The sequence below is a fragment of the Somniosus microcephalus genome, chromosome 10, assembly GCF_052327205.1.
Source record: "Somniosus microcephalus isolate GS21.2 chromosome 10, FLI_Smic_1.0, whole genome shotgun sequence".
In the NCBI taxonomy this organism is placed as follows: domain Eukaryota; kingdom Metazoa; phylum Chordata; class Chondrichthyes; order Squaliformes; family Somniosidae; genus Somniosus; species Somniosus microcephalus.
Genome location: NC_140996.1, coordinates 203,235,776 through 203,307,864, shown reverse-complemented (window position 1 = coordinate 203,307,864; position 72,089 = coordinate 203,235,776). Strand labels below are relative to the sequence as shown.

Here is a 72,089-nt window from a genome sequence, read left to right as displayed (position 1 = left end):
TCAAACTACACAGAAAGTCAGTGTCTGACAGCTTCACAGAGCCGTCAAACGCTGACATTTCTTCTTTCAAGAAATCTTGACAGATGGCACATCAGACGTTGACGTGCTCTGTCAGTGACTTCCCCCTAATTGGCCTGCTGAGCCCACAGGGGAAGATCCCGCTGGTTGGCCAGAGGCTGATGGAGGCGGGACTGAGACCAGACAAGCAGCAGTCCCGCCTCCAGCACACCTCCATTCACAAGATCCAGCCCTTTGTATCTGTCTTCACAGTAGAAGACATTAAAAACATTCTGGAAACAATAGGGAACTAAGGGTCTAGAGAGAATGAGGAACTTAAAGAAATCAGTATAAGTAAAGACATAGTACTGGAGAAATTCATGGGACTAAGTGGCGACAAATCCCCGGACCTGACGACCTGCATCCTAGGGTTTTAAAAGAAGTAGATAGAGGATGCACTGGTATTAATCTTCCAGAATTCCCTAGATTCTAGAATGGTCCCCAAGGATTGAAAGGTAGCAAACCCCGCTAGTTAAGAAAGGAGGACGTGAAAAAACGGGGAACTATAGGCCAGTTAGCCTGACATCTTTAGTAGGCAAAATACTAGAATCTATTGTCAGGGACGTGGTAACAGGGCACTTAGAAAATCATAATATGATTAGGCAGAGTCAACATGGTTTTATGAAAGGGAAATTGTGTTTGACAAATCTGTTAGAGTTTTTTTGAAGATGTAACTAGTAGGATGGATAAGGGGGAACCGGTGGATGTAGTGTATTTGGATTTTCAAAAAGCATTCGATAAGGTGCCACACAAGAGGTTATTACACAAAATTAGAACTCATGGTATTGGGGGTAATATATTAGCATGGACTGAGGACTGGTTAATGGACAGAAAACAGAGTAGGAATAAACGGGACTTTTTCAGGTTGGCAGGCTGTAACTAGTGGGGTACCGCAAGGATCAGTGCTTGGGCCTCAGCTATTTACAATCTATATTAATGACTTAGCTGAAGGGACTGAGTGTAATGTATCCAAGTTTGCTGATGATACAAAGTTAGGTGGGAAAGTAATCTGTGAGGAGGACGCAAAGAGGCTGCAGAGAGATATAGACAGGTTGACTGAGTGGGCAAGAACATGGCAAATGGAATACAATGTGGGGAAGTGTGAAGTTATCCACTTCGTTATAAAAACAAAAAAAGAATATTTTTTGAATGGTGAGAGACTGGGAAATGTTTGCACTCAGAGGGACTTGGGTGTCCTTGTACATGAATCACAGAAAGTTAACATGCAGGTACAGCAAGCAATTAGGAAAGCAAATGGTATGTTAGCTTTTGTTACAAAGGGATTAGAGTATATGAGTAAAGAAGTCTTACTACAATTATACAGGGCATTGATGAGGCTACACCTGGAGTACTGTGTACAGTTCTGGTCTCCTTACCTAAGGAAAGACATACTTGCCTTAGAGGGAGTGCAGCGAAGGTTCATTAGACTGGTTCCTGGGATGAGGGGATTGCCCTATGAGGAGAGATTGAGTAGACTAGGCCTATATTCCTTAGAGTTTAGAAGAATGAGAGGTGATCTAATTGAAACCTAGAAAATTCTTAAGGGGCTTGACAGGATTAATGTTGGGAAAATGTTTCCCCTGACTGGGGAACACAAGGCCACAGTCACAGAATAAGGGGTCGGCCATTTAGGACTGAGATGAAGAGAAATTTCTTCACTTAAAGGGTTGTGAATCTTTGGAATTCTCTACCCCAGAGAGCTGTAGATGGTCAGTCGTTGAGTATATTCAAGACAAAGGTCAATAAATTTTTGGGAACAAAGGGAATTGAGGGATATGGGGATAGTGCGGGAAGGTGGAGTTGAGGTCAAAGATCAGCCATGATCTTGTTGAATGGTGGAGCAGGTTTGAAGGGCCAAATGGAGGTGGTGCTCGGTAAGATAATGAGACTAAAGGCGGATAAATCCCCTGGACCTGATGGCTTACATCCTAGGGTCTTGAGAGAAGTAGCGGTAGGGATTGCGGATGCATTGGTGATAATTTTCCAAAACTCCCTGGATTCAGGAAAGGTCCCAGCAGATTGGAAAACTGCTAATGTAACGCCCTTATTTAAAAAGTGAGGTAGACAAAAGGCTGGAAACTATAGACCAGTTAGCCTAACATCTGTGGTTGGTAAAATGTTGGAGTCCATTATTAAGGAAGCAGTAACAGGACATTTGGATAAGCATAATTTAATTGGACAGAGTCAGCATGATTTTATGATGGGGAAGTCATGTTTGACAAATTTGCTCGAATTCTTTGAGGACGTAACAAACAGGGTGGATAAAGGGGAACCAGTGGATGTGGTGTATTTGGACTTCCAAAAGGCATTTGACAAGGTGCCACACAAAAGATTATTGCACAAGATAACAAATCACAGGATTGGGGGTAATATACTGGCATGGGTTGAAAATTGGCTATCTAACAGAAAACAGAGAGTTGGGATAAATGGTTCATTCTCGGGTTGGCAATCAGCAACTAGTGGTGTTCCGCAGGGGTCAGTGCTGGGACCCCAACTCTTTACGATCTATATTAACGATTTGGAGGAAGGGACCAAGTGCAACATATCCAAGTTTGCCGACGATACAAAGATGGGAGGGAAAGCAGTGAGTGAGGAGGACATAAAAAACCTGCAAAAGGACATAGACAGGCTAAGTGAGTGGGCAGAAATTTGGCAGATGGAATATAATGTTGGAAAGTGTGAGGTTATGCACTTTGACAGAAAAAATCAAAGAGCAAGTTATTATCTAAATGGAGAGAAACCGCAAAGTGCTACAGTACAAAGGGATCTGGGGGTCCTGGTGCATGAAACACAGAAGGTTAGTATGCAGGTACAGCAGGTGATCAGGAAGGCCAATGGAATCTTGGCTTTTATTGCAAGAGGGATGGAGTATAAAATCAGGGAAGTCTTGCTTCAGCTATACAGGGTACTGGTGAGGCCACACCTGGAATACTGCGTACAGGTTTGGTTTCCATATTTAAAAAAAGATATACTTGCTCTCGAGGCAGTTCAGAGAAAGTTCACTCGGTTGATTCCAGAGATGAGGGGGTTGACGTATGAGGAAAGGTTGAGTAGGTTGGGACTCTACTCATTGGAATTCAGAAGAATGAGAGGCGATCTTATCGAAACATATAAGATTGTGAGGGGGCTTGATCGGGTGGATGCGGGGAGGATGTTTCCACTGATGGGTGAGACTAGAACTAGGGGACATAATCTTAGAATAAGGGGCTGCCCTTTCAAAACTGAGATAAGGAGAAACTTCTTCACTCAGAGGGTGGTAAACCTATGGAATTTGCTACCTCAGAGAGCTATGGAAGCTGCGACATTAAATAAATTTAAAACGGAGATAGACAGTTTCCTAGCTGATAAGGGAATTAGGGGTTACGGGGAGCGGGCAGGGAAGTGGACGTGAGTCTAGGTTCGGATCAGCCATGATCCTATTGAATGGCGGAGCAGGCCAGAGGGGCCGTATGGCCTACTCCTGCTCCTATTTCTTATGTTCTTATGTAAACTTGTGCATGCAAGAGACATAGTGGTAAATTCAGCAAAGTTACACTCCTGGCATGAAGCCCCACTTGACTGGAGTTTGGATTGGAGATTTGAAAGAAAGTTTGAAAGACTTGTATTTATATATAGCCTTTCACAACCTCAGGACGTCCCAAAGCGCTTTATAGTCAATTAAGTAAAAACAGAAAATGCTGGAAATACTCAGCAGATCAGATAGCATCTGAACTGATGGAAGGTCATCGACCTGAAACGTTAACTCTGTTTCTATCTCCATAGATGCTGCCTGACCTGCTGAGTATTTCCAGCATATTTTGTTTTTATTTCAGACTTCCAGTGTCCGCAAAATTTTGCTTAAGTACTTTTGAAGTGTGGTCACTGTTGTAATGTCGGAAACTCGGTAGGGATTCTGCACACAGCAAGGTCCTACAAATAGCAGTGAGGCAATGACCAGATAATCTGTTTTAGTAATGTTAGTTGAAGGATAAATATTAGCCAGGACACTGGGAAGAACTCCCCAGCTCTTCTTTGAAATCGTGCCATGGGATTTTCTACATCTATCTGAGAGGATAGACGGGGCCTCGATTTAACGTCTCATCTGAAAGACGGCACCTCTGACACTGCAGCACTCCCTCAGTACTGCGCTAGAGTGTCAGCCTAGGTTTTGGGCGCTGAGGTCAAAGTGTCCAATTCACTTGATTTTCCAAGTGATAGATTTTAACAAGCACATTGACGTCCACACCCATTTTCTCTGATCCATGCTCCTATTGAGGAAGCTTCTGTGCCAGGCATGTAGCCTCATAAAATTTGTTCTTTAGTTCGAAACAATAAAGGTTCTGTGAGAGCGTTTTACTGGAAGGAAAAGCGATGCGTGAGGCATTGCTACTGACATGCTGTGCAGACATTTTGGACTAATACAAATGTGCCTTACTGAGACGTGCTTTTCAGTTTTTACATCTGCATAGTGGCTGCCAGATGGTCAGATCATTTTAGCTGTGCTGCTGTTTCTGAGGAAATTTAGGAATTCATGACTGCAATCAATATTAGTCAACCTAAATAAATCAATATATTCTGTGCTGAAATGCATCACTGCTTTTTGCATTGCATGATGGAGAATTGTTGTCTTGTCATTCCTACACCTTCATTGTATCTCTCTCTACACATGACGGCATTGTATAGTCCGTCACTGCAATTTGTAAGTATATCAGTGAAGCATTATGTTTACAAATGGTGGGGTTTAACAGCTCGTTTTTCTGTATCCTTGTTTATTCTCAATGAATCCTCTGTTTGCTGAGTAGCTTTGAAAATTCTGATGCTGAAATTCCACAGGAGTTCTACAGGCTCCTGCTGCTACCTCAGTGGGACACCCAGAGAAACAGTGTAAATGGCCATTTTCAGACACCTACACCGTTTCTCTGGGAATTCCGCCGATCTCTTGCCGAAGTTACGTGAGAACTCCCGTGGAGTTGCAGGGTCATGTTCTCTCTCTCCATCCCTCTCGCACTCTCCTTTGTTTGTCATGCTTTCTTGTGCTGTCATAGCTTTTGTTTTTAAGTTTGGTTGAAAACCTATTCAAATTCATAGGAACAGGAGTAGGCCAATCAGCCCCTCGAGCCTGCTCCGCCATTCAATGAGATGCTTGGTCACTCGGCCAGGAAACACCAAGACTGGTTCGACGAGAACGGCCAGGAAATCCAGGAGCTAATAAGCTGCAAGCGCAAGGCATTCCTGATCTGGAAACAGCAACACAACACGAGAGCAAGAAAGCAGCTCCACAGACGCTTGAAGGCCGAGGTCCAACAAAAAACTCGCAACCTAAAGAACAGATGGTGGGTGGAGAAAGCGCAGGAGATCCAGCAGCTAGCCGACAACCATGACATGCGTGGATTCTTTAGCGCAGTCAAGACCGACTATGGCCCAAGCACCCAAGGTCCTACCCCACAGAATGGAGAGGTACTCATCAAGGACAGGGAGGCAGTCAGTGCCCATTGGAAGGAGCACTTCGAAAATCTCCTTAACCGAGACTCAGCCTTCGACGGGAGTATCCTCAACTCCATCCCGCAGCATACTACCCGCCACCACCTCAGCAAAACCCCAGCCCGGCATGAGGTTGAAAAGGCCATAAGAACATAAGAAATAGAAGCAGGAGTAGGCCATACGGCCCCTCGGGCCTGCTCCGCCATTCAATAGGATCATGGCTGATCTGAATCTAGACTCATGTCCACTTCCCTGCCCTCTCCCCGTAACCCCTAATTCCCTTATCTGCTAGGACAATGTCTATCTCCATTTTAAATTTATTTAATGTTGCAGCTTCCACAGCTCTCTGGGGTAGCAAATTCCATAGATTTACTACCCTCTGAGTGAAGAAGTTTCTCCTCATCTCAGTTTTGAAAGGGCAGCCCCTTATTCTAAGATTATGCCCCCTAGTTTTAGTCTCACCCATCAGTGGAAACATCCTCACCGCATCCACCCGATCAAGCCCCCTCACAATCTTATATGTTTCGATAAGATCGCCTCTCATTCTTCTGAACTCCAATGAGTAGAGTCCCAACCTATTCAACCTTTCCTCATACGTCAACACCCTCATCTCTGGAATCAACCGAGTGAACCTTCTCTGAACTGCCTCGAGAGCAAGTATATCTTTTCTTAAATATGGAAACCAAAACTGCACACAGTATTCCAGGTGTGGCCTCACCAATACCCTGTATAACTGCAGCAAGACTTCCCTGTTTTTATACGCCAACAACTGAAGAACAACAAGGCTTCAGGAGCAGATGGAATCCCCGCCGAGGCACTAAAGCATGGCAGAAAAGCACTACTGGTGCGAATTCATGAACTCAGTTCTCTTATCTGGAAGGAGGAGAGCAAGCCAGGGGATCTCAGAGATGCCGTAATTGTGGCCATCTTCAAGAAAGGTGACAAGTCCGATTGTGGTAATTACGGAGGAGTTTCCCTGCTATCTGCCACAGGGAAAGTCATCGCAAGAATCCTCCTCAATCGCCTTCTCCCAGTGGCTGAAGAGCTCCACCCAGAGTTGCAATGCGGATTCCACCCACTAAGGGGCACAATAGACATGATCTTCACCGCACGTCAATTACAAGAGAAATGCAGGGAACAGCACCAACTGTTGTACATGGCCTTCTTTGACCGCACAAAGGCCTTCGACACTGTCAACTGTGAGGGATTATGGAGTGTCCTCCTCAAATTCGGCTGCCCTCAAAAGTTTGTCACCGTTCTCCGCCTGCTTCACGACAACATGCAAGCTGTAGTCCTGGCCAATGGTTCCACCACAGACCCAGGGTCAAGCAAGGCTGTGTCATCGCAACAACGCTCTTCTCGATCTTCCTTGCTGCAATGCTCCATCTCACCCTCAGTAAGCTCCCCGCTGGAGTGGAGCTAATTTACAGAACAAACGGGAAACTGTTCAACCTCCGTCACCTCCAGTCCAGATCCAAGGTCATCCCATCCTCTGTCGTTGAATTACAGTATGCAGACGACGCTTGCGTCTGCGCACACTCAGAAGTCGAACTCCAAACCATCGTCAACACCTTCACCGAAGTGTACGAGAGTATGGGCCTTACACTAAACATCCGTAAGACAAAGGTCCTCTACCAATCTGCCCCCGCCACACAGTACTGCCCCCCGATTATCAAAATCCACAATGAGGCCTTGGACAACGTGGACCACTTTCCATACCTCGGGAGTCTACTGTCAACAAGGGCAGATATCGATGACGAAGTCCAACACCGCCTTCAGTGTGCCAGTCCAGCCTTCGGTCGCCTGAGGAAAAGAGTGTTTGAAGACCAGGACCTCAAACCCGGCACCAAGCTCATGGTCTACAGAGCAGTAGTGATACCCGCCCTCCTGTATGCCTCAGAGACATGGACACCTCAAAGCACTGGAGAGGTACCACCAACACTGCCTCTGCAAGATCCTGCAAATCCATTGGCAGGATAGGCGCACCAACGTCAGTGTTCTCACTCAAGCCAACATCCCCAGCATCGAAGCTTTTACCACGCTCGATCAGCTCCGATGGATGGGTCACATCGTCCGCATGCCCGATACGAGACTCCCAAAACAAGCGCTCTGCTCGGAGCTCCGACACGGCAAGAGAGCCCCAGGTTGGCAGAGGAAACGCTTCAAGGACACCCTCAAAGCCTCCTTGAAAAAGTATAACATCCCCACCGACACCTGGGAATCTCTGGACCAAGACCGCACAAAGTGGAGGAGAAGCATCCAGGAAGGTGCTGAACACCTCGAGTCTCTTCGCCGGGAGCAAGCGGAAGCCAAGCGCAAGGAGCGCACGTCAACACATGCACCCCACCCACCCGCCCCTTCAACCACCGTTTGCCCCACCTGTGACAGAGACTGTAGGTCCCGCATTGGACTCATCAGTCACCTGAGAACTCATTTTTAACGTGGAAGCAAGTCATCCTCGGTTCCGAGGGACTGCCTAAGAAAGAGAGACACCTTCATTGTATCTCTCTACACATGACGGCATTGTTTAGTCTGTCACTGCAATTTGTAAGTATATCAGTGAAGCATTATGTTTACAAATGGTGGGGTTTAACAGCTCGTTTTTCTGTATCCTTGTTTATTCTCAATGATTACTCTGTTTGCTGAGTAGCTTTGAAAATTCTGATACTGAAATTCCACAGGAGTTCTACAGGCTCCTGCTGCTACCTCAGTGGGACACCCAGAGAAACAGTGTAAATGGCCATTTTCAGACATCTACACCGTTTCTCTGGGAATTCCGCCGATCTCTTGCCGAAGTTACGTGAGAACTCCCGCGGAATTTCAGGGTCATGTTCTCTCTCTCCATCCCTCTCGCACTCTCCTTTGTTTGTCATGCTTTCTTGTGCTGTCTTTTTGTTTTTAAGTTTGGTTGAAAACCTATTCAAATTCATAGGAAAATAAAGAACAGGAGTAAGCCAATCAGCCCCTCGAGCCTGCTCCGCCATTCAATGAGACCATGGCTGATCTATGACCTAATTCCATATACCCGCCTTTGGCCCATATCCCTTAATAGCTTTGGTAAACAGAAAGCTATCAATCTCCGACTTAAAATTAACAATTGATCTAGCATCATTTGCCATTTGTAGAAGAGAGTTACAAACTTCTACCACCCTTTGCGTGTAGAAGTGTTTCCTAATTGCACTCCTGAAAGGTCTGTCTCTAATTTTTAGACTCTGCCCCCTAGTCCTAGAATTCCCAACCAGCAGAAATAGTTTCTCTCTATCCACCCTATCTGTTCCCCTTAATATCTTGAAAACTTTGATCAGATCACCCCTTAATTTTCTAAATTCTAGGAAATACAACCCTAATTTGTGTAATCTCTCCTCGTAACTTAACCCTTGAAGTGCTCACAGTACTCCAGGTGTGGTCTAACCAGGGCTTTATACTGCTGCAGCATAATCCAATTCAAATCATTTTCAATCATTCTCAGAATGTAATATTATCATACATAGAGAACATGAAATAATAGAACTTGTATGATTTAAATTCAAACAAAATGTACAACAGGATTGTAAATCAACTATGAAACCATGGAGAGAGAAAATAAAAAGACTTGAATCGTAGTTAAGAGAAAATGCAGGATGTGCTGTGTGAGGTGTTAAAACTAGATATTGATGGTCAAAACCACAGTAATCATGTCCTTGGGCCAATGTGCGACCACAGTGTTTACTTTCTATTGAACCAGCTCTTTTCAGACTCTCTACTGAGAAACCCTGGGTGCCAAGCAGTTGACCAAAGTCATTTCTAAGGTCACGATTTTTATTTAAGAGGACACTTCACTATAACTGCTTCTCAGAGCTACAACCCAAGAGCCATTCTTTAACATCGCTGACTTTCTTAATGTTTTGAGTTCCACCATCTGCAACCACTTATCCATTCATGCTCCGATGGCTTCAACTGTTCTATGCTGTAAAATATTACACTTTTGGGAGCGCTGTTATGTCAGTATCTTTAAAAATACGCTTCTAAAAGTATCGTAGAGTCCCTAATGCCATCCCAAAGTTGCAAGAGAGAATGTGAATGAGGCCACTTTGCAGCGATTTTACATTATACTGGCTGCAACATTTTGAGCCGGATAATCCGTCATGTGTTATTAGTTTCAGACAGAAAAATCTATTTTAATAATGAGTTTGTTGGACATCATTACATAAACACTAGTTTAAAGAAAACAGTGGTGAGTAGGGTTGACATTACACCAGAATCAGGCCGTTCTCACTTTAGGCAGGAAGTTATGACTAATGAATTTTAGCTTTTCCTGTCAGGCATGGGTGGAAGTTAGATGGTGCAAGAAGATCATCGCCTTGGCCTTTAGTGCATTAATTTCCACGCTTATTTCAGGGGTTATTTTTCAATACCATAATGTGGGCAAAATCCCAATGTGGATAATGCCTGTGATTTGAGAGCTTGTTCGATGGTAAGGAAGAGATCAGGTGCAGGATTTAAATGCTTGCTGCGCTGAGAAAGGCGGGCATGGTGATTTGCAAATTTGGAAGTCAGCAGGCTTCTTTAGTAAAGAAATAACTGTACGAAATGCAGGAGAGCAGAGGTCCCTTCTGTTTCTAAGATGGGGGCATTGAAACACTCTTGTAGGAAGTGAGTCAGAAAAGTCGGGGGGAGGGGTGGGGGGGTGCCCTCTTTGACTGCGATCCCTGCAGGACCCCAAGATCTTGCTGGTGACATTAGGTCCTCCCTAATGCTGATCAGTGGCCGTGGTAAAAAGGAACAACAGAGGCATGGCTGGTATAGGCATGGTTGATCTGTGTCTCATGAAGGCAACACACCTGGCCCCTCCCCACCAAAACATCTGTACACGTGGTCAAAAGCATGCAAGGCCAGGTTGTCCATGCAGTTGTGAAGGTGTCAGTGACTGCAGCTGGTCCACTGCAGGACGTAGCTGCCAAGAGTGTTTTGGGCATTAACTGGATGTTGGGGGACTAGTATCTGGTCCCAATCTCCCATGCCCGATTCCACCCCCAATTTGGCAGCTGGTGACTTCTGAGTGCCCGGGGCGCCTGCCTAAAACAGAGGTTAGGCCCCGTGAAAATGCTAATCAGGGGCCTAATGCCTGTTTTTGTCCCCGATGCTAAATTGGTCTTTGTTAAGATTGTGTTTTTAAATTCTGTGAGGAGCGGCGGCGGTGATAAAAGACGAGGTGGCGGCGCAGGTAGGTTTACCAATCTCAGAGCTCTGAGAGCGGGAGAGAGAAGTAAAAAGTAATCGGTGTGACGTCACCGGAAAGCAGGTAAGTGATTGGTTGGTGAGTATTTCTTTCTCCTTTTTTCCAAACTTAAATTTTGTGGTTTATAGTTTATAGGGTGTCTGTGGTGTAGCGGGGACTGCTGTTAAACAAGGGCCCTTCAGTATATCATTTAATTGTGTAATTGGTGGGATTGATTTGATTTAATTTAATTTGAATTAATTAAAGGGTAAGTCACGGCAGGAGAGCTCAGCCTTGTGGCATGCTCCTCCTGCACTATGTGGGAAATCAGGGACACTTCCTGTGTCCCTGACGACCATGTGTGCGGGAAGTGTATCCAGCTGCAGCAACTGACAGACCGCATTGTGGCGCTGGAGCTGCGAGTGGATACATACTGGAGCATTCGCGATGCTGAGGACGTCGTGGATAGCACGTTTAGGGAGTTGGTCACACCGCAGGTTAAGGCTGCACAGGCAGGAAGAGAATGGGTGACCACCAGGCAGAGTAGTAGGTGCAGGCAGGTAGTGCAGGGGTCCCCTGTGGCCATCCCCCTCTCAAACAGATATATCAATTTGGATATTGGTGAGGGAGATGGCTTATCAGGGGAAGGCAGCAGCAGCCAACTTCCTGGCACCGTGAGTGGTTCTGCTGCACAGGACGGGAGGAAAAAGAATGGGAGAGCTATAGTGATAGGGGATTCTATTGTAAGGGGAATAGGCATTTCTGCGGCCGCAAACAAGACTCCAGGATGGTATGTTGCCTCCCTGGTGCAAGGGTCAAGGATGTCTCGGAGCGGCTACAGAGCATTTTGGAAGGGGAGGGTGAACAGCCAGTTGTCGTGGTGCATATAGGTACCAACGATATAGGTAAAAACCGGGATGAGGTCCTAAAAGCTGAATATAGGGAGTTAGGAGGTAAATTAAAAAATAGGACCTCAAAGGTAGTAATCTCAGGATTGCTACCAGTGCCACGTGCTAGTCAGTAGAAATAGAAGGATATTTCAGATGAATACGTGGCTAGAGGAATGGTGCAAGGGGGAGGGATTCAAATTCCTGGGACATTGGAACCGGTTCTGGGGGAGGTGGGACCAGTACAAAAAGGACGGTTTGCACCTGGGCAGGACTGGGACCGATGTCCTAGGAGGAGTGTTTGCTAGTGCTGTTGGGGAGGGTTTAAACTAAAATGGCAGGGGGTTGGGAACCTATGCAGGGAGACAGAGGAAAGGGAAACAAGGATAGAAGTAAAAGACAGTAAGGAGAAAAGCAAAAGTGGCAGTCAGAGTAATCAAGGGTTTAAATCAAACATGGCCACAGTAAATAATAATTCTAAAAGGTCTAAGAGTGTTAAAAAAAACAAGCCTGAAGGCTTTGTGTCTTAATGCAAGGAGCATTCGTAATAAGGTGGATGAATTAGCTGCGCAAATAGATGTAAACGGATATGATATGATTGGGATTACGGAAACATGGCTCCAGGGTGACCAGGGCTGGGAACTCAACATCCAGGGGTATTCAATATTCAGGAAAGACAGGCAAAAAGGAAAAGGAGGTGGGGTAGCATTGCTGGTTAAAGAGGAGATTAACACAATTGTAAGGAAGGATATTAGCTCTGATGATGTGGAATCTGTATGGGTAGAGCTGAGTAATACCAAGGGACAGAAAACGCTAGTGGGAGTTGTATACAGACCCCCAAACACTAATGCGGAGGTTGGGAATGGCATTAACCGGGAAATTAGAGATGCGTGCAATAAGGCACAGCAGTTATCATGAGTGACTTTAATATACATATAGATTGGGCTAACTAAATTAGTAACAATACTGTGGAGGAGGAATTCCTGGAGTGTATACGGGATGGTTTCCTGGACCAATATGTCGAGGAACCAACTAGAGATCAGGCCATCTTAGACTGGGTATTATGTAATGAGAAAGGAATAATTAGCAATCTTGTTGTGCGAGGCCCCTTGGGGTGGAGCGATCATAATATGATAGAATTCTTCATTAAGATGGAGAGTGAAGTATTTGACTCAGAGACTAGGGTCCTGAATTTAAATAAAAGGAATCTGCGATGGTATGAGGCGCGAGTTGGGTAGGATTGATTGAGGAATGTTTCTCAAAGGGTTGACGGTGGATAGGCAATGGCAAACATTTAAAGATCGCATGGATGAACTACAGAATTTGTTCATCCCTGTTTGGCATAAAAATAAAACAAAAAAGTTGAATCAACCGTGGCTAACAAGGGAAATTAGGGATAGCATAAGATCCAAGGAGAGGACATATAAATTGACCAGAAAAAGCAGTAAACCTGAGGATTGGGAGCAGTTTAGGATTCAACAAAGGAGGACAAAGGGATTAATTAAGAGGGGGAAAATAGAGTATGAGAGTAAGCTTTCAAGGAACATAAAAACTGACTGTAAAAGCTTCTATTGATATGTGAAGAGAAAATGATTGGTGAAGTCAAGCATAGGTCCCTTGCAGTCAGAATCAGGGGAATTTATAATGGGGAACAAAGAAATGGCTGACCAATTAAATACATACTTTGGTTCTGTCTTCACAATGGAGGACACAAATAACCTCCCAGAGATGTCGGGGAACATAGGGTCTAATGAGAGGGAGGAACTGAAAGAAATCAGTATTTGTAGGGAAATGGTGTTAGGGAAATTGACGGGATTGAAGGCCGATAAATCCCCAGGGCCTGATAATCTACACCGTACAGTACTTAAGGAAGTGGCCCTAGAAATAGTAGATGCATTGCTGGTCATCTTCCAAAATTCTATAGACTCTGGAACAGTACCCATGGATTGGAGGGTAGCTAATGTTACCCCACTATTCAAAAAAGGCGGTAGAGAGAAAACGGGGAATTATAGACCGGTAAGCCTGACATCGGTAGTGGGGAAAATGCTAGAGTCCATTATAAAAGATGTAATAGCAGAGCACTTGGAAAACAGCGACAGGATCGGACAAAGTCAACATGGATTTACAAAAGGTAAATCATGCTTGACTAATCTACTGGAATTTTTTGAGGATGTAACTGGTAAAATAGATAAGGGAGAACCAGTGGAAGTGGTGTATTTGGACTTTCAGAAGGCCTTCGATAAAGTCCCGCATAAGAGATTAGCGTGTAAAGCACATGGGATTGGGGGCAAGGTACTGACTTAGATAGAGAACTGGTTGGCAGACAGGAAGCAAAGAGTTGGAATAAACGGCTCTTTTTCCGAGTGGCAGGCAGTGACTAGTGGGGTACCGCAGGGATCGGTCCTAGGACCCCAGTTATTCACAATATATATTAATGATCTAGACGAGGAAACTAGATGTAATATCTCCAAGTTTGCAGATGACACAAAGCTGGGTGGGCGTGTGTGCTGTGAGGAGGATGCCGAGAAACTCCAGTATGATTTGGACAGGTTGGGTGATTGGACAGATGCATGGCAGATGCAGTATAATGTGGACAAATGCAAGGTTATCCACTTTGGTGGCAAAAACAGGAAGTCAGATTATTATCTGAACGGCAATAGATTGGGAGAAGGGGAAGTGCAACGAGACCTGGGTGTCCTTGTGCACCAGTCGCTGAAGGTAAGCATGCAGGTGCAGCAGGCGGTTAAGAAGGCAAATGGTATGTTGGCCTTCGTAGCGAGAGGGTTCGAGTACAGGAACAAGGATGTCTTGCTGCAGTTGTACAAGGCCTTGGTGAGACCACATCTTGGGTATTGTGTGCAGTTTTGGTCGCCGTATCTAAGGAAGGATGTTCTTGCCATGGAGGGAGTGCAGTGAAGATTCACCAGACTGATACCTGGGATGGCAGGAATGACGTATGAGGAGAGATTGGGTCGATTGGGCTTATATTCGCTGGAGCTTAGAAGAATGAGAGGGGATCTCATTGAAACTTATAACATTCTAACAGGACTAGACAGACTAGATGCAGGAAGGATGTTCCCAATGGCCGAGGAGTCCAGAAGCAGGGGTCACAGTCTAAGGATAAGGGGTAAGCCATTGTGGAAATATGATTTTGCCCTTACTAGTGCATGATGGGATACTTGACATCTAATGTATTTTTGTAGCATTGCCTGTGGACTAAAACCAAGTCAGCAGCAACTAACGTAATCTTCTGACCTATTGCAATTAAGTTAATCACAACCTGCCAGAACAATACATTGCAGAACTATTGGGTAACCGCACTGCTAATGACATCTGGCCAAAGAATGAAAACAATTCTGTTAAAGGTCAATCTCGCTTCTCTTTATACATGATCATATTGAACTTGTGTTCTTCACTGTATAAATATGATAATCAGACATGAGTGAGCAAATCATTTTTTGGTAACAAGATTCAAACAAAACCTCCTGACAGAATATAATTAACTAACTTTGTCTGAAGACATTTCTGTCCTGCTGACCTTTTGATTGTCCTTGTTTAAACTCTTAATGTGTTTAAGATGATACAATACCATTACACGTGATCTATGGAACGCTTGCTTGTTTGAGTGTATAAATATGTTGCATTTGCTGATGTCCTTTAGAGATGTTGGCCTAGCCTTTGTCCAGGCAGCTCTCTCCTTGTATACACTTGTATGCAAGTAAAATAAAGCTTTGCTTATCTGACGGTACAGTTTGTTTCAGAGTCTTACTCGGAGTCGAGACTTCGACAGTATTTCTTGGAGGTTCCACCGAGATCGCTTGCTGTACCGGTGAGTAAACGGACGAAGACACGGTATCTTTCTGGGAACGAATCCTAACTGGCCAGTTATAAATGGCATTAGCCACCAAAGGGATTCCCTCTCAGTCTGAAAACTAGTGTCTTCTGTTTGCTATTGGCTACAGTACTGCGATCAGTTGAGACTCATTTTTCCAGGGTTGAGTTGTCATTTTTGTAATTATTTCCTCTTTCAGTCTATCAGAAAAGGAGACGATTTCGGAAACCTGAGCCCTGAAGTAGACCGACCAGATAAGACACGGTAAAGTCGGGTGATCCCGGACTAAGAAAGGTACCAAGGGTAAAAGGAAAAGCGCTAGAAGTTTGATACTGCAGTGGGGGTGGGTCCCCCGGAGATTAAGTTGAGACTATAGTAGGGGGTGGGTCCCCCGGAGATTAAGAAGCCGGAGAGAGAGTCTTGCGGCAGAAGGCAGGAGACCTTCAGAGATAGTAGGGGGTGGGTCCCCCGGAGATTAAGAAGCCGAAGAGAGAGTCTTGCGGCAGAAGGCAGGAGACCTTCAGAGATTTCATTAAAGTATAAGGACTCAGTTCTGCAGTGGCGAATAACACAGACTGAGAATTGTCTATTGTTCAGTATATAGTATAAGATTTTAATGAGTTACCTAATTTGTTTACCTGTGTGGTCTGTCGCGTTAGTTATTATTAGTCTTGTTATTGTTAGTACGTGTTTCTTTTCATCTCTTACAGCAACTTGGTTGCAAAATCGCAAAAACTTGGTTGCAAAATCGCAAAGGGGAAACGGGTTATTGCGATCCAGAGAAATTACACCTAGTTGAGACTAACCAACAGGAAAGTCCCAATTAAGTAAAAAAAAGGGTGCCAAATCTAGTAAAATCCCAGAGAAAGGCACCCCTGCTTGTTATATTTTTCAAAACTGCGGTCAAGTTTCAATCAATGACCTGCCAAGGTGGTCCAGATGGACCCGAAATGGGAAATACCCATTTCCACCAGATGGCACCTTTAACATAGACAGAATTACCTGTCTCGAGGAATGCCTCATAAAAACAAAGGGACCCAACTAGAAAAGGAAAAAAAGAAGTAAATTGGTCAGCCTTCTCAGATTGGAAAAAGGAAGCAGAGAGGCGACGCGAACGAAGTATAGAAGTTAGTAAACATAATAAAAAGAGGGATGAGATTAATCAGGAACAGAATAAACAACAAAAAGTTAAACAAATCAGGGTTGGCAGGGTCCACAAAATTTATCCGGAAACAGAAATACCCAAGCCCAGGTTCACACTCGTCCACAGACTAATTGGACAACTAGCAATCCCTGGGGAAATCAAAGTGGCCCAAACGAACAGTTTGGACAAAATCCAAATTGTTCAGCATGACGTTACTTAGAGCCCACCCCAGACATTGCCCAGGAACAACAAGCTGTGGTACAATTGCCTGCAGTATCATTAAATTCTAAAGAGCCATTTATAAATTTAAATATGAATGGAACACAAGTTCCATTTTTTGGTAGACACTGGAGCAACTAATTCGGTCTTGACTAAACAATATGCAGTAGGAACACCTTGTACCAATCAATGTCAAGTGTGTAGGACTTTCAGGAACAACCCAGACTATGGTATGGCCCACTCCATTGGATGTACAGATAAAAGACTTTCATGAACAGCATGCATTCTTATTATCTGAAGACGTTCCCATCAACTTATTAGGAAGAGATTTGTTGTGTAAAATGAAAGCAGTGATATCATGTACGGAAAAAGGACTGAAGGTACATGTTCCAACTGACAGATGCGGGATGTACCCATTGCAGGTCCACAATTCTCCTATTTTGTATTGTTGGACTAATCATGATGACAACCTCAGTAAACAATTACTGATGGCTGTGGGAGCATTGCAGTATGTTACAAGATCAGTATCAGAATACCAGAAGCAGTTTAATTTGGGACATTGGCATGATAAATTGCACTGTATAGCCTATTATGACAAAACGGGAGAAGACCTAGAAGTGGCAATTAATTACAAGCCCTTTTCTGCATCAGAAATATTCACTTAAAATCCGAAGAATTTTAATTGGGCAAGAAGGAATAGCGTCACCAATCTTGTTGACCCAAACAGCATGGGAATTATTCAGGGTAAAAGACTCTAAGCCACACTGTACACTAGCAGTGGCGCATGAATTCAAATCTTCTGATCTAGGACAGATGGTCCTACGCCTATCAAAAGCTGCAGTTCAACAGGAGTGGAGAATAAGCCAGGGTTGGTTCAAGACCTAAGAGCAGTTAACAAGTCTGTTCTCCCTGCCTACCCGGTGGTCCCAAACCCAGCCACTATCCTGACCAGTATACCTCCTAATTCAAGGTATTATACGGTCATTGATCTCTGCTCAGCCTTCTTCAGCATTCCTATTCACCAAGATTCCCAGTTCCTGTTTGCCTTCACGTTCAAAGGAACCCAATACACATGGACCAGGCTGCCACAAGGCTATACAGAAAGCTCAACTATCTTTTCGCAGTGCCTCAAACATGATTTACAGGACATTGTCTTAACCAATGGGTCAACCCTCATACAGTACGTAGACGACCTGCTAATTGCATCACCTACCCAAGAGGCATTGTGAATCAGTGACTCAGCTTATCACTAAGCCTCGTATAGACATTGTAGAAACTCCTCTGGACAATAGCGATTTTATATTTTATGTGGATGGATCAGCCCTCAGAGACGAAAAGGGCTCGCCAAAAAGTGCATATGCCATTTCCGATGATCATTCAATTATCGAAGTATGCTCACTACCATCTTTCTTTTCAGCACGACAAGCAGAACTGTTTGCCGTTACAAGAGCATGTATTTTAGCTACAGGAAAATCAGTGAATATTTATATTGACTCTCGGTATGCATTTGGAGTCACTCATAATTATGGTCAAATTTGGAAACTTAGAGGATTCCTGACTTCATCAGGATCTACAGTTAAAAATGCTGAACAAATTGATAACCTTTTAAAGGCTCTCCAGTGTCCTACAAAAATTGCTGTTATTAAATGCAAAGCACATACAGGCAATCAAGACCAGGCTTCTTTGGGCAATGATAGGGCGGATCGAGCAGCTAAGGCTGCTGCTCTATCTGATACAGGGTCACAAGTGTCTGCATATGTTCTTAGAAATCAAGATCCAGACAATCCCCCACCCACAATTGATGACGTTTTGGCCTATCAATTACAGGCCAGTCCGGACGAAGTGTTAGCTTGGGTGAATGATTCTTGTTTTAAAACACCTGAAGGAGTATGGGTCTACCATGACGGCCGCATGGTGGCTCCCAAGTCAATACTCCCATGGATTGCCTGATGTGTTCACATGCAGGCAAAGGGGGGATGGCAGACTATATCACACAAACTTGGTATTCACCAGGCATTGACAATTACAAAACAAATTAGTGAACAATGCATTACCTGCCAAACAATGAACCCAGGTAAAATGGAAAAGGTACAGGCTGCCTCCCACCCAAATCCAACAGGACCCTTTGTACATTTACAGATGGATTTTATTGAATTACCGGTATGTTTAGGATTTAAGTATGTATTAGTTATTGTAGATGTGTTTTCACGATGGATTGAAGCCTTTCCATGTAAAAAAAAAATGATGCAGTTACTGTTGCAAAATGTTTGTTAAAAGAAATTGTACCACGATTTGGTATACCTGTGTGGTAAACCACTGTTATTGTTGCTCACCGTTGTTGTTGCTGTTGCACACTGTTGTATCTATGCATGCCTCAGCTGGCTCCGCCCCTGGCTCCACCCACACGCCCAGGTATAAAGCTGACTGCTCTGCAGCCCCCTGCCTTCTTGGAAACCAGTCAACCACGAGAGGCATGCTCTGTTCTTTGTTAATAAAAGCCTTTTAGTTACTCTCCTAACTCTCCGTCTTTTATGAGTAATTGATAGCGCATCAATTTTATTAACAAAAACAAAATGTCGGCACCAAACGCTGAGCAGCAGGCGCTGCAGCAAATGACGGCACCAAACGCTGAGCAGCAGGCGCTGCTGCATGCCCTCAGACCAACATGCCTGGACCTAGACCCTCAAGGGGCGGGTTCGTCTACCAAGTTCGCACAATGGCTGCGTTGCTTCGAAGCTTACCTGGAAGCCTCAGCCGTGACACTAGATGGAAACAAACTAAAAATCCTGGCCTCCAAGGTGGGCCACCAAGTCTACACGCTCATCCAGGACGCGACTACCTACGCGGCGGCTATCGATCTGCTAAAAGGACAATACACACGCCCGGTAAATACGGTTTATGCCAGACACCTCCTGAGATCCCGCAAACAGCAGTCCGGGGAATCAGTGGAGGCATTCCTACGGGCACTACAGATACTCGGCTGAGCCTGCGATTGTAAAAAGGTATCGGCCGCGACACACACGGAGGGACTTATCCGAGATGCTTTCGTTGCGGGCCTCAAGTCCGACTACTCCCGGCAGAGACTGTTGGAGAAGGGCGAAATCGACCTGAAGAAGGCAGTGTCCCTCGCGCTCTCGCTAGACGCGGCCCACCGGAATATGGACGCATTCTCCCCTAACCGCTCCGCACCGTGGACGCCGCAACCTTGGGTCATGGGACCGCCACCCCCGGCACCAACTGCTGCAGCGATGTCCAAGGGCCCGAAATGTTACTTTTGTGGCCAGGCAAAACACCACAGAGCACGCTGCCCGGCGAAAAACGCTACCTGCTCTGGCTGTGGGAAGAAAGGACACTACGTCAGCGCCTGCAAAGGTAAAACCACTAACACCAGCAGCGCCGCGTGTGAACCGTGGGGGTAGCCATCTTGTCCGCCATCTTGGACACCTCCAGCCGCGTGGGGATCGGGATCATGGGCGCAGCCATTTTGTCCGCCATCTTGGACGCCTCCAACTCCAATCGCGGGTGACCCGGACTCAACCACCGCCTCGTCTGACGACCACAGCGACTCGCTCGACCATACGCTGGCCTCCGTGACGCTGGACCAATCTCTCCCTCACCAACTGTCCAAGTCCACGATGGACATTACGGTAAACGGCCGCGCCACTACCTGCCTTTTCGACAGCGGGAGCACGGAGAGCTTTATCCACCCCGACACGGTGCGCAGTTACTCTCTCCCGGTCCTGCCAACGCGCCATCGGATCTCTATGGCTTCCAAATCCCATTTAGCAGACGTCGGTGGCTACTGTGTAGTGACCCTTTCAGTAAGGGGCACAGAATACAAAAATTTTAAACTTCTTGTCCTGCCCCATCTCTGCGCTGCCGTTCTACTGGGGTTGGATTTTCAGTGCCACCTTAAAAGTGTCACATTAGCGTACGGCGGACCCCTCCCCCCACTTACAGTCTGCAGCCAGCAGCTTTTAAATCGCCCGCCGCGCACCATTTGCAGCCTCTCCACGCTTAAAGTCTCCCCCCTTGTTCGCTAACCTCACCCGCGACTGTAAGCCCATCGCTACCAAAAGCAGGCGGTACAGTGCCGGGGATAGGAGCTTCATTAAATCCGAAGTAGCAAGACTCCTGAAGGAAGGGATTATTGAGGGTAGCACTAGCCCATGGCGAGCACAAGTGGTGGTAGTGAAGACTGGCAAAAAACAGCACCTAGTTATTGACTACAGCCAGACGATCAATCGTTACACCCAGTTAGATGCATACCCACTCCCCCGCATATCTGACATGGTCAATCAGATAGCACAATACCGGGTGTTCTCGACGATTGATCTGAAGTCGGCATACCACCAGCTCCCCATCAGGGCTGAGGACTGCCAGTACACAGCTTTTGAAGCTGACGGTCGTCTCTACCACTTCCTCCGAGTCCCCTTCGGCGTCACCAACGGGGTTTCGCTCTTCCAAAGGGAGATGGACCGAATGGTTGACCAGAACGCGCTGCAGGCCACCTTCCCCTATCTAGACAACGTCACCATCTGCGGCCACGACCAGCAGGACCATGACGTTAACCTAGAGAAATTCCTCCGTACGGCCCAGCGGCTGAATCTAACATACAACAAGGACAAATGTATGTTTCGCACCACGCGCCTCGCCATTCTTGGCTGCGTAGTGGAGAACGGAGTCATCGGCCCCGACCCCGACAGAATGCGCCCCCTTATGGAGCTCCCCCTCCCCCACTGCCAAAAAGCACTGAAGAGATGCCTAGGGTTTTTCTCTTACTATGCTCAGTGGGTGCCCAACTATGCGGACAAAGCCAGACCCCTCATCAAGTCCGCCTCCTTCCCCCTGACAGCAGAGGCAGGTGCAGCCTTCACTCTCATAAAAAGAGATATTGCGAAGGCCACAATGCACGCAGTGGATGAGTCCATCCCATTCCAAGTGGAGAGCGACGCATCCGACTTCGCCCAGCTGCAACCCTTAACCAGGCGGGGAGACCCGTGGCCTTTTTCTCAAGGACCCTCCAGGGCCCCGAGATTTGACACTCCTCTGTCGAAAAGGAGGCCCAGGCCATTGTGGAAGCGGTGCGACATTGGAGGCATTACCTGGCCGGAAAACGATTTACCCTGCTCACTGACCAGCGTTCAGTGGCTTTTATGTTTAATAATAAGCAGAGGGGCAAAATCAAGAACGACAAGATCTTGAGGTGGAGAATTGAACTCTCCACCTACAATTACGATATCTTGTACCGGCCCGGGAAACTCAATGAGCCCCCAGATGCCCTATCATCTAACGCGCAGGTTGATAGACTGCAGACCCTCCACAATGACCTCTGCCACCCGGGGGTCACCAGGTTCTTCCATTTCATCAAATCCCGTAACCTGCCCTACTCCATCGAGGAGGTCAGGACCATGACCAGGAACTGCCAAATCTGTGCCGAGTGCAAACCGCATTTTTATAGGCCAGACAGAGCAAGCCTGATCAAGGCCACTCGCCCCTTCGAGCGCCTGAGCGTCGATTTTAAAGGGCCCCTCCCCTCCTCTGACCACAACGTGTACTTCCTCAACATAATTGATGAGTACTCCCGTTTCCCGTTTGCCATCCCTTGCCCAGACATGACCAGTACCACGGTCATTAAATGTCTGAATGACCTTTTCGCCTTGTTCGGCTTCCCTAGCTATATCCATAACGACCGGGGCTCATCCTTTATGAGCGACGAACTCCGTCAGTACCTGCTCACGAGAGGTATTGCTACAAGCAGAACCACCAGCTACAACCCCCAGGGGAACGGCCAGGTGGAAAGAGAGAACGCGACGGTTTGGAAGGCCGTCCTCTTAAACTTAAAATCTAAGGGCCTTCCGACCTCTCGCTGGCAGGAGGTCCTCCCTGCGGCGCTCCACTCCATTCGGTCACTGCTTTGTACGGCCACCAATGCCACCCCCAATGAAAAAATGTTCACTTTCCCCAGGAAGTCCACATCGGGGACGTCGCTACCGACATGGCTGACGTCTCCAGGACCCGTCCTACTGCGGAAGCACGCGAGGTCCCATAAAACGGACCCCCTGGTCGAGAGGGTGAGCCTCCTCCACGCCAACCCCCAGTATGCTTACGTGGCGTACCCGGACGGGCGGGAGGACACAGTCTCCATACGAGACCTCGCACCTTCGGGTGCCCCTGAAACACTACCATTGCCATCCACCACTACCCACAACCCAACCCCTGTAGACGGCATGCCGCAGCCCCAGGACCCGTCATTGACCACCCAACCACTCAATGAGACGCCAGATTCAACGTTGGATGCTGCACCATCACCGCCGCCACCACGTCGATCAGGACGGCATACAAGGCCACCTGATAGACTTACTTACACGAACCTTTAGTACACTTCACCCCGCCGGACTCAAATTTAAACAAGGGGTGAATGTGGTAAACCACTGTTATTGTTGTTCACCGTTGTTGTTGTTGTTGCACACTGTTGTATCTATGCATGCCTCAGCTGGCTCCGCCCCTGGCTCCACCCACACACCCAGGTATAAAGGTGACTGCTCTGCAGCCCCCTGCCTTCTTAGAAACCAGTCAACCACGAGAGGCATGCTCTGTTCTTTGTTAATAAAAGCCTTTTAGTTACTCTCCTAACTCTCCGTCTTTTATGAGTAATTGATAGCGCATCAACCTGCACAACTTTCAAGTGACAATGGATCACATTTTACTGGGACAGTTGCGCGAGAAATGTGTAAGGCTTTACAGATCAACCAACACTTCTACTGCAGCTATCATCCACAGTCAGCGGGACTGGTAGAAAAATATAATGGTATGCTGAAAAATAAACTTTCCAAACTCTGCAGCGAGACAGGACTTAAATGGGTCGAACTGTTACCCTTGGCATTGATGGTAAGGCGATCAGCAACAAACAGAACGACGGGACTGTCACCACGTGACGTCGTCATGGGACGACCTCAGAGACTGCCATTTTCTGCACCCTTCACTGCCAAGCAGATGGTCATTCACAAGATGGATGAACATATGTTGAATTATTGCATTGCCTTAACTAAGTGTATTTCCAGTTTCCACCAACAGGTCAAGCAAGCCCAGGTTGAACCAGCTGAAGGAAGGTGCCATAACCTAGAACCAGGAGACAACGTATACGTGAAAGTATTCAAGAGAAAAGTATTCAAGAGAAAGAACGGTCTCCAACCCAGATTCGAAGGTCCGTACCAAATACTCCTAGCAACTAATACTGCTGTAAAGGTGAAAGAGAGACCAACATGGATCCACGCTTCCCACTGCAAAAGAGCTCCAGAAAACAAGGAAAAGGAATCACCAACCCCATCAGTAAATGGAACTGGACATTAGGACTATGTTTCCTTGGGACACTTATAATACCTGCAATGCCCGAATTGTATATAAATACATTTTTGTATATGGCATACACGTACGCAACAACGGTAAGCGCTTCCAGCTGTTGGGTTTGTGCCCATGTTCCCATACATAGTAAAGGGGGAATTCCATTAAGACCTATCCCCTTCAATGAGTCAGAGATGATGGAATGGATTTTACGCCAAAATGGGAGTATTACCAAGTATGAGTTAAATGGTCCCAAAAAGATTATAGTAGATGAAGACTGGCAAAGGCATTGGACCTCAGCAGGGTACGATTTGGACACCCTCAAAGGATGGTATCAGCCTAAGTATGACCATGCTAAACAGCTCCCCTCCCTGGTCCTCACCAATACATCTGGGATAGGGAGACCAGTAAGCTCATTGTGCCTGGATAAGAGTAAGAGTAGAGGACCAAGCGTTGGCCACAGTTATTATGCAGAACCAGTTAAAGTAATGATGCAGGTACAGATCAAGGACCTATTTGATGGAGAAGGAAAGATTAAATGCAATCTTGCTAGACTAGGTTGTCCTTGATAAGGACAAAAGGAGGGAATGTGGAAATATGATTTTGCCCTTACTAGTGCATGATGGGATACTTGACATCTAATGTATTTTTGTACCATTGCCTGTGGACTAAAACCAAGTCAGCAGCAACTAACGTAATCTTCTGACCTATTGCAATTAAGTTAATCACAACCTGCCAGAACAATACATTGCAGAACTATTGGGTAACCGCACTGCTAATGACATCTGGCCAAAGAATGAAAACAATTCTGTTAAAGGTCAATCTCGTTTCTCTTTATACATGATCATATTGAACTTGTGTTCTTCGCTGTATAAATATGATAATCAGACATGAGTGAGCAAATCATTTTTTGGTAACAAGATTCAAACAAAACCTCCTGACAGAATATAATTAACTAACTTTGTCTGAAGACATTTCTGTCCTGCTGACCTTTTGATTGTCCTTGTTTAAACTCTTAATGTGTTTAAGATGATACAATACCATTACATGTGATCTATGGAACGCTTGCTTGTTTGAGTGTATAAATATGTTGCATTTGCTGATGTCCTTTAGAGATGTTGGCCTAGCCTTTGTCCAGGCAGCTCTCTCCTTGTATACACTTGTATGCAAGTAAAATAAAGCTTTGCTTATCTGACGGTACAATTTGTTTCAGAGTCTTACTCGGAGTCGAGACTTCGAAACCATTTAGGACTGAGATGAGGAGGAATTTCTTCACCCAGAGAGTGGTGAACCTGTGGAATTCTCTACCACAGAAGGTAAGAGCCCATGGAATCCAGGGTGCCTTGGCACATTGGATACAAAACTGGCTTAGTGGCAGAAGGCAGAGGGTGATGGTCGAAGGTTGTTTTTGTGACTGGAAGCCTGTGGCCAGTGGGGTACCACAGGGATCGGTGCTGGGTCCCTTGCTGTTTGTGGTCTACATTAATGACTTGGATATGAATGTAAAAGGTATGATCAGTAAGTTCGCGGATGATACAAAAATTGGTAGGGTGGTAAATAGCGAGGAGGGTAGCCTCAGTCTGCAGGACGATATAGGTGGGTTGGTCAGATGGGCGGAACAGTGGCAAATGGAATTTAACCCGGAAAAGTGCGAGGTGATGCACTTTGGGGGGACTAACAAGGCAAGGGAATACACAATGAATGGTAAGACCCTAGGCAAGACGGAGGGTCAGAGGGATCTGGGTGTGCAAGTACACAGATCCCTGAAGGCGGCGGAACAGGTGGATAAGGTGGTAAAAAAGGCATATGGGATACTTGCCTTCATTAGCCAAGGCATAGAATATAAGAGCAAGGAGGTTATGATGGAGCTGTATAAAACACTGGTTAGGCCACAGCTGGAATACTGTGTGCAGTTCTGGTCGCCACACTACAGGAAGGATGTGAACGCTTTGGAGAGGGTGCAGAGGAGATTCACCAGGATGTTACCAGGGCTGGAGCGCTTCAGCTATGAAGAGAGACTGGGCAGATTGGGTTTGTTTTCCTTGGAGCAGAGGAGGCTGAGGGGGGACATGATTGAGGTGTACAAAATTATGAGGGGCATAGATAGGATGGACACTGAGGAGCTTTTTCCCTTAGTAGAAGGGTCAATAACTAGGGGGCATAGATTCAAGGTAAAGGGCGGGAGGTTTAGAGGGGATTTGAGAAAGAACTTTTTCACCCAGAGGGTGGTTGGAGTCTGGAACTCACTGCCTGAAAGGGTTGTGGAGGCAGGAACCCTCACAACATTTAAGAAGCATTTGGATGAGCACTTGAAATGCCATAGCATACAAGGCTACGGACCAAATGCTGGAATATGGGATTAGATTAGACAGAGCTTGATGGCCGGCGTGGACACGATGGGCCGAAGGGCCTCTATCCATGCTGTATAACTCTATGACTCTATGACTCTATGAGAAGACGGTTGAGGACAATTCATTAAATAAATTCAAGAAGGAGTTAGATATATTTCTTAAGGCTAAAGGGATTAAGGGATATGGGGAGAAAGCAGGGACGAGGTACTGAACTTGGATGATCAGCAATGATCGCATTAAATGGCGAAACAGGCTCGAGGGGCCGAATGGCCTACTCCTGCTCCTATCTTCTATGTTTCTATGAATACCTAGTTAAACAATAGCATGAAGGGATTGTAACAATAGACCCCTTGCTTCTGGGTACTGGACACTATGATCTCAAACATGTCACCATGTGTGTTTTTCGAAGGTGGACCTAAATTTCAACAAGGCCAATTGTAAATCAACAAACTGATTTATTTTTCATACAATATATGAATGAACAGGATACATACTTCTAGTAAGATAGATCTATTTCCTACCTCTCCTCGTTACATAAAATAACAAACCAGGCATCTCTACAAGTGTTCTGGGTGGAGATTAATTTACAACTTAATTGTTCCTAGCTAACTGGTACTAACTTTTGATTACACGCAGTATGGGGGAGAAATTCAGTTGGTTGCGCCACCCATTAGCGCCTTAAGAGGGCGATAAGTGAGGCGCGAGCTGGCTAGCGCCTGGGCGCGGCAAGACCTGCGTCTCTCGTGAAATTGAGCGGACATTTAGCGGCAGCGCTAAACCGCAACGCCCGCTCAGCTGCGCGCGCAGATCCTGACGTCATTTCATGGTGCAACGCCCTTGGGGCGCCCCGAACCGAAAATTCAGTGGCGCCCCCCTCCTTTCCGCCTGTCGCTCCCAGCGACTGGTTGACTGGAATGGTTCCCAGTCGCTGTGGGGCTGGGGGGGCGCTATTTAAAGGGGGCTCTTCCAGGCTTCTTTGTGGTAGCCATTTTTGGACCACTCCTTCTGTGAGTGAGAGAGAGAGAGAGATTTGCAGAGAGACAAAGGGAGAAAGCTTTCTGCATTGAGTCAGCGCTCACAGAGGTACTTTTGGCTTCTGACCAGAACTTTGTAGTTGGTTTCCTTTTTCACTGGCATAACCTTGAGTGGCCACATACTATGGGGGCTGCAATGGGTGGGAACGTTGGGCTTCTCCATTACATTGAGAGGGCACAGAGACGCCGAGAGAGTGCCAATCATGGCCAGACGGAGGAGGGCCAACAGGCGTCGGCACACAAGACCTTACCGTCCCAGGGTTTTCTGCCAACAGTTCTCATACCTCAACATGGCTGAGGAGCAGTGTTTTTGGAGGCTGCGATTCAGCAGGGAGGTGGTCACTGAGCTCTGCCACCTGCTTCAGCCAGATCTGCAGCCTCAACTGAGGAGCACGACGTCTCTGTCGGTGGCAGTGAAGGTCACAGTGGCTCTCAACTTCTATGCCACTGGCTCCTTTCAATCCGCTACTGGGGACATTGCTGATATCTCCCAGTTCGCGGTGCATTGCTGCATCCGTCAAGTCACGAATGCCCTCTTTAAAAGGAGATGTCAGTACATTTCTTTCCCCATGACCCCGGACAAGCAGCAAGAGCGCGCAATGGGATTTGCAAGAATAGCGGGCTTCCCCATGGTCCAGGGCGCCATTGACTGCACGCATGTGGCTTTGCGGGCACCGCAAGAGAATGCCGAGGATTACCGCAACCGGAAGGGGTTCCATTAGTTGAACATCCCAGTTGGTCTGTGACCACAGACAGCTGATAGTTGCTGTCAATGCCAGCTTTCCAGGCAGCAGCCACAACGCCTTCATCCTGCGCCAGACTTCTGTGGCAGACCTTTTCGAGGCCCTGACTCACCCAGGAGGCTGGCTCCTCGGGGACAAGGGCTATCCTCTGTGCACCTGGTTGATGACCCCGCTCCGTTCGCCCAGCACCCCTGCTGAAGAACAATACAATGAGAGCCATCAAGCGACCAGAAACATAATTGAGCACACAATCGGCTGTGTGGACCATTCCGGAGGAGCCCTTCAGTACTCACCTGAGCGAGTCTCCCATTTCGTTGTTGTGTGCTGCATGCTGCATAACCTGGCAATCCTCAGGACTCAGCCACTGCCACCAGACATTGGAGCACCAGCAGAGGAGGAGGAGGAGGAGGAGTACCAAGACGGGAGGGAGGCACAAAGTGCAAGGGCCGGCCGTCAGCGGCTTATAGCAAGTCGGTTCTAGGCCCCCTCTGAGGGAATGGCTTCTGCCATTCAAAGAACATGAATGGAACCGTGCCGCAACCCCTAAGCCGGTCAAGGCAACGAATACTTCAAAGAGCAAACATGCACATTCTGAATAAAGACACTTCTTTATTTAACAAACTGTGTGCCCTTCCCGCATGACAAAGTAATAGAGAGAAACCCCAAAAAAAGCAGTCAGTCACATAACTGGCTCTCACAACCTGGAGACAATGAACGAAACAGTAACCAAAAAATGACCACAATCCTCGGCCTTCAATAAAACATTTAACAGCATTTTGCCACACCTCCTACTTTTTGCCCTTCGAGGGTGATCTGCTTCGCTTGCGAGATTCGCCCCTTCCCACCCTGCAGCGCCTCCGCAATGGGACCCCAGTGGCTGCAGCAAGGCTGGGGGAAGGCTGCTGAGTGTCAGAAACTGAGACTGCAGATGCCCTTGAGGGATGGCCTGGACCAGCTCTGGGCCTGGAGGGCCCGGCTGCTGACTGCTCCAACTCTGCATGGGCGGCAGCAGTCTGTCCTACAGGTGATGGCAGCTGCAGTGGAGAAGTGACAGTGTTGGCAGCAGGAATGCTGTCATCCTGACAGAGGACAGCAACTCCCTGGGCAGACGACACACTGGCACTCCGACGGGGCAGCACTGCAGCATGTGGAGCAATCTGCTGAAGCACAGACTGCTGGCCTGCTGCGGCGCGGCGAGGGCCCCGGCGATTCATGCCCGATCCAGCGAGGGTGGCAGCAGTCAATGCTCGTGTGGCCTCAATATGTGTCTGCATGAGATCAGCCACTGACTGCATTGCAGCACTAAGCACTTGCGTGGCAGCCGCCTGTGCTGCGCCGAAGTCCTGGAGACTCCTTGCCAGTGCTGCGCCGAAGTCTTGGACACTCCTTGCCAGTGACTCAATGGATTCGGGCATCCTTGCCACTGCAGCCATGAGCTCAGTGTGCCTGTGCTCCGCCTGGACGCCCATTTCAGTGAGGAGCCGCACCTCTTCTGCACTCACTGTAGCAGGACTCGAGGCCAGATTCTCCCTCCGGGGAGAAGGCCACCGAGCTTCCCTACCCACCCCCCCGCGTTGCTGCAGTCCGCTGGGCCCTGGAGCTTCACCCTCCTCAGACCATACCCCCCTGCTCCCCTCCAGGGAAGACGTGCCCCCATTATGGCCATGGGCTGCCTCGGCTGACGGTGGCACTGATGGTCCAGCTTCCTCCTCCTCGTCGCCTTCAGAGTCACTCACAGTGGCAGCTTGAGGGCCCACCTCGTCACCTGGCGAATCAGCATCTGAAAGCAGGGAGGTACAAGAGTGGCTTTAGCGTGAGGACAGGGTGACAGCGAGGGAGGCATGAGTGCTGCAATGTACTGTATTGGTTCGATAGTGGCAAAGGATGCTGGTGTGAGGCACAAGTGGAAGGAGAGAGGTCAAAAAGGTGATGACCTTACCATTGCTGTCCAGAACGGGGTCGGCATCTCCAGTGGCAACGGGGCCAATCATCCGGCCTGCCATAATCCGCTGGACTCGCTGCTCCAGATCGGTGAGGGCTTGAAGGTGAGGCCGGCCTCCTCCGGTCCGTTGCTGCTGCCTCCTGTTATGGGCCAGCTTGCCCTGCAAGAGAAAGGACGGGCTCTGAGTACAGCGTGAAGCCCTGATCTTGGCTGCACTGCCTCCCATGGTGGAATAGCCCTTACAGTGTGAAGCCCTGATCTTGGCTGCACTGCCTCCCATGGTGGAATAGCCCTTACAGTGTGAAGCCCTGATCTTGGCTGCACTGCCTCCCATGGTGGAAGAGCCCTTACAGTGTGAAGCCCTGCTCTTGGCTGCACTGCCTCCCGTGATGGAATAGCCCTTACAGTGTCAAGCCCTGATCTTGGCTGCACTGCCTCCCATGGTGGAAGAGCCCTTACAGTGTCAAGCCCTGATCTTGGCTGCACTGCCTCCCATGGTGGAAGAGCCCTTACAGTGTGTAAAGTGCTGAATGTGCGTGTGAGTTTCATGAAAGGCCCATAGGTGTTGGATGAGGGCTGGGCATTGGGGCTTTCAGGACCCTTTGGCCATAAAGTGAGGTCGACATGCAGGGATGAAGAGGATTCTGAAAAGGGTACTCACCCTGACGACCCGAGTGAGGTCGTTGAACTTCTTCCTGCATTGCACAGGGGTCCTAGGCACCATGCTGCTGGAGGTCACTCGGTGAGCCACCTCCCTCCAAGCTTTGCGATAGTCATTGGGCAGCGGCCTCCTGCCACTGCCCGGGAACAGGATAGATCGCCTGCACTCCACCGCGCCAACCAGAACCTGCAAGGCCCCCTCACTGAACCGCTGCGCTCGCTCCCTGGCCCTCTCCATGGTCCTAGGTGTAAGAATGCGGCAGCAGGTCTGTCCAGGCCGAGAATCAGGGCTCCGATGCGCAGGGTGTGGCTGCAATCCAAGATTGAACCTCCCCTTTAAGAGCTGACTAGCGCCAGCGTGTCTGCGTGCAATCGCTAACTGGCCGCACCGGCGCTGCGCCCGCCCTCGGTGGTAGCGCCTCGCTTCTCCGGCTTAGCGCCTTAAGACAGTCGTGCAGCGCCTGTTTTAGCGCTCCAAGCACCTCCTGGGGCGAAGCAGGTCAATTTACCAGTAGGTGGCGATAATTTGCAACGGGCGCAAAATTTCGCGCCCGGTCGATACTTACGCCCCAAACAGAGCAATACTGAATTTCTCCCCCTATGGGTTGTCCTGCTTGAACCTGTGTGTATATTTCTGAGTGACTCACCCTCACCACCTAAAGAGCAAGATCATTCTGACTTGTCTGGAGAGATATAGACAAAGGCAACTCTTTGACTGCCACGCCAGCTCTATGTGTTGACGATTGGCTTGGCAAGCTGCCAATCAACTACCTTGAATGAGTTGAACCAACCTTCTTGAAGCTCATGCCATCTGCATTGCCTATTCAGCTAAGCCAGTGTACTGAATGAAAACTCATTCTCTCATTCGAGTACAAACTGCTATTGGATGTGCTCAATGACTCCCCATTGTCTCAACACTGACATAGTGTGGATAAATTAAACAATTTGATGGCTGTTCCATTGGGGAGGGTCTGACCTAATCAACTCAGCCGACATTCTAAATGGCTTGTGTATCTCTGGAAGTTAAGCTGAATCTAACTTCATAGCAATCGTGTATCATAAGTTAAAACAAAATCCCTTCCAGGCCAAATAGGTAAAAGTCCTAAAATGTTTCACAGGTACAATCTTGTGGCATGACAGGCATTTTCATGAAGTAGCCGGCTGAATAAGTCAAGGAAAATGCTTGTATCTTACAAGGGGAAACTCCTTATACCACTCGGGTGTCATTCCCTAATTATTAAGTGTACACTGTCGAGTAAATTTTCAGAGTATTCTGTGCATGAAGGATGTTTTATATCTAGGTTACTAGCTGCCATATCGAAAAATCACCTAAATGTGGGTCTGAATGGTGCAGTGGGTTAAGCACTGGCCATTCACATTTGGGACCTGCAATCACATCCAGCCCACACTGATGGGATTAAATTCTTCTCTGTTGGCCGTCGGAGCCCAATGTGAAATGAGTGGGCACGGGCCCACAGCACGAAACTGCCCCTTAATCAGCACTATTTGGCAATTTCACTCAGCGAGGACAGATGTATGAAGGAACACCATACTGGTGGAGTAGAGGGTGTTTTCCTGAGGCTGAGATTGGGGCTGAGGCACATTGTTAGGGCATAGCAGATAGAGATTTACTCTGCATCAAGCCACTCTGATTTGGGAGTGTTTGATGCTGATATGGGAATGTGTTCCATTCCCAAGCACTAACATCCCACATCCCTTGTCTTGATGCGCAGAAATTCACAAAAACAACCAGCTTCGGCTATGTAATTCTGGCCTCCTGTGCATCCCCGCTTTTCTTCACTCCACCATTGGCTGTGCCTTCAGCTGCCAAGGCTCTAAGCTCTGGAATTCCCACCCTAAACCTCTCCGCCTCTCTACCCCTCTTTCTTCCTTTAAGATGCTCCTTAAAACTAGCTCTTTTCACCTGTCCTAATATCTCCTTATGTGGCTCGGTGTCAAATTTTGTTTGATTACGCTCCTGTGAAGCACCTTGGAACATTTTACTACATTAAAGACGCTATATAAATGCAAGTTGTTGTTGTCTGCATTGAAATTCCATCTCAGTAAGAACCATCTGGCCCCCACTCGGCATCTCCATATGATCGGTAGTTAAGCACCTGAGCAAATGTAAACATAAATCTATTGTGTACCATTCTACTGTGCTCCCAATGCAACTTAACCCAGCAGTGAGTCACAGACCTATAAATGATTAAACTTGCAACTTAATTTAAATGCAAAAACAAATTAATACATGATCTAACCTTTGAGTACTGTAAAGAAATAATACCCATTCTCTCTACATCAAATATATCAGTGCTGGGAAGCACAGGATGAAATGTCCGTATATGGTAATCAACAGTGTATTTGAAGAATCCTTTAAAAAAAATCTTATTATGTTGTCGGACACATTATAATCACAGGCAAAGAAGGGAATTACATCATACAACATATTGCCTGCCATTTGTACTGTATCAGGGATGGGCATAATATGCATCATTTGCATACATTAAAGGCGCTATATAAATGCAAGCTGTAGATGTTACTCAGGAGCCACAGGGAGGGATTTTAACTTTGAAGGGTTGGTTTCAACAATACAATTGATTTGCATTATTGAAAGTAGAAGAATGACAAGCTAGCAAGTTGTTGAAATTTTTATTTACTCTGCCCTGGAACCCGGTCGTCCAAGTCACCACGTTAAATTTGCTCTGCCTCCACTGGAGGCAGGTTTCCCATTGGCACCGTAAATGGGAAAAATGCATCCACCTGAAATACTGAAATGCCCCTGACGCTGGGGAATGAGCTGAGTCGGGCACAGGCAAGGAGCAGATGGAAATTCTGCCCCATCCAAGATCTGCCCCATCGACAGCTCCTGGGGAATTTGGGTCACTAATCTTAATCACCGGGGATAACCATTTATAATCGCATATATTTTTAATTGCTTCCAAAGTTCTGGGGTATGTACATAATGATCGATTTTATGAAAGTGCAACCTCAGCACAGATCGTCGCCCTCCCAGGATTACATAAAAGCTAACTTGATAGAAAAGCAAGAATATAGGGGAGTAATAACCACAATTACTTAAACATTTGTGAAGTCATTCAAGTTTCCAAAACTTACTTGCAGACTGTAATGCCGAATGTTTTTCCTGCGTTAGTAATCAGTGAATTAGTAATCATCGAATTCCTGTCGAAATGCTTAGAACATGGCCTTGTCATAACCAACACCTTGTTCCATCAGAGAGACAAGTAGAAGGCTTCATGGCAGCACCCTCGCTTCAAGCACTGGCATCTGCTGGACTACGTCATCGTCCGAGCGAGGGACCGCAAGGACGTCCGCATCACCCGCGCCATGACAGGAGCTGACGACTGCTGGACAGACCACCGCCTAATCCACTCTGTCATCTCCATCAATGTAGCCCCAAAACAGCGGCAGCAACAGAAACAATGCCGCAGGAAAATTAACGCTGGAGCACTCAAAGACCCCACTAAAAAAGCCCTATTCAGACGGCGCCTCACAAACAACCTGACGACTCCCAGTGATTCAGAGACACAGAGTGTCCACAGCACCTGGTCTGCATTCAAGGCCTCCATAATCAGCACCTGTGAAGAGACGCCCGGTCACTCGCCCAGGAAACACCAAGACTGGTTCGACGAGAATGACCAGGAGATCCAGGAGCTAATAAGCCGCATGCGCAAGGCATTCCTGATCTGGAAACAGCAACAGAACTCGAGAGCAAGAAAGCAGCTCTACAGAAGCCTGAAGGCCGAAGTCCAACAAAAAACTCGCGACCTAAAGAGCGGATGGTGGGTGGAGAAAGCGCAGGAGATCCAGCAGCTAGCCGACAACCACGACGTGCGTGGATTCTTTTAGCGTAGTCCAGACCATCTATGGCCCAAGCACCCAAGGCCCTACCCCACTGCGGGCCAAGAACGGAGAGGTACTCATCAAGGACAGAGAGGCAGTGAGTGCCCGCTGGAAGGAGCACTTCGAAGATCTCCTGAACCACGACTCAGTCTTCGACGTGAGTGTCCTCAACTCCATCCCACAGCATGCTACCCGCCACCATCTCAGCACAACCCCAGCCTGGCATGAGGTTGAAAAGGCCATCCGACAACTGAAGAACAACAAGGCTTCAGGAGCAGATGGAATCCCCGCCGAGGCACTAAAGCATAGCGAAGAAGCACTACTGGTGTGAATTCATGAACTCATTTCTCTTATCTGGAAGGAGGAGAGCATGCCAGGGGATCTCAGGGACGCTGTAATTCACAGAAATCACAGAAACCCCAGTGCAGATAGAGGCCATTTCGGGAATTACAGTATGCAGACGATGTTTGCATCTGCGCTCACTCAGAGGTCGAACTCCAAACCATCGTCAACACCTTCACCGAAGCGTACGAGAGCATGGGTCTTAAACTAAACATCCGTAAGACAAAGGTCCTCTACCAACCTGCCCCCGCCACACAGTACTGCCCCCCGATGATCAAAATTCACGACAAGGCCTTGGACAGCGTGGACCATTTTCCATACCTCGGGAGCCTACTGTCAACAAGGGCAGACGTCGATGACGAAGTCCAACACCGCCTTCAGTGTGCCAGTGCAGCCTTCGGTCACCTGAGGAAGAGAGTGTTTGAAGACCAGGACCTCAAACCCAGCACTAAGCTCATGGTCTACAGAGCAGCAGTGATACCCACCTCAGAGACATGGACCATGTACAGCAGGCACCTCAAAGCTCTGGAGAGGTACCACCAATGCTGCCTCCGCTAGATCCTGCAAATCCATTGGCAGGATAGGCGCACCAACGTCAGTGTTCTTGCTCAGGCTAACATCCCCAGCATCGAAGCTTTGACCACGCTCAATCAGCTCCGATGGATGGGTCACATTGTCCGCATGCCCAATACGAGACTCCCAAAACAAGCGCTCGGAGCTCCGGCATGGCAAGAGAGCCCCAGGTGGGCAGAGGAAACGCTTCAAGGACACCCTCAAAGCCTCCTTGAAAAAGTGCAACATCCCCACCGACACCTGGGAATCCCTGGCCCAAGACTGCACAAAGTGGAGGAGAGGCATCTGGGAAGGTGCCGAACACCTCGAGTCTCTTTGCCGGGAGCAAGTAGAAGCCAAGCGCAGGCAGCGCAAGGAGCGCACGTCAACCCAAGCACCCCACCCACCCGCCCCTTCAACCACCGTCTGCCCCACCTGTGACAGAGACTGTAGGTCCCGCATTGGACTCATCAGTCACCTGCGAACTCATTTTTAATGTGGAAGCAAGTCATCCTCGGTTCCGAGGGACTGCCTAAGAAGAAGAAGAATCAGTGAAGGCAGCTGCCATTTCATTCACAGCTACTTTAGAAAAGCACTCAAAGCGCTTTAAGTGCAACAGCAGGTTTGTGATTCTTGGGGTACTAAGGTAACACCTCTCTCTCTCTCTCTTTGCAATCATGCCTCATTTTGGAAATAGCATCTAATGCAATGCCTGCCAAGTTTTGCTACCAAGTTTTTTTTTCAGTCAGTGCCTGCTGAATATTTTTTTTAATTAATGACAAATTTTAAATTACCGTAGTGGATAGAACAAATGCCAAAAACAAACCTTAAACTGACCCTATTGTGTCATAATGCAGTCAAACACCTCCCTCTTCCTGTCACATGATATGCAATGCCACAGAACTACGCATGGTAACAGAAGATCCAAATTTTGGCACTAAATCTCCAATTGGAAAAACTCTGAAATACTAAATTGTTCTGAAACTTATATTTGGGACAATAGCCTAGACTTTACAATTGAGCATATACCCAACTGGAAGCATGGTGAGACCGGAGACCCAGTGAGTATTTAAACTCACTTTCGTGGGCTTTCTTTGCAGAGGCTGGTGCCGGGAGCAGCGAGACCAGAGACCCAGTGAGTATTTAAACTCACTTTCGCGGGCTTTCTTTCACCAATCTCAGACCGGCGGCGGTGTTCCAGAGCCACGTCACGATTCAAAACGTGACGCAGGCAGGAGGGAGCAGCTGATTGGGTGAGTACGGCCAGGATAGTTTGACAGTTAAGGTTCATAGTTTATAAAGTTTAGAAGGTCTTAATTTTTTGTGGTTATACTTTCTAGTGCTAGTAACCAAGGGCCCTTTAATTGTAGTGTAATTGGTGGTATTGATTTGATTTAAGTTAATTTAAATTAATTGAAGGGTAAGTCATGGCAGGACAGCTCGGTGCCATGGTATGCTCCTCCTGCACTATATGGGAAATCAGGGACATTTCCTGTGTCTCTGACGACCATGTGTGCGGAAAGTGTATCATAGAAACATAGAAGATAGGAGCAGGAGTAGGCCATTCGGCCCTTCGAGCCTGCTCCGCCATTCAATGAGATCATGGCTGATCATCCAAATTCAGTACCCTGTCCCTGCCTTCTCCCCATATCCCTTGATCCCTTTAGCCTCAAGAAATATATCCAACTCTTTCTTGAATATATTTAATGAACTGGCCTCCACCGCCCTCTGTGGCAGAGAATTCCACAGGTTCACCACTCTCTGGGTGAAGAAATTCCTCCTCATTTCAGTCCTAAATGGCTTACCCCTTATCCTTAGACTATGACCCCTGGTTCTGGACTCCCCGGCCATCCGAAACATCCTTCCTGCATCTAGTCTGTCCAGACCTGACAGAATTTTATAGGTTTCGATGAGATCCCCTCTCAATCTTCTAAACTCCAGTGAGTATAAGCCCAATCGACACAATCTCTCCTCATACGTCATTCCTGCCATCCCAGGTATCAGCCTGGTGAATCTTCGCTGCACTCCCTCCATGGCAAGAACGTCCTTCCTCAGGTAAGGTGACCAAAACTGCACAAAATATTCAAGGTGCGGTCTCACCAAGGCCCTGTACAACTGTAGCAAGACATCCTTGTTCTTGTACTCGAACCCTCTTGCTACGAAGGCCAACATACCATTTGCCTTCTTAACCGCCTGCTGCACCTGCATGCTTACCTTCAGCGACTGGTGCACAAGAACACCCAGGTCTCTTTGCACTTCCCCTTCTCCCAATCTATTGCCATTCAAATAATAATCTGCCTTCCTGTTTTTGCCACCAAAGTGGATAACCTCACATTTATCCACATTATAGTGCATTTGCCATGTTTCTGCCCAATCACCCAACCTGTCCAAATCGTACTGGAGTTTCACGACATCCTCCTCACAGCTTACCCTCCCACCCAGCTTTGTGTCGTCTGCAAATTTGGAGATATTACATCCAATTCCCTCGTCCAGATCATTAATATATATTGAGAACAGCTGGGGTCCTAGGACCGATCCTTGCGGTACCCCACTAGTCACTGCCTGCCACTCGGAAAATGACCCGTTTATTCCAACTCTTTGTTTTCTGTCCGCCAACCAGTTCTCTATCCAAGTCAATACCTTGCCCCCAATCCCATGTGCCTTAATTTTGCACACTAATCTCTTATGTGGGACCTTATCGAAAGCCTTCTGAAAGTCCAAATACACCACATCCACTGGTTCTCCCTTATCTATTTTACCAGTTACATCCTCAAAAAATTCCAGTAGATTAGTCAAGCATGATTTACCTTTTGTAAATCCATGTTGACTTTGTCCGATCCTGTCACTGCTTTCCAAGTGCTCTGCTATTACATCTTTTATAATAGACTCTAGCATTTTCCCCACTACCGATGTCAGGCTTACCAGTTTATAATTCCCCGCTTTTTCTCTACCACCTTTTTTGAATAGTGGGGTAACATTAGCTACCCTTCAATCCATGGGTACCGTTCCAGAGTCTATCGAGTTCTGGAAGATGACCAGCAATGCATCTACTATCTCTAGGGCCACTTCCTAAGTACCCTGGGATGTAGACCATCAGGCCCTGGGGATTTATCGGCCTTCAGTCCCATCAATTTTCCTAACACCATTTCCCTACAAATACTGATTTCTTTCAGTTCCTCTCTTTCATCAGACCCTATGTTCCCCGGCATCTCTGGGAGGTTATTTGTGTCCTCCTTTGTGAAGACAGAACCAAAGTATGTATTTAGTTGGTCTGCCATTTCCTTGTTTCCCATTATAAATTCCCCTGATTCTGACTGTAAGGGACCTACGCTTGACTTCACCAATCTTTTTCTCTTCACATATCTATAAAAGCTTTTACAGTCAGTTTTTATGTTCCCTGCAAGCTTACTCTCATATTCTATTTTCCCTTTCTTAATTAACCCCTTTGTCCTCCTTTGTTGACTCCTAAACTGCTCCCAATCCTCAGGATTATTGCTTTTTCTAGCCAATTTATATGTCCTCTCCTTGGATCTTATGCTATCCCTAATTTCCCTTATTAGCCACGGTTGAGTCACCTTTTTTGTTTTATTTTTATGCCAATCTGGGATGAACAAATTCTGTAGCTCATCCATTCGGTCTTTGAATGTTTGCCATTGCCTATCCACCGTCAACCCTTTGAGTGCCATTCCCCAATCAATCCTACCCAACTCGCTCCTCAGACCATCGTAGTTTCCTTTATTTAAGCTACTGACAGACCGCATTGCGGCGCTGGAGCTGTGAATGGATACATACTGGAGCATTCGCGATGCTGAGGACATCGTGGATATCACATTTAATCAGTTGGTCACACCGCAGGTAAAGGCTGCACAGGCAGGAAGGGAATGGGTGACCACCAGGCAGAGTAGTAGGCGCAGGCAGGTAGTGCAGGGGTCCCCTGTGGCCATCCCCCTCTCAAACAGATCTACCGCTTTGGATATTGTTCGGGGGGATGGCTTATCAGGGGAAGACAGCAGCAGCCAATTTCCTGGCACCGTGGGTGGTTCTGCTGCACAGGACGGGAGGAAAAAGAGTGGGAGAGCTATAGTGACAGGGGATTCTATTGTAAGGGGAATAGATAGGCGTTTCTGCGGCCGCAAACGAGACTCCAGGATGGTATGTTGCCTCCCTGGTGCAAGGGTCAAGGATGTCTCGGAGCGGCTGCAGAACATTTTGGAAGGGGAGGGTGAACAGCCAGTTGTCGTGGTGCATATAGGTACCAACGATATAGGTAAAAACCGGGACGAGGTCCTAAAAGCTGAATATAGGGAGTTAGGAGGTAAATTAAAAAATAGGACCTCAAAGGTAGTAATCTCAGGATTGCTGCCAGTGCCATGTGCTAGCCAGAGTAGAAATAGAAGGATATTTCAGATGAATACGTGGCTAGAGGAATGGTGCAAGGGGGAGGGATTCAAATTCCTGGGACATTGGAACCGGTTCTGGGGGAGGTGGGACCAGTACATACTGGACGGTTTGCACCTGGGCAGGACCGGGACCGATGTCCTAGGGGGAGTGTTTGCTAGTGCTGTTGGAGATGAGTTTGGATGGTCAGCCATGATCTCATTGAATGGCAGAGCAGGCTCGAGGGGCCGAATGGCCTACTCCTGCTCCTATCTTCTATGTTTCTATGTTTCTATTGCAAGAAATGCATTCACCCAACCTGCAGTGTGCTGGCCCCATGCATATTTCTAGGATCCGCATCATTTGCATAACCTTGGAGAACTCCCGACAGGGAAAACTTCTGTGATTGGGTACTCACCTGTTCCTGGGTAGGAAATCATATATTATTACAGGCTTTAAAGACCTGTAGCAGCTTAAAAGGGGCAGGTGGTGTGGTTTACAAGACAGCACCAACAAACATATCTGCAAGCAATTCAGCAGGGCACAAAATGCCCATTTTCTGTGATGGGACCACAGGAATTCTGATATAGGAAGTGAAGCACAGGAGTGAAGCTCTCTTTAGGATGGAGCACTGCAAGATCCCCCCACTCACCCAACGCCCCCCCCCCCCACAAGCAAGCTATCTAATAAGAATGGCATGAGGTGCCATGGAGCATGAATATTATGAGAAAATTACTGTAAGAACATAAGAAATAGGAGCAGGAGTAGGCCAATCGGCCCCTTGAGCCTGCGCCACCATTCAATAAGATCATGGCTGATCTGATCCTAACTTCAAATCTTCTATCACTCTCCATCCCACCCGAACCCATGTGATCTCCCGGGAGAGGCGAAAACCAGATAAAAAAAACCAATGGCCAATTTGGGAGAAAAAATCTGGGATATTAACATCGAGAGGGAGGAGGTATTGGCGGTTTTAGCTGGCCTAAAAATGGATAAATCCCCAGGCCCGGATGAAATGTACCCCAGGCTGCTGTGTGAGGCAAAGGAGGAGATTGCGGGGGCTCTAACACATATATTCAGGACCTCTCTGGCCACAGGGGATGTGCCAGAGGACTGGAGAACCGCTAATGTAGTACCATTATTCAAGAAGGGTAGTAGGGAAAAACCGGGGAACTACAGGCCAGTGAGCCTAACATCAGTGGTAGGAAAATTACTGGAAAAAATCCTGAGGGACAAAATTTGTCTCCACTTGGAGAGGCAAGGATTAATCAGGGATAGTCAACATGGCTTTGTCAAGGGAAGATCATGTCTGACTAATTTGATTGAATTTTTTGAGGGGGTGACTAGGTGTGTGGATGAGGGTAACGCAGTGGATGTGGTATACATGGATTTCAGTAAGGCCTTCGATAAAGTCCCGCACAGGAGACTGGTCAAGAAGGTAAGAGCCCATGGAATCCAGGGTGCCTTGGCACATTGGATACAAAACTGGCTTAGTGGCAGAAGGCAGAGGGTGATGGTCGAAGGTTGTTTTTGTGACTGGAAACCTGTGGCCAGTGGGGTACCACAGGGATCGGTGCTGGGTCCCTTGCTGTTTGTGGTCTACATTAATGACTTGGATATGAATGTAAAGGGTATGATCAGTAAATTCGCGGATGATACTAAAATTGGTAGGGTGGTAAATAGCGAGGAGGGTAGCCTCAGTCTGCAGAACGATATAGATGGGTTGGTCAGATGGGCGGAACAGTGGCAAATGGAATTTAACCCGGAAAAGTGCGAGGTGATGCACTTTGGGGGGTCTAACAAGGCAAGGGAATACACAATGAAGGGAAAGACCCTAGGCAAGACGGAGGGTCAGAGGGATCTGGGTGTGCAGGTACACAGATCCCTGAAGGCGGCGGAACAGGTGGATAAGGTGGTAAAAAAGGCATATGGGATACTTGCCTTCATTAGCCGAGGCATAGAATATAAGAGCAAGGAGGTTATGATGGAGCTGTATAAAACACTGGTTAGGCCACAGCTGGAATACTGTGTGCAGTTCTGGTCGCCACACTACAGGAAAGATGTGATCGCGTTAGAGAGGGTGCAGAGGAGGTTCACCAGGATGTTACCAGGGCTGGAGCGCTTCAGCTATGAAGAGAGACTGGGCAGATTGGGTTTGTTTTCCTTGGAGCAGAGGAGGCTGAGGGGGGACATGATTGAGGTGTACAAAATTGTGAGGGGCATAGATAGGATGGATGCTGAGGAGCTTTTCCCCTTAGTAGAGGGGTCAATAACTAGGGGGCATAGATTCAAGGTAAAGGGCGGGAGGTTTAGAGGGGATTTGAGAAAGAACTTTTTCACCCAGAGGGTGGTTGGAGTCTGGAACTCACTGCCTGAAAGGGTTGTGGAGGCAGAAACCCTCACAACATTTAAGAAGCATTTGGATGAGCATTTGAAATGCCATAGCATACAAGGCTACGGGCCAAATGCTGGAATATGGGATTAGATTAGACAGGGCTTGATGGCCGGCATGGACACGATGGGCCGAAGGGCCTCTATCCGTGCTGTATGACTCTATGACCCATCTAGGCGATCGAAACTCTTCCAGGAGATCACTCTGTCCCTATATTTTCTACAGTACTTACCTTCTGTAAAGGCGATCTCCACCCCAGCCAGGAACAGGAATAAAACCATCTCCTGAAATCTAACACAGAATTAGAACACAAGAAGTAGGAGCAGAACCAGGCTACACGGCCCCTGGGCCCGCTCCGCTACCCACAGAGCCATGAGCATTCCGAACCTAGACTCATGTCCAATTTCCTGCCCGCTCCCCGTAACCCTTAATTCCCTTTACTTCTAGGAAACTATCTATTTCTGTTTAAATTTATTTAATGATGTAGCTTCCACAGCTTTCTGGGGCAGCAAATTCCACAAACCTACCACCCTCTGAGTGAAGAAGTTCCTCCTCATCTCAGTTTTGAAAGAGCAGCCCCTTATTTTAAGATTATGCCCTCTAGTTCTAGTTTCACCCATCATTGGGAACATCCTCACCGCATCCACCCGATCAAGCCCCTTCACAATCTTATATGTTTCAATAAGATCGCCTCTCATTCTTCTGAACTCCAATGAGTAGAGTCCCAATCTACTCAACCTCTCCTCATATGACCACCCCCTCATCCCCGGGATTAACCGAGTGAACCTTCTTTGTACTGACTCGAGAGCAAGTATGTCTTTTCTTAAGTATGGACACCAAAACTGTATGCAGTATTCCAGGTGCGGTCTCACCAATACCTTGTATAACTGCAGCAATACCTCCCTGTTTTTATATTCTATCCCCCTAGCAATAAAAGCCAACATTCCATTGGCCTTCTTGATCACTTGCTGCACCTGCATACTAACCTTTTGAGTTTCGTGCACCAGGACCCCCAGATCCCTTTGTACTTCAGTACGTTCCAGTTTCTTGCCATTAAGATAATAACTTGCTCTACGATTTTTCCTGCCAAAGTGCATAACCTCACACTTTCCAGTATTGTATTCCATCTGCCAAATCTCTGCCCACTTACTTACACCTAGATGCAATGTATAAAAAAGTTTAATGACCATAACAGATCAGTCAAGTTAAGAGAGACCGCTAATATTGTCCATTAATGAGTGTACTAGCAGTTGTAATATCTCTGTTTAACATTGCTTTAATTTAAGTTCAACTCTTTGAGTGCCTGTTAAGAATGGGGTATACTTAGCACCAACAGCCTTCCTCTGGAGATGTTGTGTTTCATTAATATCCTTACATGCATTCAGGTTAAAGTATTTGTCCTATCTAATGTAGCTACATGCTTTGCACTGCATGTACATCATACCCATGATGTGATGCATGCTGACACTTGGGTATCACTGTATATCATCATGACAAATGCAACATCTCACTTCTAGCCTGGTTGCAAGAAATTGATTCCCAGTTTAAAAACACCTCGCTACCCAGATAGTCTTAAAGAGTTAGGTCTACATAATTGCGAGAAGCGTCGACTCGGGCGATTTGATTGAGGTCTATACAAAAATGAAAGGACTTAATTGTGTGCACGCTGATAAATTATTTCAATTAGAAACATTGGGGAAGCCCAGGGGTCATGCGTATAAATTACACAAGAGAAAAAATAGGTTAGATGTTAGGCAATTCTTCTTTTCCCAGAGACTATGGAACAAGTTGCCAGCCTGTGTGGTGAGTAATGATTCACTGTGTACCAACAAGAGTGAGTTGGACCAGTTCCTGGCTGGGATGAAGATAGCATCATTTCAGAGGTAGATGCCAAATAATATAAGTCATGATCAATGTAGTCTCCTGGACTAGTTTCAATTGCCTAAAGGGATTGGAGAGGAGTTTTCCAGATTTCCCCCACCCCCCCCATAATTGACCTTGGATAATTGACCTTGGATTTTTAATCTGGTTTTTCACTTCTCTCAGGAGACTAAATGGCATCTAGGGGTAAGGAATCTCTTGATGTGATGCATAAGGCATCACAACAGCATGGGACAGGCTAGAAGGACGAGCTGTCTAACATTTTTGCATGTTCCTAAGATGTTTGATAAGGTGTCTCAAGAGTTTGTTAGATAAATACTGATGTCTGGTAATGAGGCAGCATGGCAACATGGATAGAAAGTTGGCTGACAGACAGAAAACAAAGAGTTAGAGTAAATGGTTGTTGCTTGGATTAGAGAAGGGTTGGAAGTGGTGGACACCAGAGGTCAATGTTATTGGTGTGTGTATATATAATATACTAGCTGGCGTGCCCGGTGGTGCCGAGGCTTTTTTGGGGGGATGTTGTTGTTGGAAGAGAGAGAGAGAGCGACTGGGGGGAAGAGAGAGAGAGAGCGACTGGGGGGTAAGAGAGAGAGAGAGCGACTGGGGGGTAAGAGAGAGAGAGAGCGACTGGGGGGTAAGAGAGAGAGAGAGCGACTGGGGAAGAGAGAGAGAGCGACTGGGGGGAAGAGAGAGAGAGAGCGACTGGGGGGGAAGAAAGAGAGAGAGCAACTGGGGGGGAAGAGAGAGAGAGCGACTGGGGGGAAGAGAGAGAGCGACTGGGGGGAAGAGAGAGAGAGAGCGACTGGGGGGGAAGAGAGAGAGAGAGCGACTGGGGGGGAAGAGAGAGAGAGAGCGACTGAGGGGAAGAGAGAGAGAAAGCGACTGGGGGGGAAGAGAGAGAGCGACTGGGGGGAAGAGAGAGAGAGTGACTGGGGGGGAAGAGAGAGAGAGAGTGACTGGGGGGGAAGAGAGAGAGCGACTGGGGGGGAAGAGAGAGAGAGAGCGACTGGGGGGAAGAGAGAGAGAGAGCGACTGGGGGGGAAGAGAGAGAGAGAGCGACGGGGGGGAAGAGAGAGAGAGAGCGACTGGGGGGAAGAGAGAGAGAGAGAGCGACTGGGAGGGAAGAGAGAGAGAGCAACGGGGGGAAGAAAGAGAGAGAGCGACTGGGGGGGAAGAAAGAGAGAGAGCGACTGGGGGGAAGAGAGAGAGCGAGCGACTGGGGGGGAAGAGACAGAGCGAGCGACTGGGGGGAAGAGAGCGAGCGACGGGGGGAAGAGAGCGAGCGACTGGGGGGGAAGAGAGAGAGCGACTGGGGGGAGGAGAGAGAGTGACTGGGGGGAAGAGAGAGAGCGACTGGGGGAAGAGAGAGAGCGACTGGGGGGAAGAGAGAGAGTGACTGGGGGGGAAGAGAGAGAGCGACTGGGGGGGAAGAGAGAGAGCGACTGGGGGGGAAGAGAGAGAGCAACTGGGGGGGAAGAGAGAGAGCGACTGGGGGGAAGAGAGAGACCGACTGGGGGGGAAGAGAGAGAGAGACTGGGGGGGAAGAGAGAGAGAGACGGGGGGGAAGGTGGCCCGATGGACCCCTGCGAAGGAAGGAAGAAGGTAAGCTCTCCCTCCCTGTCCCACCCCCTCACTCTTTCCCTCCCTCACCCTCTCTCCCCCCCCCGTCTCTCCCTGCTTTACTCTCTCTCCCTTCCTCCCCCTCTCCCCCTGTCCTCTCCCTCCCTCCCCCTCTCCCTCCCTCACCCTCTCTCTCTTCCTCCCCCGTCTCTCCCTGCTTTACTCTCTCTCCCTCCCTCCCCCCCTTGTCCTCTCGCTCCCTCCCCCTCTCCTCACCCTCTCCCCTCCCCCCACCCTCTCTCCCTCCCTCCACCCTCTCTCCCTCCACCCACCCTCTCTCTCTCCCCCCACCCTCTCTCTCTCCCCCCACCCTCTCTCTCTCCCCCATCCCTCCTTGCCCCTCTCCTCTCTCCCTCCCTGCCCCTCTCCTCCCTCTCCCTCTCCCTGTCTTCTCCCTCTCCTCCCTCCCTATTTCTCTATCTCTCTGACGTCTGTCTGTTGACTGTTCCCCTCTGCTACTTCAGGCCCCGCCGTCCGCCCGCTCTCCGGGGCAAGGTAAGAGCCGGGCTCCGGCCCCACACCCACACCGCCAGGGATCAGCACCCGGGGAACCCGCCCGCCACCCAACGTGAACAACAAACACCCTCCTCACCTGTCACGGAGTTGAAGTCTCCGAAAGCGGCCACGGTGCCCCGGGCCTCTTCCCCCGCGCATTCAGGAGGCGCGGGGAAGAGAGAGAGAGAGAGAGAGAGACGCCGCCGCGCACCTGCTCCGCGGAGCTCCGTGCCGCCACCACCGCACCAGCCTTTACTAAGATGGCGGTGGTAGCGACGCTCGGCTGAGGCCCGCCCCCCCAGCCTTCACAAAGATGGCGGCGATCGGGGGCCTCTTGTTGACTGGGGCCGGGAGGTGCCTAGCTCGGGCGTGGGTGCGGAGGACAGGCCCAGGCTTCGAGGCCTACAAAAACGGTGAAAGGTAGGAAAATTATAGAGGTTAGAGAAAAGATGTACAAATTAATTAACTTTTTTAAAAAACAATTTGTGTTTTAAAAGCAACTTTTTTTTTGCTGGAAATGTATATTTGAAAAGAAACACGCAGAAAGCGGGAAAAAGAAATGAACAGTTTGGAATCAAGATGGCGGCCACGCACCTCGTTTCAGAATGATAAGGCCCGTCCACACACTCACCGATTGGTCAACCGTCAGGTCACTGAACTGTAGGATTGGTCAATCATCACGTCACTCAACTGTAGGATGGCCCGCCCGCACACACAATGAACCCACCCCCACTCGATGCAAATGAGCGGATAATGAGCGGAATTTTGAATGTTTTTTGGATACCGTCGGCACAGTTTTTGTCCCACCGTCGGCACAATTTTTGTCCGAGCAAAAAGTAAATACACCTACAAGAGTCCCCTAATGAGCTTTCTTTTGATATAACATATGTGTAGGTACGCTCTATAACTTTTGATTGTATAGCCGAACAGAGAGACAGACAGAGAGACATATCCTTTTATATATATAGATATATACTTGGGTTTAGAAAACACAATCTCAAAATTTGTTCACGTCACAAAAGCAGGAGGATTGGCGAACAGTGAAGAGGACTATAAAAGACACCAGGAAGGCAGAGGCAGGTGGCAGAAAGGCCAAATAGGTGAAAGACACCTCGAGCCTGCTCCGCCATTCAATGAGATCATGGCTGATCATCCAAATTCAGTACCCTGTCCCTGCCTTCTCCCCATATCCCTTGATCCCTTTAGTCTTAAGAAATATATCCAATTCTTTCTTGAATATATTTAATGACCTGGCCTCCACCGCCCTCTGTGGCAGAGAATTCCACAGGTTCACCACACTCTGGGTGAAGAAATTCCTCCTCATTTCAGTCCTAAATGGCTTACCCCTTATCCTTAGACTGTGACCCCTGGTTCTGGACTCCCCGCCATCAGGAATATCATTCCTGCATCTAGTCTGTCCAGGCCTGACAGAATTTTATAGGTTTCGATGAGATCCCCTCTCAATCTTCGAAACTCCAGTGAGTATAAGCCCAATCGACACAATCCCTCCTCATACGTCATTCCTGCCATCCCAGGTATCAGCCTGGTGAATCTTCGCTGCACTCCTTCCATGGCAAGAACGTCTTTCCTCAGGTAAGGCGACCAAAACTGCACACAATATTCAAGGTGCGGTCTCACCAAGGCCCTGTACAACTGTAGCAAGACATCCTTGTTCCTGTACTCGAACCCTCTTGCTACGAAGGCCAACATACCATTTGCCTTCTTAACCGCCTGCTGCACCTGCATGCTTACCTTCAGCGACTGGTGCACAAGGACACCCAGGTCTCTTTGCACTTCCCCTTCTCCCAATCTATTGCCATTCAAATAATAATCTGCCTTCCTGTTTTTGCCACCAAAGTGGATAACCTCACATTTATCCACATTATAGTGCATTTGCCATGTTTCTGCCCAATCACCCAACCTGTCCAAATCGTACTGGAGTTTCACGACATCCTCCTCACAGCATACCCTCCCACCCAGCTTTGTGTCGTCTGCAAATTTGGAGATATTACATCCAATTCCCTCGTCCAGATCATTAATATATATTGTGAACAGCTGGGGTCCTAGGACCGATCCTTGCGGTACCCCACTAGTCACTGCCTGCCACTCGGAAAATGACCCGTTTATTCCAACTCTTTGCTTTCTGTCCACCAACCAGTTCTCTATCCAAGTCAATACCTTGCCCCCAATCCCATGTGCCTTAATTTTGCACGCTAATCTCCGGGACCTTATCGAAAGCCTTCTGAAAGTCCAAATACACCATATCCACTGGTTCTCCCTTATCTATTTTACCAGTTACATCCTCAAAAAATTCCAGTAGATTAGTCAAGCATGATTTACCATTTGTAAATCCATGTTGACTTTGTCCGATCCTGTCACTGCTTTCCAAGTGCTCTGCTATTACATCTTTTACAATGGACTCTAGCATTTTCCCCACTACCGATGTCAGGCTTACCAGTCTATAATTCCCTGCTTTTTCTCTACCACCTTTTTTGAATAGTGGGGTAACATTAGCTACCCTCCAATCCATGGGTACTGTTCCAGAGTCTATCGAGTTCTGGAAGATGACCAGCAATGCATCTACTATTTCTAGGGCCACTTCCTTAAGTACCCTGGGATGTAGATTATCAGGCCCTGGGGATTTATCGGCCTTCAGTCCCATCAATTTTCCTAACACCATTTCCCTACAAATACTGATTTCTTTCAGTTCCACCCTTTCATCAGACCCTATGTTCCCCGGCATCTCTGGGAGGTTATTTGTGTCCCCCTTTGTGAAGACAGAACCAAAATATGTATTTAGTTGGTCTGCCATTTCTTTGTTCCCCATTATAAATTCCCCTGATTCTGACTGCAAGGGACCTACGCTTGACTTCACCAACCTTTTCCTCTTCACATATCTATAAAAGCTTTTACAGTCAGTTTTTATGTTCCCTGCAAGCTTACTCTCATATTCTATTTTCCCTTTCTTAATTAACCCCTTTGTCCTCCTTTGTTGAATCCTAAACTGCTCCCAATCCTCAGGATTATTGCTTTTTCTGGCCAATTTATATATCCTCTCCTTGGATCTTATGCTGTCCCTAATTTCCCTTGTTAGCCACGGTTGAGTCACCTTTTTTGTTTTATTGTTATGCCAAACTGGGATGAACAAATTCTGTAGTTCATCCATGTGGTCTTTGACTGTTTGCCATTGCCTATCCACCGTCAACCCTTTGAGTGACATTCCCCAATCAATCCTACCCAACCCTACCCTACCCAAAAGCTTGGTCAAAGAGGTAGGTTTTAAGGAGCATCTTAAAGAAGGAGAGAGAGGTAGAGAGATGGAAAGGTTTAGGGAAGGAATTCCAGAGCTTAGGGCCCAGGCAGCTGAAGGCACGGCTGCCAATGGTGGAGCGATTAAAATCGGGGATGCTCAAGGGGCCAGAATTAGAGGAGCGCAAATATCTCGGAAGGTTGTAGGGGCTGGAAGAGATTACAGAGATAGGGAGGGGCGAGGCCACGGAGAGATTTGAAAACAAGGATGAGAATTTTAAGAATGAGACACTTGAGGAAAAGCAGGGAGTGGGGGAGGGTCAAGCCCCTGCGGGACAGGATCACTAATTCTGTTCTGCGACAGTTACTGGGACAGTCTGTATCTCCCCTTCTCCTCCACACAGGGATTTGTGGTAGTTAAAGGGACAGCGATTCTTCTTGTTCTGTGAGATTGTAATTAAAGGGACACTACTCTGAGATTGCTGTGAACTTTTAGTGCTGCCAGCCTTTCTAAAACATCCTTTCTTTGAGGATCCGTGTGAACTCGCTGGTGACTCAGCAGGTTGGATGAACTCTGAAACCTCTTTACACAGTCAGAACATTTAAAGGGTCTCTCATCGGTTCTGGGGCAGGAGGGATCTTGTTAACAGTGATCACAATATCATTAGGTTTAAAGTAGTTAAGGAAAGGGACAAAACAAAATCAACGGTGAAAATACCCAGCTGGAAGAGAGACAATTTCAGTGATTTGAGAAGGGATCGAGCACAGGTGGACTGGAAACAAAGATTGTCCAGGAAAACAGTGAATGACTAATGGCAGGCCTTCAAGGCTGAGAGAGTTCGGGTACAAACCAAACATATTCCCATAAGGAGGAAAGATGGGCCATCCAAAGCTAGAGCTCCCGATGACAAAGGGTAGAGAGGTTAAAATAAAACAGAAAAAGGAGGTTTATGACAAATGTCAGGTACAGAATACAGTCAAAAACCAGGCAGAATACAGAGAGTGCGGGGGAAAATGAAACAGGATGTAAGAAGGGAAAAGAGACAATATGAGAAAAGATTAGCAGGTAACATAAAAGGGAACCCAAAAATCTTCTATAAACATATGAAAAGTAAAAGGATAGTTAAAGGAATGGTGGGGCCGATTAGGGACCAAATAGGAGCTCATCATATGGAGGCAGAGGGCATGGCTGAGGTACTGAATGAGTACTTAGCATCTGTCTCCACAAAAGAAAAGGATGAAGTTAATGTCACAGTAGAGGAGAGGGGAGTAGAGAAATTGGATAGGATAAAAATGGATAGAAAGGAGGTGTTAAATAGGTTGTCATTACTCAAAGTTAACAAGTCACCCGGTCCAGATGCGATGCATCCTAGATTGCTGAGGGAAGCTAGGGTGGAGATAGCAGAAGCTCCGACCACAATCTGTCAATCTCCCTCAGATATATGGGAGTGGTGCCAGAAGACTGGAGGGTTGCAAATGTTACACCCTGTTTAAAAAATGGGAGAGGGATAAACCTGGTAACTACAGACCAATCAGTCTAATGTCAGTGATGGGTAAACGACTAGAGACCATTGTCAAGGACAAAATTAATTCTCACTTGGAGAAGCATGGGTTAATAAGAGGCAGCCAGTATGGATTTGTTAAAGGTAAATCGTGTTTGACTAACCTGATTGAGTTCTTTGATGAAGTAACAGAGGGTTGATGAAGGTAGTGCAGCAGATGTTATATATATGGACTTTCAAAAGGCATTTGATAAAATACCACGTAAAAGACTTTCTCGGAAAATAGAAGCACAGGGAATTAAAGGGCTGATGGTAATTTGGGTATATAATTGGCTAAGGGAGAGGAGACAGCGAGCAGTGCTGAGGGATGTTTTTCTGACTGGAGGGAAGTATGCAGTGGGTTCCCCCAAGGGTCGGGATTAGGACCATTGCTTTTCTTGTTATATATAACTGACCTGGACTTGGGTATAGGTGTACAAGTTTGAAGTTTACGGATGATAAAAAACTTGGCAACGTAGTAAATAGTGAGCATAGTAGTAGCAGACTTCAGAAGGACAGAGACAGACTGTGAAATGAGCAGACACAAGGCAGATGAAATGAAATGAGGATAAGTGTGAAGTGATGCACTTTGGGAGAAACAACAGGGAGAGGCCATATAATCTAAATGGGACTATTTTGAGGGGGTGCAAGAGCAGAGGGACCTGGGGGTCCATATTCACAAATCTTTGAAAGTGCCACGGCAAGTTGGTGAGGCGGTTCAGAAAGCATGTGGGATACTTGGCTTTGTAAATAGGGCCATTGAATACAAAAACAAGGAAGTTACACTAAACCTTTACAAATCACTAGTTAGGAACATAGGACAGGAGGAGGCCATTCAGCCCCTCGAGCCTGTTCTGCCATTCAATGTGATCATGGCTGATCTGCGATCTAACTCCACATACCCGCCTTTGGCCCATATCCCTTAATACCTTTGGTTAACAAAAAGCTATCAGTCTCAGATTTAAAATTAACAATTGATCTAGCATCAATTGCCATTTGTGGAAGAGAGTTCCAAACTTCTACCAGAAGTGTGTAGAAGTGTTTCCTAATTTCACTCCTGAAAGGTCTGGCTCTAATTTTTAGACTATGCCCCCAGTCCTAGAATCCCCAACCAGCGGAAATAGTTTCTCTCTATCTACCCTGTCTGTTCCCCTTAATATCCTGAAAACTTCGATCAGATCACACCTCAACCCTCTAAATTCCAGGGAATACAACCCTAATTTGTGTAATCTCTCCCTGTAACTTAACCCTTGAAGTCCGGGTATCATTCTGGTAAACCTACACTGCACTCCCTCCAAGGCCAACACATCCTTCCCAAGGTGTGGTGCCCAGAACTGCCCACAGTGCTCCAGGTGTGGTCCAACCAGGGTTTTGTATAGCTGCAGGGTTTTGGCCTCAGCTGGAGTCTTGTGTACAGCTCTGGGCACCACACCACAGGAAGGACGCCAAGGCCCCGGAGAGAGTACAGAGGAGGTTGACCAGGATGGTACCAGGGATGAGGGACTTCAGTTATGTGGAGAGATCGGAGAAGCCGGGATTGTTCCCCTTAGAGCAGAGAAGGTCAAGAGGAGACCTAACAGAGGTGTTCAAAATGATGAGGGGTTTTGATCGAGCAAGTAGGGAGAAACTGTTCACTCTGGCAAGTGGGTCGGTAACCAAAGGTCACAGATTTAAAATAGTTGCTAAAAGAACTAGAGGGAAATGAGGAGAATTGTTTTCACACAGAGAGTTGTTAAGATCTGGAACGCACCATCTGAAAGGATGCTGGAATCAGGTTCCACAGAAACTTTCAAACGGTAATTGGACATGTACTTGAAGAGGACTAGTTTGCAGAGTTCTGGGGATAAAGCTGGGGTTTGGGACTAAATTGGACAGCTCTTTCAAAGAGCCGACACAGACACGATGGGCCGAATCACCTCCTTCTGTGCTGTTAGATTCTATAATCTGTGTGAAGACGCTGGTGTCTCTTAAGGTTCTTAGAGCTTTTAAAGCTCTTCCCACAGTCAGAACATTTAAAGGGTCTCTCATCAGTGTGAACAAGCTGGTGTGACAGGAGGATGGATGACTCAGTGAATCCCTTCCCACACACGGAGCAGGTGAACGGCCTCTCACCAGTGTGGAGGAGCCGGTACTCACTGGGTCTCCAGTCTCACTGCTCCCGACACCAGCCTCTGTAAAGAAAGCCTGCAAAAGTGAGTTTAAATACTCACTGGGTCTCCGGTCTCACTGCTCCTGACACCAGCCTCTGCAAAGAAAGCCCGCGAAAGTGAGTTTAAATACTCACTGGGTCTCCGGTCTCACTGCTCCCGACGCCAGCCTCTGTAAAGAAAGCCCGCAAAAGTGAGTTTAAATACTCACTGGGTCTCCGGTCTCACCGCTCCTGACACCAGCCTCTGCAAAGAAAGCCCGCAAAAGTGAGTTTAAATACTCACTGGGTGTCCAGTCTCACTGCTCCCAACACCAGCATCTGAAAGAAAGCCCGCGAAAGTGAGTTTAAATACTCACTGGGTCTCCGGTCTCACTGCTCCTGACACCAGCCTCTGCAAAGAAAGCCCGCGAAAGTGAGTTTAAATACTCACTGGGTCTCTGGTCTCACTGCTCCCGACACCAGCCTGTGAAAGAAAGCCCGCGAAAGTGAGTTTAAATACTCACTGGGTCTCCGGTCTCACTGCTCCCGACACCAGCCTGTGAAAGAAAGCCCGCGAAAGTGAGTTTAAATACTCACTGGGTGTCCAGTCTCACTGCTCCCAACACCAGCATCTGAAAGAAAGCCCGCGAAAGTGAGTTTAAATACTCACTGGGTCTCCGGTCTCACTGCTCCTGACACCAGCCTCTGCAAAGAAAGCCCGCGAAAGTGAGTTTAAATACTCACTGGGTCTCTGGTCTCACTGCTCCCGACACCAGCCTGTGAAAGAAAGCCCGCGAAAGTGAGTTTAAATACTCACTGGGTCTCCGGTCTCACTGCTCCCGACACCAGCCTGTGAAAGAAAGCCCGCGAAAGTGAGTTTAAATACTCACTGGGTCTCCGGTCTCACTGCTCCCGACACCAGCCTGTGCACCAGGATAAATAAGGAATGGGAATATATACTCAGTGGAAAGACACTGAAGAGTATGGATGAACAGAGGGAACTAGAGATTCAAATATAGAATTTCCTGGAAGTGTGAATGCAGGTAAATAATATCATTTAAAAAAAGCTGATAGCATTTTGGATTATATAAATAAAGACACAGAGTACAAGAATTGATGATAAAATTGTACAAAATATTGGTTAGGTCACAGTTAGAATACGGTGTGCAGCTTTGGGTGCTCCATTATAGAAATTACATTGAAGCCATAGAGAGCATCCAGCAAAGATTCACCAGATGATGCCAGAGATGGGAAACTATTGTTATGAGGAGCAACTTGACACATTAGAACTGTTTGTAAAGGCTAAGATTATATATTTTTTTAATCCGTTCCTGGGATGTGGGCGTTGCTGACAAGGCCAGCATTTATTGCCCATCCCTAGTTGCCCTTGAGAAGGTGGCGGTGAGCTGCCTTCTTGAACTGCTGCAGTCCTTGTGGTGATGGTGCTCCCACAGTGCTGTTAGGGAGGGAGTTCTGGGATTTTGATCCAGCGACTATGAAGGAATGATGATATATTTCCAAGTCAGGATGGTGTGTGACTTGGAGGGGAACTTGCAGGTGATGGTGTTCCCATGCGCCTGCTGCCCTTGTCCTTCTAGGTGGCTGAGGTTGCGGGTTTGGGAGGTGCTGCCAAAGAAGCCTTGGCGAGTTGCTGCAGTGCACCTTGTAGATGGTACACACTGCAGCCACGGTACGCCGGTGGTGGAGGGAGTGAATGTTTAAGGTGGCGGATGGGGTGCCAATCAAGCGGGCTGCTTTGTCCTGGATGGTGTCGAGCTTCTTGAGTGTTGTTGGAGCTGCACTCATCCAGGCAATAGAGATTTTTAAATTTATGAAGAGCTTTGATAGAATTATTATGGAAGGACTATTTCTTCTCAGTGGGGAGTCAGTATCGAGGAGTAATTAATTTAAAATTGTCACTAAGAGAGTGAGGAGAGAGGTTAAGAGAAATTTCTTTATGCAGGATATTGTTGGAGCATGGAAGACTTTGCTACCAGGACTGGTTCAGGCAAAAATCTTTGCATCTTTAATTGGGAAATTAAATAAATATTTGAAGCAGAGGAAGATAAAATGCTATGCCAAGTCTTTAAGTGATGGACACTGAGGAAAAAATAGGAAAGAAGATAAGGAAGATAGCCGAAAGCACATTTGAAGAGATAGGTTTTGAGAAAGCTACTGAAGATTTAAGGTAGAGAGGTATTAAAGCAAAGATGTTTAAGGAGCATACAAGAGTCTGGTCGCTGAAGAATTTGCAACCGATGGTGAAGGAAGTGAGCGACATACAATAGGCAGAGTCAAAAAAGTAGTGCGTGTAAGCATTGGTGAGGGTGAGGTAGGGGGATGGGTGCTTGATATCTTGGAGGTTGAAGTAAGCCATCTTTGTGCTGGTCTGGATGTAATGTTTGAAGTTCAGCTTAGGCACTGAATAAAACACTAAGATTGTGCACAGTCGTGTGCGAGGAGTCAGGGAGGGAAATGGATCCAGTGGCAGAGACGTCAAGTTTCTGATGGGAGATGGTCTTGGTCTTCCCAAAGTTGCATTGAAGAAAGTTCAGGCTCCTCCAGGGTTTGACGTCCAACAGGCAGCACAACGAGACTTCTGGAATAAAGTGATGGTGGCAGAAAGGTCCAGTTGGGTGTCAGTGACATATATAAGGTCGGTCTCTGTACACTGGGTTGGATGCAAACCCGACAGGTATTGGTAGGAGAAGTAGGTTGAGTAGCAATCACATAGCTGAGGACTTTAGAAAAGATCAAAGATGGGGTGATAGTTTGAGAGGACAGAGATGTCAAGAGTAAGTTCTTTAAGAAATGGGGTGACATCAGCAGTTTTTTTAGAAGGGAGGAAGAAAAATGCATGAGTCACATCGGCAAGCTTTCAGAACTCATTTCTATTCAATCACGTATTAAAAGAAATATTAAACATATTAGTTTAAGTTTGTTGATGGTAATAAAACCTGTTTCAATTGTGACTCATAATGCTGGTGGCATAAGGGTATTGAAATATTTGAGAATTATCCTCCTTAGATATGGGAGTGGTGCCAGAGGACTGCAAATGTTACACCCCTGTTCAAAAAAGGGGAGCGTGAGAAACCCAGCAACTGCAGGCCAGTCAGCCTAACGTCAGAGGTGAGGGAACTTTTAGAGACAATAATCCAGGACAAAATTAGTTGGCAATTGGAAAAATATGGCTTAATAAATGAAAGCCAGCACGGGTTTGTTAAAGACATATCGTGTTTGACTAACTTGATTGCGTTCTTTGATGAAGTGACGGACAGGGTTGATGAGGGTATTGCGGGTGATGTGTATATGGACTTTCAAAAGGCGTTTGCTAAAGTACCACATAATAGACTTGTTAACAAAATTGAAGCCCATGGGATTAAAGGGGCAGTGGCTGCATGAATACAAAATTAGCTAAGGGACAGAAAGCAGAGAGTAGTGGTGAGCTGTTGTTTTTCAGACTGGAGGGAAAGGTGCAGTGCTGTCCCCCAGGGGTTGGTGTGAGACCACTGCTCTTTTTGATATATATGAATGACACGGACTTGGGGATAGAGGACATAATTTCAAAGTTTGCAGATGACACGAAACTTGGAAATGTAGTAAACAGTGAGGAGGATAGTAACAGACGTCAGGAGAACATAGACAGACTGGTGAAATGGGCAGTCACATGGCAGATGAAATTTAACGCAGAGAAGTGTGAATTGATTCATTTTGGCAGGAAGAATGAAGAGATGCAATATAAACGAAATGGTACAATTTTAAAGGGGATGCAGGAAAAGAGTGACCTGGTGGGTGTACCTACACAAGTCTTTGAAGGCGGCTGGACAGGTTGAGCAAGCTGTTAAAAAGGCATACGCGATCCTTGGCTTTATAAATAGAAGCGAGTACAAAAGCAAGGAAGTTATGCTAAACCTTTATAAAACATTGGTTAGGCCCCGGCTGCAGTATTGTGTCAATTCTGGGCACCATGTCTTAGAGAGGATGTCAAGGCCTTAGAGAGGGTGCAAAGGAGGTTTACTAGAATGGTACCAGGGATGAAAAGCTTCAGTTACTTGGAGAGACTAGAGAAACTGGGGTTGTTCTTAGAGCAGAGAAGGTTAAGAGGAGATTTGATAGAGGTGTTCAAAATCATGAATGGTTCTGATAGAGTAAATAAGGAGAAACTGTTTCCAATGGCAGAAGGGTCGGTAAGCAGAGGACACAAATTTAAGGTAATAGGCAAAAGAGCCAGAGGCAACATGAGGAAAATAACATTTACACAGCGAGTTGTTATAATCTGGAATACACTGCCTGAAAGGGTGGTGGAAGCAGATTCAATAATAACTTTCAAAAGAGACTTGGATAAATACTTGAAGGGAGAAATTTGCAGGGCTATGGGGAAAGAGCAGGGAAGTGGGACTAATTGGGACAGCTCTTTCAAAGAGCCGGCACAGGCACGATGGGCTGAATGGCCTCCTTCTGTGCTGTATCATTCTATGATTCTAAGCTAGAGTTAATTAAGCCTTTAATAATTCGCAAGGTTGAAATTTTTAATTCACAGGTGCTAAATGTTTACCACTGTATTAAACTCATGGAGGAATATGTAGAATAGTATAAGCATTGTTCAAAGGACCCTTAATGCCTGAAGTGCAAATTTGCACCTGGCAGTAATTGGGCAATAAAATTACTGGTATTCCCGTACCTCCCCAGGTCTCATAACATTTATAACCTCTTCCTGTTTTCTGATCTGCAAACTTCAAAAGGAAATTTCAAGTCTTTTAATTTCTATTGATATAAATTTCCTCTTGACCTTTCAAAATACAGAGAAAGCATTGAAAAATTAAATGAAGCATTGAATATCATTATGATCTTGAAAAGGAACTGATTGGAAATCTGTGAATAGATTTTAACAGCGTCTCTTGGATTAGGACTGTGCAATATGACTCTGAAGCTCTTGTGAAGCCCACACCATCATAAAGACAACAGAGGCCTGGGAGCAGGATGTCTGCCAATCCTCACAGTTTCTAACTTTTAATTTACATTTTTATTTAATTTCTTCAGCTTTTTAAGCATCTGCGTACCATGCACAACCATTCCCGAATTAAGAGAGCCAGCAGGCACCCTGCTCCCAGACCTCTGCTGTTGCCACTTATAGTAACTGGCCACTAGAAGGTGCATAATAACAGTGTGGGTAACATTTCCCTTTGAATTTTTCCCTCCCTGTATGGAAGTAGCTTGCCTCCTCTCAGCATGCACTGCACCTTGAGTACTGTGTCCAGTCTTTACTCACTTGAAGATAAAGAAGATATTCAAACCCTGGAGGCGCAACAGAGGAGGCCGACAGGACTGGTACTTTGCATCAGAGAACTAAGTTTCGAGGAAAGACCGAAGACATTGGGTATTCATCCTTGAAGGGGAATAGGCACCTAAGAAAGACATCATAGAAATATTTAAGATAATTGAATGATATAAAAAAAGGTAGATCTGGAATGTTACTTCAAACATGGCAGTAAGATAAAGGGGTAGAGGTTCTAACTATTGAAAGGCCAATTTAGGACTGATGTGGATTAGGAACTTCTTCTTTACACAGACTGATCAACACATGGAATAGCAATAATCCTGGAATCATTTCAGAAGCAGTTGTATGTTGTGATGGGGAGGTCTGTAAGTTTTGTTATTGATGGATGAACTGGAATGTGCTGAATGCCCTTTCTCGTCTGTACCTTTCTTGTGATCTTTTGTGGTGAGCATAGTAAACAATGTTTGTTATTCCTAAAAAGAAGCATGTATGAACTAGATAATCAACATAGTCTGTTCCATACAGAGGTTTGCTGACAGTGGCATTATAGAAAAAACATTCCAGCGTCAATAAAGCTGAAAAATAATTAATCCACAAGGTACTGAATGCATCTGTCAATCAAAAAATTGTACAATAATATAACGCTATCAGGGATCTTAGTGTACAATTTAGTGATTTAAAGTAACTTCATAATGGATTCCTTATAACAGCGGTTAAGCTTATGTTCCTGATGTTATTTTGGAAGGCTGAAGTTATGAATGCCGCAGGTGGAATGTGAGAGGGAAGTCCAGCCAAAGGTGTGTTTTTCCATACTTGGTGAGAGCCTTTGAATCACCTTGATTTCAGAAAGCCATGGGGTCAGTTTTTATCTGTCTACCGCCCCATTCACGCTAAAAAACAGGGCGTTAGGCAAACAAAGACTGTTTTTAAACTTAGCGTCCACTGGCTGCCTTCCATGCGATTCAATTTTTAAGTGGATAAATGGAGTAGAGGTACAGATCAGTCATGATCTGATTGAATAGTGGAACAAGCTCAAGGAGCTGAATGGTCTACTCCTGTTCCAATGTTCCCGCCTCCTTCCATCGATCGGAGAGCTGATTATAAGTGCTTGTTGAGTGATGGCTGCTAACTTAAATTATGCAGATGAGGCGCAAGCATGAAAATGGTTCAGGCCTCCGCTCTCACTGGTGCCAAAGGTGGGCGATGCGATTGCTCTACCCAGAGCCCGCCTGACGTGTGCTACATATAGAAACATATGGAGTAGGCCATTCAGCCTCTCAAACCTGCTCCGCCATTCAATCAACAAGACCAAGAGTATTTTGAGTTTAACAACTTTAGATCTTAATGAAGGACGGCTGCACCAGAGTCACTGGGAGGCGCAGGACGTGTGGGCTGGTGCTTGGGGTGGCAATCCTTTACCGGTACACGGCCGGCTGGGTGGTCCCCTCCCTTGGAATCTACCCACCTTTCTCCGCCACATTCCCAGGCCACGGGAGCCTTCTCCTCTTTGCCAGATTTTCTATGCTTCCCTCGCCCCCCACTCGCCCCGACACCACCGCCCACTATTCTGCTGTGACCGTTTACTCCTCCTTTGGACCCATCTTGTGTTTCTTTACTTTTCCCATTACCAACCCCTTTTGCCTTGCACCATCATCCCTTTTGTTATTTAATCACTCCTGCCCGCCACACTTTCACAGACCTTCCCTTTTGTTCTTTCCTTCCCCCCACCCCTTTTCCCTGGCTCTCTACTTGCTTAAAAACTGTTCATCTCTAACAACTTCCAGTTTTGTTGAAAGGTCATCGGCCTGAAACGTTAACTGTTTCTCGCTCCACGGATCCTGCCTGACCTGCTGAGTGTTATCCAGCATTTTCTGTTTTTATTGCAGATTTCCAGCATTCGCAGCATTTTCCTTTTGTTTTGGGCAATGTATTTCTGTTTGACTGACACATATGGCAGCTGCTTACACTGGTTACTAGGGCCCGGATTTTGCGTCCGGCGCCATAACTAAGGATTACGCCAGCGGCATCCAAACCGAATGCGCACTTCCCTGCTGGGAACCCTCCCCCAAGAAGTTGCTGTCAGACGCTGCGGAGTAGAGGGCAGCGTTGTGGCCCTCGGATCCCGGGGGGTGCACCGTGTGCGTAAACCTACCTGGAATCACATGGGCCGGTGCCCCAATCAGCAAGCAGAAGGTCTCTCGTTACTACTATTGGAGACCGTTATCATCTGAAGTCCTTGCCATACAACTATTAGGGCTTCGGCTAGCTATTATTCTCCATTTAAACTTCAGTACTTAAAAAATATGCTTAAATTTGTGATTTTTGGGGTCTGGGTGTGTGCAGAATGCATTGTTATTTTGTTAGTCATCTACATTTTCATTTTTTTTCCTCCAGCAAAATTACATTTTAGAAACCAGAGAATAATGCTTACTTCAAAAATCTATTGGAAGACCGTTCTTTATTTGACGATAACTTAGGGAAACAACTTCCAAATCTGGGGAACAAAAAAAGATTATTATTCATGGACAATAAATATAACTGTAATAATCCGGTAAATGCTTCCATTTCTGGCCTCAGAATCTCAAAGATAGCAGCCTCACTTAGAACACCACTCACCTGAAAGTAGGTTTGAAAGACTGGCTTGTAGTTTAATCTTTTTATATATACTTGGATTTCCAAAAGATATCCCCTTACGCTGTGCAAACAGGCCCTGCGCCTGTTTGCACCAGCCGTAACATTTTCATACGTAATTGCTGGACAGTTGGTGGGCAATTAGCTCAACTCTGCGCCAGCAGTTAGGATATTAATGTCGGAGCGGATGATCTGTCAAGTCGGAACTTGACAGATTGCGAGTTCAGGATTTAGTGCGTGCGCAAGCGCATCCGGAAATCCCGAACTTGCTGTCCATTTCAAAGGCGATATGACGGCGTACTCTCAGAGTATGTCATCATACCGACCGCAAATTCTGCCCCAATATCTTCATCACGTTTAAGCAGCTTCCGGTTAAGATTTTCACTTCATCGTGCCGTGAAGTTCCTTACATAGTTCAAGGAACAATCTTAGTTGCAGGAGTTTAAAATTTATCATGCATAATCTCCGTAGTACACAACCCATTTCATCACACAGCTCCAGCTTTCTGTTAAAATGTTGTTTTAACTTCACATTATGGACATTTTTGAGATGAATCAGATATTAATATATTCAAGTACCTCCAGCAGCACTGGCTTCTATTTTAATTGAGGCTGCAATTATTCTTTCCAGTGACTCAGATTACCTAGATGAAAAAAAAAATCGGATCCAGCCATTTTTTATTTGCTACTTGAGGTTTTGCAAGTATTAACAAGTACAATAACACATTAGCATCTGCATACTTCACTTTGTCTCACACCGAGGTTTGGCCACTCTGGCTGGACGTAGTCCTGGCAGTTTCATCACATGACCAATTGCTTCCTGCCCAGTCAAACAGCATTTTTTTCCATCTCCAATATTTTTACAACTAATAAACAAAAGTATTCAAGGAAAATGTTTTTAAAAACTGGTTGTTTCTCCTGAGTTGCTCACAGCAGCATCCAGGAGAATAATCTTTATTACCTGAACATTACAGGGATAATCCTGGAGATTTGGCAACCCTTCTCATACCAGACAACAATGTAGACAATCTTCACATTGTCATTGCTCCCAAAGAAGGAACAGCTCGTATTGGACCCAGGATTTTAAATAGGACTTTATGCTTCTTGAGAGGAACAAGCTATCTACCTTATAGATACTGGTACTGTAGGTAGAGTAAACAAAGAGAAACTGTTCCCACTGACGGGTGGATTGGTAATCAGAGTACACAGATTTAAGATAATTGGCAAAAGAACCAGGGAATAGATGAGGAGAATTTATGTTACGCAACAATCTGGAATGCACTGCCTTAAAGGGTGGTGGAAGCAGATTCAATAATAACTTTCAAAAGAGAATTGTATATTTACTTGAAAAGGAAAAATTTGCAGGGTTATGGGGAAAGAGCAGGGGTGCGGAACTAATAGTATAGCTCTTTCAAAGAGCCGGCACAGGCACGATGGGCTGACTGGCCTCCATCTGTGCTGTGGGCTGGATTTTACCCACCTCGGCGGGTCCGGGGCAGGCGACATGGATGGGGCGTCCCAGCCCCGCTGCTGGCTCCTGCCCACTGTCCAAAATGATCTTCCCCTGATTGGGCTTGTTAAGCCCACCCAGCACATTTGCCGGCCAATTCAAGGAAGCAGGTCTGATGACATCATTCGACGACGCGTCATCAGCCGGTTTCCTTAAAGGGACCATGCGGTGCTGCAAACACTGACAATCACTGCACAAAGGTGCAGGGCTGCACCCAGGCTCTCCCACGACTCCCTCCATATGGTCCCTCCCCAGGAGATTAACGCAGCCCAGTTGCACATTTCACAGGAGGACACAAGCAGGGATGTCGTAAGAAGGACCAGGCTGTAGTGGCACAAACTTTTCAATGATCTCAGTAGATCACGAAACGTTACTGCAAAGCCACACTCAACCTCATCCTGCTGTGCCACTCATCACATTCACATCACTCTGCCTTCCCTACCCTACTCCTGCACATCCTTACACCAACTTACCTTGCACCTCTACCCATCCCTCTCTATCTACATTATCACTTCCCCATCTCACTAGCCACCCCTCACACTCACCCTCATCCTAATGCAAGCATACCAACCAACAACAAACAAAGGTAGCCACTTGTGTGTTTTAGCCAATGTTCATGTGAAGTTTCTGTTAATGTGCTGTCAAACATTGAAATCTTTATTTTCAACACTTTGCGTTCTTGGACAGATTTGGAAGTGGCTTAGTGAGTTGCAGTGAATGGTGAGACATAACGGTACACCCCGCAATGGTGATGAGTGTGAAACAAATGACTTGGGCATTGTAGGGATGCTTTATGGTGTTGGTGTGGGGTGGTGCCAACCTGGCGCATCATGTGGCAGCCAGGGTGTACAGCATCAAGTGAGGTAAATCTGGCCATGGTGAGGCCATCCCGGGCAGCAATGTGGTCAGGTGCTGATGCCCTCTGTCCCGTGCGGCATCAGTTGATTGCGGAGAAGGTGGGTGTTGTTGTTGGTGCTGCTGGTGTGCCTGGTGCTGATGGTGTGCCTGGTGCTGATCATACTGGGATTCTGAGGCCAAGTGAGATAGTTTCAAAGGCACTGATGCCGATGTAATAGATGACAGGTGAATTTGAGATGACGGAAGCGATCTGTCAATGGTGAGAGAGGTGACACTGGATAGAGAGTTTACTCCAAACAATTGCAACCTGCATAAAGCTCAATTTGTCTTCCAAATGCAGTAAGCAACAGCTTCTGAGCTTGGAAAGTGAACAGATGTGAGATGGGAGCTTTTATAGCACATCTGCAGCTGTCAAGTAATGAGATGATTCCATGGTCCTACAACTCCCGACCTGCTTACCTGACGTGATCCCCGAGCAGCGTGGACCCTGTGGGCGACCTCGTAAAATGTAAAGGTGAGCTCAAAATAGTTCTTAATGGTCCGTAACAAGGTCATAATGACCTGAATTGCCTCCCCCGCCACTGCGTGTCGGGTCTGTTCACTGCTGACAGCCCAGATATTTGGGAAAGGCGCGTGGCGGCGGGTTCAAATTTTTCTTCCCACTTGACCCACCACCGAATGCGCCTGCTGACCCCCCAAAAAATTACCCCCTATGATTCTATGGTGAAATGTAGTGACACTAAAGTTTCCTTTTCAATTTGAGTATAATTTTGAGGTGATAATCCAATTGTCTCTTTACATTTTACAGCATCCACCCAATAAGATGATCATCATATACTAAACAAATCAATAGCTTAGGGTCACAGTATACTATGGCCCACATAATAATATCAATTGATCAGAAACTTAACTGGACCAGCCACATAAATACTGTGGCAACAAGAGCAGGTCTGAGGTTGGGTATTCTGCGGCAAGTGTCTCACCTCCTGACTCCCCAAAGCCTTTACCATCTACAAGGCACAAGTAAGGAGTGTGATGGAATACTCTCCACTTGACTGCATGAGTGCAGCTCCAACACTCAAGAATCTCGACACCACCCGGGACAAAGCAGCCCGCTTGATTGGCATCCCATCCACCACCTTAAACATTCACTCCCTCCACCACCAGCGTACCGTGGCTGCAGTGTGTACCATCTACAAGATGCACTGCAGCAACTCGCCAAGGCTTCTTCAACAGCACCTCCCAAACCCACGACCTCTACCACCTAGATGGACAAGGGCAGCAGGCGCATGGGAACACCACCACCTCCAAGTTCCCCTCCAAGTCACACACCATCCTGACTTGGAAATATATTGCTGTTCCTTCATCGTCGCTGGGTCAAAATCCTGGAACTCACTCCCTAACAGCATTGTGGGAGTGCCTTCACCACACGGACTGCAGCGGTTCAAGAAGGTGGCTCACCACCACCTTCTCAAGGGCAATTAGTGATGGGCAATAAATGCTGGCCTTGCCAGCGATGCCCACAACCCATGAATGAATTCAAATAAAGTTGGCGTTTAGCCGATTCAAAATCAGGCTGGCATTTGTTAGGGCAAAGCCACACCTATTGTGACAGTTGACCTGAAGGACTGATTATGGTACATCGATTTGGTATAAACTCCCAATAATTCAGTAATGCCAGGCACAGTTTTAATATTGGACACATTCTTTTAGGTGCAGCAGCTTGTACTTGCACATCCAGCTTCTCAAAAGTAGCCTTGATCGTTCTCAAAAGTAACCCAAATATTTCATTTGATTCAGTTCTCTGCAGTCTCGGGCTGTGTTTTTCCAAGGGCCACGTCACCCTTTCCATCTGCAGTAGATGCTGCTGTTCAGCACTTCCAGTTATTAAAATATCACGATTATAAATTACCCTATCTGTCGTCCTGTAGGAATTCATCCATTTTCTTTTGAAAGATAGTGGGTCACAGGCCACTCCACAAGGGAGTCTGTGGTAACAATACATTCCCGTCTGTGTGTTAATAGTTAGATATTGCTGTCATCTAACATAATCCGTTGCGAAGCCTGCTAAAGAACACGCTCTGGGCTTTATTTTCTTCTTTTTGCTGATTTCCTAGCCATTTTTGCTGCTGTGGAGGCTGAGTCGTTGAGTACATTCAAGACAGAGATCGATAGATTTTTGAATATTAAGGGAATCAAGGGATATGGGGATAGTTCAGGAAAGTGGAGATGAGGTAGAAGATCAGCCATGATCTTATTGAATGGCGGAGCAGGCCAGGGGTCGGCCATTTAGAACTGAGATGAGAAATTTCTTCACTCAGAGGGCTGTGAATCTTTGGAATTCTCTACCCCAGAGGGCTGTAGAGGCTCAGTCGTTGAGCATATTCAAGACAGAGATCGATAGATTTTTGGGAACAAAGGGATAAGGGGATAGTGCGGGAAGGTGGAGTTGAGGTAGAAGATCAGCCATGATCTTGTTGAATGGTGGAGCAGGCTTGAAGGGCCAAATGGCCGACTCCTGCTCCTATTTCTTATGTTCTTACGTTCTTATTTTAATTCCTGGGCCTCATTTCAATTTGATTGGCGGGCTGCCCACCCAATCACATTAGAAATCAGACCGCCTGCCACATGCGCTGTAATTATCAGTGGGCCTCCTGAGGCCTATTTAGAGCAGGGATGCACGTCTTAAGGCGAGGTTGCATTCTCTGGAGACAGATTTTGTTCTCATACTGCTTCAAGGAGTGGAATCTCAGAAATAAGTCGAGGGCTATCCCCAGGTTTTCTGATGCCTCCCTGGAGGTCCTGGTGGAGGAAATTAAAGTTTTGGCGGGGGGTGGGGGCACAATTGGCAGGGGGGGGACACTGTTCCCCAGCAGCCACAGTAGCATCCCCAAGGCAACTATGAAACAGGCTTGGATAGAGGTGGTTGATATAATCAGTGCAACCTGCTTCAGTCCCAGGACCTGAGATCAATGTAGAAAGAGGTTCAGTGACCCAACGAGCAGATAGGGTAAGTACAGCTCATCACCTCTCCAGCTCTCTCAACAGCACCTGACAACACTCCTTTCACCCTCTACCCCACCACTCTCAACAATCCCTCCCTCCAGCACAAACTTCAACAGACAATCACAAGGGCACACTGCAACACCTCTCTTTCTCATTCCTTTGTTTGTTCTCTTCACATCACACACTAAGACTATTCTCTTCTCACAACCAGCAGCTCCTCCAAGCATTCGTTCTTCATCACATTCCACATACTTGACTTTACATTCATTGCCTTCCCATCCTCATTCCACATTGCTTCTTCTCCAGCTCTCAGCACTTGCACTATACACACAAGCCCTGCACATCTCCACTTAACCTTTTCAATAGCCACTCCTGCTCTTTCTGCAGGACCAGACAGCACATAATGCCAGGGAGCGGACCAAGACCGAAGGAGGAGTACCCAACATTATAGCCCTCAACCATGCAGAGAAAGAAGCCCTGGAGATCAGTTGTCCAGACAGAGCCATGAGCATCAGGGAGGGCGAGGCCGGAGGCTTAACTGAGCAGGGTGCTTGTATATTGTAAGCGGTTTTTGATCCTAGCCCAATTGCTAGACAGACGGTTCGAAATCGCCCCCACCTTACAAAAGTTCTATACCCGGGAATTATTATTCAGAGTGTAAATGGAATAAGTCACGGACAGGAATGCTTCAGTGAAAAATCAGACTTATATTTATTTGGTCTAACATACACTGGCTAAAACATGCACTACTAAACAAAATCACTGTCCCTGTGCAGAATAAAATCCAGGTTACAAACAACATACATACAGTACACAACTGGGGACTATAACAAGCAGTAATTCCCTTGTTGCTATGGTGGACTCTAATTCCGCCCCTACCAATGAATTACCCAGTTGCATAAACCCCTTCGCCTGGCTAAACCAAACGAAGCTCCCACCCTCGGAATAGCCCAAAAACTTCACTTCTGAGAAAACTCTGAGCCCTTACAGCTCACCCAGCTCGCCTGGGATATCGGGTTACCGGCTTGGGACACTCGAGACTGTGCTTACCCCCACACGCGGTCGGTTTCGATCGCTCCGCTCGGCGGCTTCTCTGGTACTTCTTGTTAGGTCGATCTTGTTAGAGCGAGGGCGAGAGAGAGAGAGAGAATGGTGGAAAAGAATCTATCTTTATAGGAGTCTGGCTACCCTATCTTTCCTGCCAATCTTTAAAATCCTTTTGTTTCTAAGCACTCCGGTGCTTAATCAGTGATGGGTCATCATCGGACCCATGAGTATTCCGTGATTGGATTAATGGCCCTAAGTCTGGGACATATCTTTGGTCTTTCTGTTGGGGAAAAACTGGCTCCTCTTCGGCTGGCAGAGGCCAGTGGGTTCATTGTTCTGCTTCTCTTCTGAGATGGAGGTGAGAAGTGCTTTTGCATATTAGAGTGGCTTTCTAATAAGTTCAAGTTTAATGGCCCCTTCCTTTTTCCAGGACTGTCGGGCGAACCCATACATTCTGGACGACTGACAGTTCTTTTGTCACAGCCAACTGCCATGTGTTCCCTGGAGTTTGAACAACCTTTAAGGGAACTATAGAATGTAACCGTTCGCCTTTAAGAGCACTACTTTAGGGTGGCACTATCTATTGGCTCATGTATACTGTAATACCGATAGTGACCACACCAGTATATAAGGGTTGTGATACGTTAACTAGGGCAGAATCGCCCGAGCCTCTGAATAGTAAAGACGTGTTTTATTTTGTTAACAGTGGAGTCTGTGATTATTTATAATACAACCCACTTAACAGGTCATCATCGGACCCATGAGTATTCCGTGATTGGATTAATGGCCCTAAGTCTGGGACATATCTTTGGTCTTTCTGTTGGGGAAAAACTGGCTCCTCTTCGGCTGGCAGAGGCCAGTGGGTTCATTGTTCTGCTTCTCTTCTGAGATGGAGGTGAGAAGTGCTTTTGCATATTAGAGTGGCTTTCTAATAAGTTCAAGTTCAATGGCCCCTTCCTTTTTCCAGGACTGTCGGGCGAACCCATACATTCTGGACGACTGACAGTTCTTTTGTCACAGCCAACTGCCATGTGTTCCCTGGAGTTTGAACAAACCAGTCCCCCACGCATCTGCACAGGGCGATCCCACCACAGGGAAAACACCCTCAGCCCATAAAGTCCACAAAAATATTCTCGACTGAGTCCATTCTTCAATCAGAGACTTTGCGATCTCTTCAATATGACTTCTAACCCTTCATTCACCTCTGTAAATATTCAGCAAGCTTCACAACTTCAAGTTGCATTCTCGAGACTGTCACTTGCTACTGTCCAGCTTTTCAGTGCCATCCTAACTCTTGTCTCTTTTTTATTTCCTCTAGGTCCTTCTTGGCAGCAAGAGGCTCCTGAAGAAGACACCTTGGAGGAGGACAATCCTCCTGATGCAATGCTGGCCCATGGGTATAGTGCCATGGAGTGCCACAGAGGGCAATCCTCCTCGCAAGCATCTTATGTAGCACCAGCGTCACTTTAGCAGCAGTCAAAAAGTGTCAGGTGCTGGCTGGGCTGTTCCATCACTTGCCTATGCACCTGTGCCTGCATCTGAGTTCTGTTTCCCTTCATTCTTGTCAGTCACTGCTTAGTCCCATCCCCACTTCAGACTTAGCAAAAGGTTGAGAGGTTCAGAATTTTTGTCCACCTTTTCTGATAGTCTGATTCAATTGTATTTTTCTGTTCAATTTTATTTGCATGCAATTTTCCACTGCACGTTATGGTCGCGAATTTAATAGCGCTCAGGGGGCGGGTTTGGAGGTGGGTCTGTTGCGAAAATTGGAAAAATTGGGTGCGGGCTGCGAACCTGCCTCCACGCGACTTTGGCAGGTGTCGGGTCAGCCACTCCCGAACTGACCCGACACCAAACGGCGGGAGAGGCAGTTAAGAGCTTGTTAACTGCCTGGATAATCCTATTTTAAAGGCCTAATCTGATTTTGGAGGTTTTTCACCATGCTGCCTGCCTTCATAAAAACACACCAGATGAATCGAGCTGGGTTGAGCGAGGACCTGAATTATTGCCAGCTGCTCGAGCAGCTTAAAAGCGGTCCTGCAATCGCTCATTCTTTCACATGCCACAACTTAGTGGTTTGAAGTTTGGGAGACATTTTGCAGCTCAACTAATCTTGTGAGTGTTGAAGCTGAAATCCATCTGCTGTGTGACCTCCTTGGAATACCCTCTGGCCACTTTGTCTGAGCGCACACAACCTCCATTCCTCGTCTGAGATATCCACCGGCGGTATGGGAACCAATTATATCCTCTCATCCTGGTCGTCAGATTCGGAGGAACAGCAGCCGTGGCAGCAGCGCAACCAGGTACAGCAGCAGCAGCAACAGCAGGAGCGCCAACCTTCTCCTCAGCCTCCTGATGCTGCACAGGGCAGAGGTCTTCAGCGCAGGCCTGCACCTCGCCGCAGGAGAAACCCCCAACACCAGCTTTACAGGCAGAGGATGAGCTTCCTCAACATGAGTGAGCAACAGTGCCAAAGGAGGCTGAGACTTCCGTGAGACATAGTCGCTGACATCTGCGCAATGCTGCACCAACACCTGGAGCCCAGAGGAACGGGTGGACACTCCTTACCAGTGGCTGTCAAAGTCACCACCGCACTCAACTTCTTTGCTTCGGGCTCCTTCCAGGGATCATCTGCAGACATCAGCGGCATCTCCCAGTCAGCCGCACACACTTGCATCATGCAGGTTACCAATGCCCTCTTTGCAAAGGTGCACAATTACATCCACTTTTCCACAGATGAAGCAAGTGTTACTGCACGTGCGGTTGGCTTTGCTAATATGGCAGACTTCCCAAGGATGCAGGGCATCGTAGACTGAACACATGTGGCCATTAGGGCACCCCATCACAACCCAGCTGATTTTGTCAACCTCAAGGGCTTCCACTCCCTTAATGTCCAGCTCGTGTGTAACCACAGGAAGATCATCATGCATGTTTGAGCAAAGTAACCTGGCAGTTGCCATGACTCCTTCATCCTGCGGCAGTCTACTGTGCCTCAGCTCTTCAATCCGCCAACCCAACTTTCCGGGTGGCTACTTGGCGACAAGGGCTATCCCTTGAAAAAGTGGGTCATGATACCGATGAGAAGGCCATCAAACGAGGCTGAGGAGCGGTACAATGTAAGCCACATTTCCACCAGAAGCATCATAGAGCAAACCATCGGCTTGCTCAAAATGTGATTCCGATGCCTCGACAGATCTGGTGGAGACCTGAAGTATGCACCAGCCATGGTGTCCAGAATCATCGTCGTCTGCTGTGCCCTGCACAACATCGCTCAGCAGCGTGGCTTAGCGCTCCCTGAGGAACAAGTGGCTCAGTGCAGAGCATCCTCGGAAGAAGAGGGGGAGGAGGAGGAGGAGGCACGTCTTGCGGGGCCGGATGTGGCGATTGCAGCAGCACTCGAGTACATTGCTGACCGTCATGCAAGGGATGCACTCATCCATGTCAGATTCGCGTAAGCTTACGCTTCAACTACAGGTGGCTAGCATATGGTAAGAATGTGTGGTCAACATTGTTAAAACGCCATACATCATCTCTTCAATAAATGGTGATTTCCTATCACTCTCAGCATCATCATTACAAATACAAGTCGCCCTGAGTCCTCAATGTGCAACTTCCATTTCCCAGAACACATAGGCCAGAACTTCAACTGTTTGCCATCACTTTTGTTTAATAAAATCACTAAAGAATGACAATGGCAAATATACAACAGAACAAAACACCCAAGTGACTACCTGTTAGATCCGGGTATCTTAATGTTGTGTCCTTCAATAATCAGACAAAAGACTGCAGGGAACGATCAACAGGTGTTTACTGAATGAGGGCTCAAACTGCAACTGACTGTACAGAGCACTACTCAGGGTTTATATACAGGTGTGGTCACTGCCGGTACTACAGGATACAGGAGCTGTAAAAAGTAGTTCTCCCCCTTAAAAGATACATACATTACAATTTCTCCCCTTTTAGATTAACAGTACCATAACACTCATTTAACAATTAAATATCAACTAATTACAATTAACACTTTTAACACTTCTGGTCTTTCGTGATGCCAGCCCACACGGGCAGCTTTATCCTGTATTTTTGGCACCAGTGCACTGAATCTTGAAGCGTGGTACAGGTGCTGAAGCTTGTGTGAAGAGAACACTGAGATCATTTTGACTGGCTTTTAAAATCTGATCTAAAATCCATAAATTAATGGAAGTATCATTTTAAAGCTGCATGACTGATTTCCCAAATTAAAATTGTATTTTCAAATCTGGTTGCTAAAAGTTCTCGCTTACATCTGATAGCTATGTGCTTTCCCCACCTATTCCCCCCCCCGGCTAGAAATACCCTTATGTGCACATCGAGTGATAACAGGATCTGGCTCAGTTTATTTAAAAAGAAAACTTGCTAACACTTACTTACTTGCCATACAGGGAGTGCAGCGAAGGTTCACCAGACTGA

At 46.9% G+C, this 72,089-nt stretch overlaps 1 long non-coding RNA gene across 1 annotated transcript; it reads left to right on the top strand.

Moving 5' to 3' along the window:
• The first annotated feature begins 14,785 nt into the window (after positions 1-14,785).
• On the top strand, positions 14,786-25,343 carry LOC147112010 (uncharacterized). The gene is made up of 3 exons (XR_015079796.1): positions 14,786-15,430; positions 15,633-15,727; positions 23,861-25,343. It is a non-coding gene; the product is annotated as an uncharacterized LOC147112010 (long non-coding RNA).
• The last annotated feature ends 46,746 nt before the right edge of the window (positions 25,344-72,089 follow it).